At 33.4% G+C, this 72,089-nt stretch overlaps 1 protein-coding gene across 1 annotated transcript; it reads left to right on the top strand.

Moving 5' to 3' along the window:
- The first annotated feature begins 20,155 nt into the window (after window positions 1–20,155).
- On the top strand, window positions 20,156–59,695 carry LOC114334285 (serine protease snake). Its single transcript, XM_028284326.2, has 7 exons — window positions 20,156–20,289; window positions 37,885–37,914; window positions 37,969–38,081; window positions 39,851–39,960; window positions 44,734–44,963; window positions 51,781–51,965; window positions 59,364–59,695. The coding sequence occupies exons 1-7, from the start codon at window positions 20,220–20,222 to the stop codon at window positions 59,544–59,546; spliced, it is 921 nt and encodes a 306-aa protein (XP_028140127.1). The 5' UTR covers window positions 20,156–20,219; the 3' UTR covers window positions 59,547–59,695.
- The last annotated feature ends 12,394 nt before the right edge of the window (window positions 59,696–72,089 follow it).

Below are 72,089 nucleotides of genomic sequence, written 5' to 3'. Positions count from 1 at the left end.
AAGATCTTGTCTCCAGTGTTCTAGATCTAAATCCTTTTCGGCATTTTCTCCTAACATTACATAAACATGAAAATAACAAAATACTAATTCACGAAAAGGATGTTAAAAAGAGATGGAGAAAGTATTTTGACAGTTTATTAAATGAAGAATTTGACAGAGAGCCTGTGGAGTTAACGGAGACAGTAACAGCAATGGTTACCAAAATAACAAACGAGGAAGTGGCTCAAGCGCTTCAAAAAATAAAGAAAGGAAAAGCAGTCGGACCAGATGATATTCCTGGGGAAGTATGGAGACCATTGGGAGAGACAGGAATAAGTTGGCTAGCAGGTCTATTTAATAGAATTATGGAAGTTACACAAATGCCAGACGAATGGAGAAGCAGTATATTAGTACCTGTCTACAAAAACAAGGGAGACATACAACAATGTACAATTTACAGGGCTATAAAACTACTTAACCACACCATGAAAATATGGGAGAGAGTAATTGATAGACGGATATGTGAAGAAACCGAAATATCCGATAATCAATTTGGCTTTATGCAGGCAGATCAAAAACAGATGCAATTTTAATTGAGGGGATCAAATGTTAAAGGGTACAAGTGACAAAATACTGTAAACTGAGTTAAGTGCACAAAATAATACTAGATAGTATTAAAAATTTAGTGACAAAGAGATCAGGTGAATTAAACTACTGGTGGCGACATATCGCAGGTTCTAGTTTGATTACTTACGAAATATTTAAAAAGAGTTTGTGGTAAGCAGTTACAAATGCACCTGTATACCTTTGCCTGTAAGGTATTGGATACTAAAAAGTGACAAAGTATTAAGTGCCAAAGAGAAACAAGTGCAAAATTTGAAAAAAATTTGTATAAAATAATTTGTATAAAATAAATTCAAAATAAGTCCTTAAGTGATTAATTCGCTGTAGAATTTACTATGTAAATTTAACTTTGACTTCGTTTTTCTCAACTAAACCATTTTATCACTTGTACCACTTAGCATTTAATCCCCTCAACTGTAAGGCAACTGATGGAAAAATACAGGAATAAAGAGACCAACGCTCATATTATTATATGAATCGCTTATTTATGAAAGGATATAAGTCACATAATTGAAGTTTTGAGAAGATTTAATAAAAGTGTTTATATTTGAAACAAATAAAAAATTTGTGATTTTTCCTGGAATATGAATTATTTTATTATAAGTTTGTTAACAATATTGTATGTATATTGATTTTTTTTAATTAATAGATATTTTATTCAATATTTTATTCGTCTGACTTATACCTTTTCACGGATTAATTTAAAAAAAAATGTTTAAACTATTATTTTTGGCCGTATTTGTCGAAATTAACAAAAAAAACCTTTATTGGCCAACTTTATTACCAGTTATTAACACACGAAATGTTTTAAACTAAAAAAATAAAAATTTAAAGCAGTTTTTTATAAGATACTCATACGTTCAGTACTTTTCACTTCAGTGGTTGGCCAACCAATTATTTCCTCATAAAATTCTTGATAATGTTCAGGAAGATACCTAGTAATCTTTCGAATATCAATGATGTTTATGTTAATTGGAATTTTTTTCATAGGATAAGCTCGTTCCTTTGGAAGTTGAACATTTTCGTTGTTATGACTTTTTAGAACAAAGGAACTGGTTAGTACTCCATCGACAAACTTCAATGCTCCAACAAGTGTATTTTTGTATTACGATTGTAGAACTTCATAAAGCTGGAAACGGCGAATTACTCATTTTGTGAACGTTGAATAGATAGTAGCGGAAGGTTCAACAAAATTGCACGTTTTTTTGTAATATTTGGACCACCAATTTTTAAAATCCAAAATATCATTAGTTCTGACCATTTGTACAGTAAATTTCTGCCTCTTTGCAGAACTATAGATTGCTTCAAAAACTTCCATTGGTGTATACAGCCTATCCATGCGATTCAGTTTGCGTTTGACAAATTTATGAAACGATATAAGTCAATGACTTATATCTTTTCATAAATAAATGGAACATTCTGTTCACTGCCCACCTAACAACAGTACTGAAGACTTATATTCTTTTATGACTAAACGTTAGATATAAGTATTGAAAACAAATTTTTGTCATAATCTCAATTTACGTAAAATAGTTACTTATATCCCTTCATAAATAAGCGATTCATATGATATTCATTGGTCTTGAGAAAGCATATGATAGAGTTTTTTTTTTTTATTAGAAATAACCCGCATCAACCATAAAAGGTTATTAGCGGTGGTACAATTACGATACATATTAAATTGATATAAACTATGAACTATAGAGATTTTACAAAGTTGCTTTTAAATTGTTCATAACGTAGCACTCATATTTGGTTATACAATTTAGTTTCCTTTAAAAACCTGATGATTTTGTTACACTCCGCACTGTCTAACGCACACTTTATGTCACTTGGTAGTCCAGAAGTTTGTCTTTCCAGATGATATAATGGACAGTCTATAACAATGTGACTTACAGTTATATTGGTGTCACAGGCGTAGCACATTCTAGGAGGTTCCTTCCTTAGTAGGTGTTCGTGCGTCAGTCTGGTATGCCCTATTCTGATACGATGTAGTACAACCTGGTCCCTTCGTTTTACTAAATTTGGTGTTTTCGCAGTTAGATCTGGGTTTACTTGCCGCAATTTATTGTTTGGTAAGAGTTGCCATCTTTGTAACCATAAGTTCTTTGTGTACTCATTGATGCATTTTTTCATATCAGAGTGAGGAATTTGGTTAGTTCTATATTCGGATCTCTTCATTTTACAAGCTTCTTTGGCCATTTTATCTGCAATTTCATTTCCTGGTATCCCCACATGAGATGGTATCCACACAATATGTACTTGTTTATGGTTATTTTGTAGAGCCACAAGGTCTTTTTTAATTTGTTCTAGGAACGGATGATTCGGATATATTTTCTGAATGCCCTGAACTGCACTTAAGGAATCGGTGAATATTACTGCCATGTCTTCAGGTCGATTAAGAGTTTGTTGCACTGCCTTGGATATTGCAAAAAGTTCGGCGGAATATATTGAGTAGTCCTTAAGTAGTGGAAATTTACGCACAGAATCATCTGTGACAATGGCAGATCCCACTGTTTCAAATTCGGGGGTTTTTGATGCATCGGTGTACACTAGTTGACAGGATGGATATTTATTTTTAATATTGTAGAAGTATTGGAGAAAAAGAAATGAAGGGGTGTTGTCCTTAGTATAAGTGGACAGATCTGTATTACAATACGGAATTTGTACAGTCCAAGGGGGAGTATAATCAAAGCTGGTATGCATAATACTCGGAAATGTGAAGTTGCTAATTCTTTTGCTAAATGATGGTCGAAGATTAGGATTTTGAATGTAATTAGAATGGTAATGTGTGGAAAAGGCATAGGGGTAGGCTGGGTTGTTTGGATTAGTTGATAGCTTGCTTGCGTATTGTAGACTTAGACGTAATCTTCTAATCGAGAGTGGCGACTCATTTGCTTCTACATAAAGACTTTCAACTGGACTGGTCCTGTAGGCTCCTAGAGCTAGTCTTAGTGCGGTATTTTGTACAATATCTAATTTTTTTAATGTTGAGTCCTTAGCTGAATTATATATAATTGATCCATAATCTAATTTACTGCGGATTAAGGATTTATAAATATTGAGTAACTGTGTCGTGTCTGCGCCCCAGTTATGATTTGCTAGTACTTTAAGAATATTTATGTGCTGTAAACATGATTTTTTAAGTACTTCGATGTGTTTGTTCCAAGTAAGTTTTGAATCAAAAATCATACCTAGGAATCTAAGTTCCTCAACATTTTCTAAAACTTGATCATACAGTGTTAATTTTGGAATATTTGCAACATTTTGATGTTTTCGAGAAAAGCACATTACTTTGGTTTTAACCGTAGAAAATTTTAGTCCTGTTGTTTTAGACCATTCTTGTAGGGAATTAATAGAAAGTTGAATAATATTTGATGCCATACTAAGATTCTTATGAGAAGTATAAATTACAAGGTCATCTGCATATAGGATTGCTTTAACAGGGTTTCGGACACTGCTCACGATATCGTTAATTGCAACCAAAAAGAGTGTTGCACTTAGTGTAGATCCTTGGGGTATGCCATTTTCTTGAGTATGGTATTCTGAAAATTCCTGGTTTGATTTAACTCTGAAATTTCTGTCATCTAGAAAATTTTTGACGAATGCTAGAAAATTTCCATCTATGCCCCAATGCTGTAATTTAACAATAATGTCATATTTCCATAAAGTATCATAAGCTTTAATTATATCAAAGAAGACAGCTATAACTTGTCGATTAGTTGCAAATGCCTCATTAACTGCAGACTCTAGTGACACTAAATTGTCAGTTGTGCTTCTGTTTTTCCTAAAGCCGCTTTGCTGATGAACTATTAGATCTTTTGATTCTAAGAAAAATTGCAACCGTCTATTTATAATTTTTTCTAGTAATTTGCTTAAGGAAGATGTTAAAGATATTGGTCTATAAGATTCTGGATTTGACTTGTTTTTATTAGGTTTCAAAAGAGGAATTATTGTAGCGGTACTCCACGATTTAGGAAATTGTTTGGTGGAAAATAAAAAGTTGTATATATCTAAGAGTAGATGCTTTGCAGCTAAAGGAAGATTAATTAAAAAACAATTTGGAATTTCATCTGATCCAGGGCTACAGTTTTTAAGTCCTTGTAGTGCTTCATTTAGCTCTTGCATACTTATTGCAACATTTAGCGGGCTGACGGAATCTGTAATCTTGACCTCCTTTTCTATTTTCTTTTTGTTTTTGACAAATAATGGGTCATGCACGGAATCACTTGAATATGTCTGGAATGAGTTCGCTAAAGCATTGGCTATTTGACTGTTATTTGTAATTAGGTTTCCCTCAATGTCAAGAGAGTTAATTTTGTTGCTGTATGAAATTCCTTTAATTCTACGGATTTTATTCCAGATCTCTGATGCCGGAGTATCGTCGGTTATCGTGGAAACATAATTTTGCCATGATTCACGTTTACTTTTCTTAATTATGTACCTTGCGTAGGCTCTGTGTTTTTTAAAATTAGATAAGTTTTCCGGTGTATGATGTTTTTTTAATACATTAAATGCGTGCTTACTTTGTTTAAGTGCCTTTTCACATTGTTTGTTCCACCAAGGTACTGAATGTTTACGTTTTGATTTTGCTGTTTTGCCTATAATAATTGTGGCTACTTCTGTTAACATTGAGGTAAATTTGTCTGTAACGGAATTTATGTTATCTCCTATTGTTCCAAAATTAGGCAGGTAGTCTTCAATAAGTTGTTGGTAAGCTATCCAATTTGCATCTTTAGTTTTCCATGTTTCTGAAAAATTTATGTTTGTTTTTGTGGTATTATTGTTTCTTATTATTATAGGCCAGTGGTCGCTATCGTAGGTATGATTTAATACTTCCCAGTTTAGACTAGGAGCTAGGGAACTTTCACATATAGTCAGATCAATAGCAGAATGGTTGCCTGTAACAGAGTTAAACCGAGTATTTTCTCCTGTATTTAATAGTACAAAATCTGTTTCATTAAGAAATTTTTCTATTTGTTCTCCTTTTTTATCTGTGGAATGGCATCCCCAGGAAATGCTGTGAGAGTTGAAGTCACCTAGAATAAGTCTAGGTTTTGGAATTTGCTCTATTAAATGCTCCAGATCTCTCGAGACAAAATCCACATCCGATGGGATATAAACATTGCACACAAAGAGCTGTGTTGGACATTGAACTTTTATTGCTACGGCTTCTAAAGCAGAATGTAAGGGAAACTCCTCTGATTCTAAATTAGAATTAACATATATTGATACTCCACCGCTTGCTTTGTTGGCGTAGTTTCTGATTTTGTGGTAGGAATCGAAATGTTTTAAGTTATATTTTTTGTTGTTTTTAAAATTTGTTTCTTGTAGGCATACAATTTGTGGGTTTGCTTCTTTTATTAGGAGTTGAAGTGTTTCGATGCGTGTAAATAATCCTTGTATATTCCACTGAATAATATCCATTTATTGTTAATATTTATTTTATTGATTTTTGTTTTTAATTGAGGTTTTCTTGGGAAACATCTGTATCTTCGGAGTTATCATTTTCAGTTTGGTCTAGATTTAGTTGACGACGTATTTTCTTCCTTATTTGTGTAATTCTAGATTTAATGCGTCTGTCTTCGAGTTTGGGGTAGATTTCTGTTAGCATTACTAATAGTCCTTTTATGTTTTTCGTGTATTCTTGTGCGATACTTAATGGATTGGGGGAACCATGTGCATCATCCAGAAAGCTTACTAACTCTGTATAGTTTAATTCAAACTGGGTTGAAGCTTCATCAATAAATTCCTTTGCAGGTTGGATAAGTGATTCAGTAGAAACTGTTTCTCCACTTTTTGTATCAGATTTAGTGACTCTTGGCTTTTTTGTTGATCTTGCTTTAGGTTTTGGAAAATCTATTTCTGTGTTTTCACTAAGTGGAGACGATATTTCAGAATGAGAACGTTTCGGTATAGTAGTTTCTGTAGGGAGTTCTTGGGAATCCATTACTTCACGAGTGTTTTCTGTTTGATTCTGAACAGAGTCATTGTTGTTTTCAGCTGTTGCATTAAAGGAAGTAATAGAGTCTTGGTCAGTTTGGGATGTAGGTATGGACGGGTTTGGTTGGATGGCCATATTGGTACATGTTGAGGCGATATGACCAGATTGATGACAGAGATAGCAGGTGAGTCCATCAGCAAGATAGATTCGGTACGATGTATTATCGAAGTCAATGAGAATTGATTCAGGAATAACAAGATTGTCGTCAGGTGTATAGTACACCTGTCTACGGAAGCTTAATACGTGACTATATTGAGGGTCTTGAATTCCCGCTCTTAAGAAAGTCATCGGTGAAATAAGATGAAAGCCATTTTCAGCAAGATATTTTTCAACGATGTGATGAGGAATAGACGGACAGACACTAGATAACAGTAACCTTTTAGCAGGAGTGACTAGTCTTCTCGCTCTAATAACATTATCTCCTATTTTTATACCTCCGTGGTCTGTTAAAAAAGTATCAACAACTTCTTTGCTGGAGAGGTAGATGCAGATTCTGGCGTTAGAAATTCTTGACGAAAAAAGTACATTTTTGGGCTGTACTAGTGATCCTACTGCTGTAACGTAGTCTTCTAATTTTAGTGTGTCTACTGCTGGGATAATAACGGCTTGGTCTTTCAAAGGGAATGTAGCTGCTTTTTGTTTGGTAATTGTAGAATAAGATGGTGTTTGTTGATCGGGTAACATTGGAGGACCCCTGTAGTCAGAAGTACCAGCCATCGGTAAAATTGTTAAATACTTTTAATTTTTAATTTTCTTGTTTCGTTTCATTATATTTTAATGGGTCAGTACGACTCTGTTAATTACAAAGTCTTTAACTTATCGAAGATATTAAAGGCAAAAACAAGTTTTTGTTAATCACCTTTGAATTTACAAAACTGTATGGCTGTATTGAAATTTGTTATTCTGTAAGATTTTGATGAAACCGTAAAAATATTGATAAAAGTACTTACGGCAATCAAATCACCACTAATAACCAAACTACTGATTATGTTTCTTATAATTAATTTAAAGATTTACTATAGTAAAACAGTGGAAAACTTCGAGACTAAATTTCGGTGTGCTTAATCTACTAAGTTCAGGACCGCACTCATATGATAGAGTTCCTCGAGAGTTTCTGTAGTGGGCACTCGATAAGAAAGGAGTCCCTGGCGAATATGTAAAGATTGTGAGAGATATGTATGCGGGAGTAACGGCTAGTGTTAGGACAGGTGTGGGAGAGACTGACAAATTAGTAGGACAAAAACAGAGTATTTGGAATGTTCATTTAAAGATGGAGTTACTACAAATAAAATGGTATCTTTGGATGGTGAAATGATTGTGAAAAGCAATAGTTTTAAGTACCTAGTATCGGTATTACAGAGTAATGGAGAAATAGATAGAGATTCATGCAGTAGAATTAGGGCTGGATGGATGAAGTGGAAAGAAGCGAGTGGTGTGTTGTGTGAGAGAAAAATTCCAATGAAGCTGAAATGAAAATTCTACAAAACAGCCATAAGACCGGCTATGATGTACGGAACTGAATGTTGGGCAGTGAAAAAGGAAGATGAACAACGAATGCATGCGGCGGAAATGAGAATGCTTAGATGATTGAGTGGAGTGACAAAGAAGGATAAAATAAGAGATGAGTATATTAGGGGAAGTCTAGGTGTTTCACCAATTGATGCCAAAATGAGAGAGCATATCGCACACCTAGTTCAATTGTGCCACAACTGCAAAAAATTCGAATTTTGGGTTAAGGCTGTAAAATATTGCCTATATAATGGCCCATCTAATGCAATACAGCCTGAACTAAAATATTGTTTTGGATAAGTATAAAGTAAGTTACTTCGATATTTCACTGTAGGGTTTTTGGAGGTTTTGAAAATGCAATATGGCCATAACTGGGAGATGTGGCTATAATATACACTGCCACAATACAACCGATATATAATTCAATACGGCCTCAACTGCAAAAATCAATTGATTTTTTCATTATATTGCCGCCGTATCTCCTAGGTATCGTTTTATAAATGACTTTCTTCACAATGCAATATCGCCATAACCATCAAAATAATAATTACGTTTTATTTTTAATAAATTGTAATAAGATCCAGCCAATAAGTGTATGATTTTCTACCTAAATTGTAATTTTGAAGCCAGTCATTCTCAAAATAAATTATTTACAGGGCATAACGCGTTTACTATAGAACGTTCTGCTCATTTCTCGAGAATATTGTGTTTTGCACTTGTGGCGCTATTGAACTAGGTGTGCGATATGTTAAGATAGTTTGGTCATGTTCAACGTCGAGACGTTAATCACCCAATATGAAAAATAGCTGAAGTGCAGATTCCTGGAAGGAGTAAGAGAGGGAGACCAAAGAAGAACTAGGGGGAGACGATAAGGCAGGACATGTTGGTAAAGGGGATTAACATTAATATGACCCAAGATAGAATTGTGTGGAGAAATGTAATTAGGGAAGCCGACTCCGCATACGGGTAAGGCAAAGAGAATGATGATGATGATGATTACATAATCATGGAAAGCTACCCAAGGAGGAGGACTTCGTTCTTCTCAAGCTTTCTGCACTATTCTGCTCTGTCCTTTGCTTAGATTTTCCAGTTGGAAATACCGATATTCTCACTATTCTATATTATCTCGTCTATCCACCTCAGCTTTGACTTACCCTCTCTTCTTATCCTCACCGGCTGCGCTGTTCGAATCTTGTTTACCATGTTCGACTCTGGGACTCGGGTTATACCCATTACCGAGTATCTAAGAGAGTCATTAATAATCAGCTCAGCAAAGTGCTATTATTGAAGGTGTGAAATTACATAAACAAGGGATCATTTAATAAAAGAAATACATCTCTTGTTTATGTAATTCCACACCTCGAACAATATCCCCGCTGAGCTGAATATTAATGTCTCTTAGATACCTGGTACTACTTTATACAGAGTGAGTTTTATGTATGGAAACACTCAATTATTTCGGAAACGGCTTGCACGATATTTATAGGTTTTGGCGGGTAGGGGTTTCCTAATGCGGCCGAGGTTATAGTGCTAATCAAATGGTTGTCAGATCTTCCATTTTTCTGGAAATCTAACGAACTTTCGTATTTCAAGTTGAATACCCTGTATATTTTTTGCGTTTTGAAGTCCCTAGAAAGTACTGATTATGTTTCGTGTTATATTCCCTATACCTAAATGCCATAAGTTCGGAGTTATTGCTACATTTATAAAAAAAATTTAAACAAATTATAAAAATCAATTTTTTCAGCTCAAGTAGACATCACTTTACGTTCTTTGGATCATTGGGAATAAAAAAGTCTTGTGTAATTTTTCTCTAAAGTTAATCGTTTCCGAGTAATAAACAATTTAAAACTGACAAAAGATGGAATAATGACGAGTTTCAAGGTTCAAAAACACAAGTAAGAAATATAATTTTTGAAATTACGAAGTACCTAAATTCAAGCTCAACTATTCTTGTAATAGCTTGCCTTAAGATTTTTTGGCCTGTTTTATTCTAAAACATTACTTTTTAATTGTTAATAAAGGGCATATGAGAGGACGGGCGATCGGGCTGCATTAACAATTAAAAGACAATGTTTTAAAATGAAACAAGCTCAAATTACTTATCGGTAGCTGATCAAATAAATTTTGAACTTTAATTTGGGTACTTCGCAGTTTCAAAAATAATATTTTTTAATTGTGTTTTTGAACCTTGAAAATCGTCATTATTCGATTTTTTTCCGTTTTATATTGTTTATAAATCGGAAACGATTAATTTTAGAGAAAAATTACAAAACATCTCTTCACAATGATCCAAACAACCTAAAATAATGTTTACCCGGGCCGAAAAAATGTATTTTTATAATTTGTTTCAAATTTTTGTTAAAATAAATCTAGCAATAACTCCGAAATTATACAGTGCGTCCATAAAGTAACGCATAAATTCATTATTTCGTAAACCGGCCACTTTAAGGAAAAATTCCGAAACAGGTCGATTTTTATTTTTAAATTACAATTTTTTCGCATATTACATATCATACTAGTGAAGTCATCCATCTGGGCTTGATAACTTAATCGATGAATTTTTTAAATGAGAATAGGGGTCATGTGATAGCTCATTTGAAAGGGTATTTAATTCTCTATTTACTAATACAAACAATAATATAATTGTTTATACAGCGTGTCCAAAAATAATTTTTTAATTAAATTAATTGAGACAAAAAGAAGAATGTACGTAACTTATTTAATTCAAAATTCGTTTTACTTTCGTCAGAAAATTCAATGTTAGAGCTGCCACCCACCTGCCTCTTGGAAGTTTAACATTACTCTTAAGCGAAAATCAATGTTTATGTTTTAAATAAAATATTTTTATATTTTCTGGCACCAATAAAATATATTTAGAATTAAACAAATTACATACATTCATCTTTTTATACCAATTAATTTAATTTAAATCACATTTTTTGGACACCCTGTATAAATAATTATATTAACGTTTATATTATTGAATAGAGAATTACATACCATTTCAAATGAGCTATTACATGACCCCTATTCTTATTTAAAAAAATCAACGATTACGTCATCACGCCCAGATGGATGACGTCACTAGTATGATATGTATGCCAAAAATTGTAATTTAAAAATAAAAATCGACCTGTTTCGGTATTTTTCCTTAAAGTCTCCGGTTTATGAAATAATGAATTTATGAGTTACTTTATGGACGCAATGTATAAGTATTTTTTAAGGACTTTAAAACACTAAAAATATACAGGGTGTTCCATTTGAAATAAGAGAGTTCATTAGATTTCCAGAAAAACGTAAAATCTGACAACAATGCAATTAGCACTATAATATCGGCCGCATTAGAAAACCATTATCCACCAAAACCTATAAAAATCGTGCAAGCCCTTTCCAAGATAATTTAGTGTTTCCGTACATAAAACTCACTCTGTATGTCTTTTCCATTGCAGACAATTTCGTTTGATTAAGGTGGTTATTATATTTTTACTAAAACTTATTTTTATACATATACTGCAGTGAATAGTTATATTTACGCCTCCATGTTCAGTTTTTACAGACCACTCTGAATATATTTGTAGTACCTTTCATTAAAAAACCGCTAGATGGGATTCGTCTATTTTGGTTACGGTCCATGCCTCTGCTATATCTGTACAAATGGAGATTACCAGTATTCTGTACAGTTTTATATGAGTTTTTTGAGACAGACGTTTGTTAGCTAAGTATTTTAATAGACCATGATAATACCTATAGTTTGAGACCTAGATAATGCCAAAAAAAAGGTGAAGTGCAACTACCGGGAACACGCAAGAGAAGGAAACTGAGAAAAGTATACGGTCAGGTACCTACAAGAGATGTGACATGTAGAATCAGGAAAAACGATTCGAGTAATGAAATGAATGAAGAAGACGATATTGTAAGATTTGTTATAAGTCAGAGAGCGTCATGGCTGGAAGATGTTCAGAGACAAGATGATACAAAATTAACAAAGAAAATATTACATTGGAAGCCAATAGAACGACGAAAAAAATGTAATACCTAGAACGAGATGGTTGGATGACGTGGAGAATGACTTGAAAGCTTTGAATGTTAGACATTGGATGAAGAGGGCACAAGAAAGATCGAAATGGAAGATCATGGCCAAACACGCAAAAACCCATCCAGATTTATGATGCCAAGAGAAGAGGAATGGAATACCACGTATTTGCAATTATGATGCACCTTCTTTTTTTCTCTGATAGGTAATTATTGTGGTTAACCAATGTCCCTAGACATACGAAATATTTGATCGCTTCAAAGTTTTTGTCACTGAAAATTAGGCCTGCATCAACACTCTTCGCTCTCGTATTTGTGTTAGTCGCCATGAATTTGGTTTTCGTTCTGCTGCTGCCACTAGCTCTGTTAGAATTTTTTTGATTCTCGCTTTGGTATTGTTGTAATCTCCTGAACTGAACTATTAAATATAGCTCTCCTGCTATATAAGTTAACGTCTCCTACAAATCATTCTAAAGGCTATGTTAAAAGGCTAACATTCCTGCACATCTGTCTGCATCAATATATTTTAAATGGGGTTGAGGATTCGTTCTGAATTTCTCCTGCTGATAGAAACTTGCTCATCATCACATTTATCATGCAAATGAGTTTTTTTGGAACTCCTAACTCATTCAGAGCATTTTAAAGACTTAGTCTATGACACTGTCATATGCCACTTTAAAATCGACAAAAGCGTGGTAGTACATATCTACATGAAACTTTTTCGCAACCAATTCGAAGCAACTTTTGTTCTATAGAGTTTTTTAATGAACTATTTTAAATGGGAATTAAGCCACAATTTTACCAAAAAAATGAATTTATTAACGTTTCGACGCTTAGTCGGCTGTCGTTGTCAAAATACAATTTTTTGCACAGTTCGATTAAGCCTAACTTACCTTAGTCCAAATGTGCACCAAAAAAGAGTTAAGGTGGAGTGGGGTAAGATCGTAAACGGGGCATGTTCGTATTAGCTCTAAATCTATCGGGTCGCGGACGTTTCCCCAACTGTCATCAATACGACTAACTTCACGTATAACTTTGATACGAGAATTATAAAAAAAAAATCTGCATTGAAATCCAGATCCCGTAATTCGTTAAGCGTGATAAAGTGAGTACAAAGGGAGCGTTCAAGCATTACGTAACGCGATTTTTGAAGATTTTTGACTCCCCCTCCCCCCCCCCCCCCACGTAACGCACTCTATATTACAGCAAAGTTGGTGTCTTGTGCATTTATTTTTGATAAGTATTAAGAATATTGCTTAACGTTTACATTAAAGAAATAATTCCTTTCGATTATTTGAAATTTACTGGAAAAAGCACTACTCTGGTCTTGCTACGCAAATATTAGTGCATGGGGCAAGTTCGGAGCACGTAGCGGGGTAATACGGACTTGTGCTTTTTCTAGTCAATTTTAAAGGTTTTTTTGTACTTTTTGTGGTTTCTTGCTCAAATTATTTATTTATAACCTTTTTTAGATCCAAAATGGTTAGATATTATGTTATAAAAACGAACCGAAGAGCGTAATCAGCAGAAACAATTAAAGGAGCATTGATAGAAATTCGGGCAGGCCATAGATGCCATGCAAAAAACCATTCTTTATATTTAAATGTATAACTTTTAAACTAAGCAACTTATTTTATTCTGGTGAAAAGCATTTCGTAAATGACGGATTAGTAATTCCGATTTTGTCCCATAGCGTATGAAAATAAATTTCATTAAGTTTTAAATAGTTGTTTACGAACTTGCACCATATATTGGGCAAGTTCGGAAGAGTTACTGTTTTTTCAAATTTTTTACAAAAGTTCTAATTTCCAATGTAAATTGGCGTTTTTGGCAATGCGAATTATAGCGTATTAATGTTACTTCAAGTTGATACCAAGAAAATGTTAAATATTTGAAATATAATTTACTTTACAAAAAAAATATAAAGTCAAACTCAACGAATGTTAATTTTCGACTAAACCTAAGCAATGAATTTCAACTAATTTTTTAATGAATTTGCCAAAAACTCCAGAAAACGAGGTAAACAGTAGGTACCGTAATTTGGGGTAACTTGAGACGATGGGATTACTTGAGACAATTTGGAGACACTATTATTTTTCGTCGATTTGGCATCCCGGTTAAAGCTGGCTACAGACTATGCACGATTCGCGATTCGTGATGCGCGATTCGCGATTCGTGGGCAGTGCACGCATAGTGTGTAGCGGCTAGTTCGTTGAGTGATTCGCGATTCGTGATGCGCGATGCGCGATTCGCGGTCGGTGCACGTTAGTGCACGAATAGTGTGTAGGGTCTTGTGCGTTGAAAATCGATTCGTAAACAGCATGATTCGTGAGTGCATAGTAATTCGCTCTTGGGAGCGGTAAATTAACAAATCTCAAAGGCTGCGCATCAACAAGAACCGTTGATACATGGAATTATTTTTATTTTTTATTAAATTATTATTTTTTACAAATATTTTTATAGTTAGCAATAAATAACATACGTTTTTGTACAAGAATATATGAATGTATACAATAAAATATAGATAACTAAACTGTAATTGTTATTTCATTTCATATGTCCCCGCTTTGTCGCAATAGACCAGGGCATTTAGCACAAAATAAATAAATTTTTAAAAACAGCACATAGAGACTTGCAGTTTTTTGCATTATGTTCAGGATGACGTCAGGAAAAAAGTCTACTATTCAAAAATGGGTGGAAATGCATAATTGCACTGTAAAGTGCATAAAATGCATCCAAAATTGCATAAATATAAAAATACAGTCAAATACATATACTAAGGAACACAGTTTATTATTTGGGGGGTTTTTTCGGTCTCTGAATATGATTACGCCATCAGAACTGATCCCCGCATCACCTGGTGCCCAAGGTCACGGCAAGAGACGTCATCTTCTGGAGTTTCGATGGTTTTCGACATTAAATCGATGCAAACTGATTACTTACGAGTTTTAGGGGTCAATAAGTACTAATATGGCATTAGAATTGACCTACGGAGTACCTTGTGCCCAGGGCCGCTACTAAGGCACGTCATCTTCTAGAGTTTCGAGGGATACCGGCACTAAATTGATGCAACTGGACTATTCGGGGGGTTTTTGAGCTGGCTAAACAGGAATATGCCATCAGAACTGGATCACCTGGTGCCCAAGGTCACTGAAAGGGGTGTCATGTTCTGGACTTTCGAGGGCTTTCGGTATTAAATTGATGCAAACGGATTAGTTACGGGTTTATGGGGTCGCTAAACACGACAATGCCATCAGAACCGACTCCCTGTGCACCTGGAGCCCTGGGGAATTTTGTGGTGTTAGACACGAATGTGCCATCAGAACAGACCACCGGATCACCTGATGCCCAAGGTCACTGCAAGGGACGTCATCTTCTGGAGCTTTGAGGGATTTCGTTATTAAATTGATGCAAACAGATTACTTACGGGTTTTTGGGGTCGCTAAACACAAATATGCCATCATAATTGAACTTCGGAATACCTGGTGCCCAGGTAAATTGATGTAAACGAATTGCTCATGGGTTTTTGGGTTTACGGAATACGAACTCTACTATGTTGATCTATTTAATTTTTTTACATGAGTTTTATTATTCCAAAAGATAACGTGCTTTAGGAACCAGGTGCTTCGGTGTCTGTTCTGATAGCGTTTTAGTGTTCAGGTACCTGAGAGACACATGAGTAATCCGTTTTCATCAATTTAGTACCGAAAACACTCACAACTCCAGAAGATGACCTGCCTTAAGCACCAGATGCTGAGTGGGTTGGGTCTGATGGCATCTTAATATTCAGCAATCCCAAAAACTCAACAGTAATCCGTTTGCACTAATTTAGTACCGAAAACTATCGAAACTACAGTAGATGACGTGTCCTATGTATCAGGTGTCTGTTCTGATGACGCAATCGTGTTCAACAACGCCAAAATCTGATTAGTAAATAATCCATTGAATGCCAGAAAACCCTCGGAACTACAGAAGATGACCTACAATAGGCACCAGGTGCTCCGAGGGTGAGATCGGATGGCGTATTCGCGTTCAGCAACCCCAAAAACCTATGAGTAATCCGTTTCCATTAATTTAGTACCGAATACTCTCGAAGCTCCCGAAGATGACGTCCCTAGCAATAACCTTGCGATGAAGGCAGCATTGATGAAACTGCGATGAATCAGCAGGCATCGCGCATTACGAATCGCGAATCGTGCATAGTGTGTAGCGAGCTGATATCGAATTACACGCACTACGCATCGCGCACTACGAATCGCGAATCACGCATAGTCTGTAGCCAGCTTAACATTGTTAGTGTTGTTTTGATAGCAAAAGGTAGCAAACGTGTGGTTCTTGACCGTTAGTAATTTAATAAACGTCAACTTTAAAACTGCCAAATTTCATTTTTATATAATAATTCTATGACTAATATCCGAAAACAAGCAAGTGTTGTAGAAAACGTAACCTCTAATATTAATATTGGTGTGCCGTAAATTTCATTGCGGCGGGCGTTGCGAAGTTTATGGCTGCTATAAAATATGAATTCTCAGCCTGACCTTGGTTGGTCAACTTGAGACAACTGTCTCAAGTTACCCCACCACAAATTAGATACTGTAAAAACTAGTCTAACCTACCTACTTACCTATCTACTTACCATTTTTTCATTATTGTTTCAGGTTCAGGTATGGTTCGAACCCAAAAAAGAATTTTGGGATCTAGAAAATACCGAAATTTCTCGGAGGAGCAACTTCATAAAGCAGTGGAAGCTGTTAGGTTCGGGATTTCTTTGAGGAAATCCGAAGAAAAATTTGAAATACCACGATGTTCTATAAATAGAGCAATAAATGGAAAGAACACAGGAAAGATCGGTAGGCCATTTGTTTTAAATGAAGTTGACCAAAATGCTTTAGTAATGTGTCTATGTACAGCTGGGGATTGGGGCTTTCCTCTCACACTATACGATATTAGACTCATTGTCAAAGCATTCCTCGACCGTTCTGGAAGAAATGAACATTTAAAAACAACATGCCAATTAGAGATTTTGTCATGTCTTTCTTGAAGCGTCACCAGAACACTTTGAGTAATAAAATGTGCCAAAGCATAAAGAGATCTCGAGCCAAAGTCGACCATAACGCCATAAATATTTACTTTGATGAGTTAAATCAGTCAATGGAGGGAGTTATTTCTCATTCTGTCATTAATTATGATAAAACAAATATGACAGACGATCCTGGTCGTAAAAAAGTTGTTGTTAGAAGAGGGTGTCGACATCCCGAAAGGATTATTGATTTTTCTAAGTCAAGTACGTCTGTAATGTTTGCCGCTGCCGGAGACGGGACACTTCTCCCTCCATACGTAACATACAAAGCTGAGAATCTTTATAATACCTGGACCGAACATGGCCCTAAGGGGACAGTTTGTAATAGAAGTAAGAGTGGGTGGTTCACTTTGGAGATATTCGAAGAAAGATAAAGAAGAGAAAAAAGTAATGATTTGGGATAATTTGGCGAGCCATATATCCCCATATGTAATAGAGGAATGTAAAAAAACAATATAATCTTCATCCTACTTCCCCCAAATAGCACTGGGCTTACTCAGCCGTTAAATGTCGCATTTTTCCGCCCACTTAAAATTAAGTGGCGTGTAACTTTAGATTCTTGGAAAACAAAAAATCGTGGAACTGTGCCAAAAGATACATTTCCTCGTTTATTAAAAAAATGTCTGGAGGCAATGGGAGAGAAAAATCTTTCACAAAACGTAATAAGTGGATTTAAAGGAGCAGGATTAATTCCACTAAATCGAGGAGAGGTCTTGAAGAGGCTTCCAAGTAAACAGGCAGTAGAGGATGGCAAAGAAAGTGAGAATACCGTTGCCTGGGTAACTACGTTTCAAGAATATTTAGAAGAATGTAGAAGGAAAGAGACAGATGGTTTAAGAAAACAAAAAAAAAAGAAATTGAATTTTGCTGCTGGTAGAGGAATCTGTGAAGAGGATATAGTAATTTTGGAAGACAAACCAAAGCCAGAAAAAAGAAAAGAAGCCAATTAATGGAAAAAAATAAAGAAAGACCATCATCCAGTAAGAAAAGGCAAAAGACAAGTAAAGTAATTATGTCTAGTGAAAGTGACGAAGACAGTTGCAATGAGGTTGTATTTGACGACAGTTCAGATGATGACTGGGATTCATTTCAAGCTAAACAGATTGACAATATTGAAGACAATATTACTGAAAAGACTAATGACCAAGATAATATTTACTCTCATCAAGAAAAACATCCTCTCCAGCCAATAACTAAACAAATTGGATGCTTTGTCATAGTTAATTATGACTCAAATTTTTATCCTGGGGTAATTGAAAAGATTGACGGTAAAGGCGCAATAATAAGTGCAATGACAAAAACTTCACGGGAAAACTGGAAATGGCCCAAACCTAAGGATGAACTTTATTATTGCTGGCAGGACATTGTATGTGGTATTAAACCGCCTAAAGCCCTAAATAATAGAGGTATTTTTTCAGTACCCGAACTAAAATTGCTGTAATTAATTGTTTTTAAATAAAAGTTTTGAGCTCTCTGTCTTTTTTATTAGGTAACCTAAAAAAATATTCTGAATGTCTCAATTTAACATAACACTTTATATTTATATTTTCGGTGTCACCAGTTACTCTATCAAGGCGTAATTTGAGTCACTTGTTGAATTTATACGGCTGTCTCAAGTTACCCCATTCTAGTGTGTAACTTGAGACAGACATAAAAAAAATGAAAAAACTACTTACGACAAAATAAACAGAAATATTCTATAAAAATATCATAGTTACCTATGCGACTAATGTTTTCAAATAGTTTTTGAACATTAATTTTTTCTCGGTATGTAATAAACTTCAGGTTTAAGTTAAAAAGTGTCTCAAGTTACCCCAAATTACGGTACCCTGGGTACCAAGTACTCCGTAGAGCACTTCCGATGTCATATTCGTCGTCAGCGACCCAAAAAAACCCCGAGTAATGATTTTTAGTCTAATTTTTTAATGAATTTTCCGAAAACTCCATAAGAAGTAGGTACCCTGGGCACCAGGTATTCCGGAGATCGCTTTGGATGTCATATTCGTCGTTAGCGGCCCCAAAAAACCCCGAGTAATGATTTTTGAATAATTTTTAGTTAATTTGCCGAAAACTCCACAAGACGAGTTTCACAGTAGGTACCCTGGGCACCAGGTACTCCGGAGATCACTTTTGACGTGATTTTTGAAGAATGCATTTTTTGTATGCAGTTTTTCAATATTATATGATGGCTCTGGGTCACAAAGTTTCCTGGCGCATTTACGAATCGAATGCAAAAAGAATAATTATTAAGATCCGTCTTGTCCTTTTTTTTCGGAGGTTCAGTGCTTTATTGCTTCGACTACAATATCAATAATTCCTTTGTTTCTTTATTACGGTATTGTTCTATCAATTACTCTCTTCCATATTTTCATTGTATGACTAAGAAACATTATTATGACCCTTCTTTTGCGCATTTTTTTATAATGTATATATCTTCCTCCTTTTGCAAACATATATGCCATGCTACTTTTCCTGTAGTAAAAGTAGTTCCCTACATGGGAAATATGGGATGATTTACTTTTTCATTCGTCTTGCAGTTCCATTATTCTATTAAATAAACCTTTTAGCCAACTTATTCCTATTTCTCCTAATGCTTTCCACACTTCCACAGGAACATCATCTTGTCCAAATTTCTTTATTTATTTTTCGAAGTGCTAGAATAACTATTCATTGTTTGTTATATTGGTGATCATTGCTATTTATTATGTACTTTTTCCGTTATCCCAACTAGTTTCCTGGCAAGACCTGAAAGACTACTAATAAAAAGATATAACCAAAACATTTCTATAAAAAAATAATTATTATTGTTTATTATTTACTTCGAATAATATTTTAATCCTGATTGGTATAAGCAGCATTTTAAAATTCCCAATGATTAACCTGATCATCTGGTTTTCCAAGAACATATTTTTTAAATAAATGATACACAGGTGAGCCATAGCATGCAGTAAGTTGATAGTCTTCGGTAAAATAAGATCGTTAGTGATAATGAGGACTGTGAATTTGTTGATATGCATAATATGTGTTTATTTAAATATCGCAAATGGAAATTCCCAAGGTAAGTCAATTTTAAAAATTGTTTTATCATGTGTAAGTTGCTTTTTGTATGTTTTATAAAATAGTTATAATTTTTTCATTTATAAATCTCAGTATAATCTCAATAATAACTACAGTAGTTTAATTAACTACAATAATAGTATCTAAATATTTACATTCTTTTGTATCTTCTTCTTCTTCTTCTTATAATAGGCCCCTTGGCCTGTTCCTTACCGATTTTGAGCTTGTATTCGTAGCTGTGATGTTGACTGCCAGCTATCTCGCCACCTTTTAAAGGGCCTTAATATTGGTCTCCTGCCTGTTGGCTTCGAATCCCTGGCTATACGGGCTATTCTCTCGCTGTACATTCTCGTCACATGCTGATTCCACTCTCGTCGTCTCTGTCTTCCCCGCCGTACAATATCTTTTATGTTACAGAGGTCTCTTATTCTGTCGTTCGGTATTCTGTCTCTCAGTGTTTTCCCAGTTATTGACCTCAGCGTTCTCATTTCTGATGTTCTCAGTATCCTCTTGGTTTCTGCTGTGCCACATCTTGTTTCTATCGCGTACGTCATGATCGGTCTTACACATGATTTGTATATGCGTACTTTCCCTTCCAGCCTCATATCTTTGTTTCTCCAGATGACATCCCTCAGACATCCTGGCACGTAATTGGCTTTATTTGCTTGCTTTCGGACGCTCTCTTTAACATCTCCATAACTACATATTTCGATTCCCAGATATTGGAATCTCGAGACTTTTTCAATTAGTTCGTTTTTAATTACTAATTTGCATTTTATGGGTTCCCTTGACACTACCAGGGATTTTGTCTTGGCTGCTGATATGTTCATGTTGCAGTTCTTCGCCACTGTATTGAAAGTTTGTGCCATTCACCCGTGTTGAGCTGCCCCCCCCCCACTGGCAAAAATTAAAAAACAAATAGCCCTGATTTATGAGCTATTTATGAGCTTTCATATTCCGCAAACTAAAAATTTTGAGCTCGTTCCACTGAGCAGGAATTTAATATTTTAGCCTGAATCAGCCCCCCCCCACTGTTTAAAAATAGGAATATTAAATCGGTTTTTGCGGCAGAATTACGAGCTATTTATGAGCTCTTGAAATTATATAGTTTCAATTTTTGAGCTCATCCCCTTCACCCCCAAACAACCCTTTAATTGATTTAACTTAAGAGAAAAATGCTGAGAAAACTTAAAATATATCGTATTGCGGATATAATTCCTATAGCTTATATACTCTAAGAATAAACTATTAAATCACGTGCATTTCGATTATTGAGCTACAACCCCTTCGCAAAGAAACCACCCTATCTTCCCGGCTTAAGAGAAAGTTGTACTTAAAATATATTAAATTAATTATTTGGCGACTACATATCATTTAATAATTTAGAAGCTCCCAAATTACGCTCATTTAGATCAGTAACTTGCAATTTATTTTGTATAGTGCAGTCACTGAAGGTAAAAATCAACCATTACCTTCAATTTCGGTGAACATTCATCGATTTTCACGAAAAATGGTCAGTAGTTAGAGCATACCTCAAGAAACAAAGGTAACATGGCACCACCTTGCGCCTTTACCCTGAGGGTGGATACCGCCCCTTCTCGTGGGTGAAAATTATTTTATAAAAAATAACTGCACAAATCTATAAAAGAACAAATTATAAGCAAAATTTATTATATAAAGTTATTAAAATAACTCAATACTTTTTAAGTTATTAAACACCAAAAATTTTAATTATTCGTTAAAAAAATGCATGTTTTGAAGCGGATTTTCGTAAATCACTGAAAAACTGTAAGTTTTTACAAAAAAGTTAATAGTAGTTTAATTCGTATAGCTTATATTCTAAGAATAAACTCTTAAATCACGCGCATTTCGACTATTGAGCTACATCACCTTCGCAAGAAAACCATCCCATATTCCCGGCTTAAGAGAGAGTTGTACTTAAAAGAATTTAAATTAATTATTTGGCGACCACATATCGTTTAATAATATATGAGCTCGCAAAATATACGCATCTCAATTACTGAATTGCAATTTTCTTTCTATAGTGCAGTCACTGAAGGTAACAATCAACTATGACCTTCGATTTCGGTAAATCTCCATTTTCACGAAAATTAGTGAGCGGATAGGGGATACCTCAAGAAAGAAAATTAACAATACCAACTTAGCCGGGGGTATATGTCACCCCTTCTCTGGGGTGAAAATTACTTTATTAAAAATAACCCCACAAATCAAGAGAGGGACAAATTCTAAGCAAAATTTGTTATATAATTTTATTAAAATAAATCAATAATTTTTGAGTTATTAAAGATCAAATATTTTAATTTTTGTGAAAGAAAATGCATGCTTTATAGCGATTTTTCATAAATAAGTTAAAAACTGTAAGTTTTTACAATAAAGTTTTCATCACTAAAATTGAAGCTAATAAAAATATAATAAATTGCTGACTTGAAAAACCCTTTAATGTAAATTTAAAGTAAGTTATAGGTAATTAAATGTACAGTTTTTTCTGCGACTATTCAAATCTAAGGATTCAAGCTTAAATAACGGGAAAGAGATGCATTTTATAACACTCACTAAATCTTATACTAAATCTTAACACTTACTTAATACTTGTCAAAGTACTTAGAAATACCTATCAAATGAGCTCCAGAAAAAATTTGATAGCATCAAAATTTATACTCTAAAAATTTTTTCAAAAAAAAATAAATTTTTTTTAATCACTCTGTTAATTTTATGATAACAGGCACATCCAACTATTTGAAAGGTAATTTCAAGAGCTATAAAACTGTATTGCATTTAGGCCCGATACTTTATGTCTCGATTAACAGCCGGTTAGTTCACCGGGGTTTAATCGTGATCTCTTTATGTTCTCTTGCGTTGTAATAAATGCAATTATAAGTATTATTATTATTCTTATTTACAATCATAATAATACTTGTAATTGCATTTATTACCTAAAGAGGTCCCGATTAAACTCCGGTTAACTAACCGGCTGTCAACCGAGAAATAAAGTACCGGCTTAATCTTTTAAATACTTTATTTTTTAGGAGAATACGTTAAAGTGCTCCAGTTACATTGTTCTCGTAGTAAAATTTAGGCTTAAACGTTTCTATCTTCGTTATTTTGATTCATACATAAATCAAAAGACAAGTAAAATCTTTGCTAATAAAAAAAACTCAAATTTCGTTATCTATCACTTTTTACGTCAATCGTGTATTGTTGGAGTTATTATTTTAAATATGATCTAAAATAATCTATATTTGAAAGATTAAATGTTTTACAGTTTTATAGCTATATACTTTATAAGTTTAAATTTTGATGCTATCAACTTTTTTCTGGAGCTCATTTTTGATAGGTATTTCTAAGTACTTTGACAAGTATTTAGTACCTAAGTGTTATAAAATGTATCTCTTTCCCGTTATTTAAGCTTGCATCCTTAGATTTGAACAGTGGCAGAAAAAAATATACATTTAATTACCAATTACTTACTTTAAATTAACATAAAAGGGTTTTTCAAGTAATCAATTTATTATATTTTTTATTAGGTTCAATTTTAGTGATGAAAACTTTTTTGTAAAAACTTACACTTTTTGAGTTATTTATGAAAAATCGCTTTAAAACATGCATTTTCTTTCACAAAAATTAAAATATTTGATCTTTAATAACTCAAAAATTTTTGATTTATTTTAATAACATTATATAACAAATTTTGCTTAGAATTTGTCCCTCTCTCGATTTGTGGGGTTATTTTTAATAAAGTAATTTTCACCCCCGAGAAGGGGTGACATATACACCAGGCTAAAACCGCAAGTTGTTATTGTCAATTCGTGAAAATGAATGGAGATTTACCGAAATCGAAGGTCATAGTTGATTTTTACCTTCAGTGACTGCACTATAGAAACAAAAATGGCAATTCAATAATTGAGATGCGTATATTTTGCGAGCTCATTAATTATTAAACGATATGTAGTCGCCAAATAATTAATTTAAATTATTTTAAGTACAACTTTCTCTTAAGCCGGGTGTTATACATTTAGTAGTTAAGATCTAAGGCTACTAATATCTACCTTAGTTACTAATGTTTTTATGTTTCTAGATTAATATAATGTTGTCACTGTTATTAATTATAATTGAATAAATACTGTTAACATGTCCATTTCTTGTATATAATATTGGCGACGAGATTAGTAGAATGGACATTAAAAAGCTAAAAAAAGTACGAGCCTGTTTACGAGGCACTCTGACAAAAACTGAAAACTGTTTACATGAACGAGAAATCACAAACGAAGAAATTGAATCCAGATTACATACGTTAGACGAAACCATAAAGAAATTTCAAAATATACAATATGATATCGAACAAGAAACTGAAGACGCAGATATAGAACAAGAAACACAAGAAAGATTTGAATTTGAAGAAAAATATACAGTGATAAAGACCAAACTCCTAATTTTGCGAAAGAAAAATGGATCAAACGACCAAGATGTTTTATGTAGTAAGAAAATTCAAAACATAGACCATAAGATACAATTACCAAAAGTTAATTTTCAACCATTACAAGAAACAGAAACAATTAATAACTCATCACAGATGAGCAAAGTAAAATTTACTTTCTATTATCTACGATCTCTCCACAACTTTATGATACTTTACATAATCTTTGTTCTCCGGAGGATACAATAAATAAAAGCTTTGAAGAATTAATTAAACTACTTGATGACTTTATTGATCCTAAACCTAGTTTGTGGGCTCAACAACATAAATTTGTTACACATTTACAACGACAAAATGAAACTGTTGCAACATACGCTGCAGAACTCAAGAAACTTGCTTCTAACTGTGAATTTAAATGCCACAATTGTTGTAAGTCCACAATAGATGGATTTTTATCGTTACAGTTTATCAGAGGATTGCATGACAGCGAAATTCGAATAAAAATTCTGCAAGACAGAGAAATACACACATTCTCAAAATTAGTTCAGATAGCTACATCAATTGAAATGGGAAAAATAGAAAACAATAAAATATCTACAGACATACGTAATGAAATTGAAAAGGTAAACAAATTATCGACATCTGTAAAAAAAAAGATCCCTCAAAGATCATGTACTTACAAGAAAAAACATGATAATATAACATTAAAAGACTTAAGGGGAAAATGTTTCAGATGTGGACAACCAGATCATAGGTCCAACGAATGTTGGGCCATTAAAAGAACTTGCCACAAATGTCAAATAGAGGGACACCTAGCAAACGTTTGTTTAAAAAGAAACAATGCACTCCAGATTAATGATTGTACCAGTAATACAAGTGAAGAGTCTATCGGCGAAATAAACCTTGTTAAGGATGAACGATCTGAAAAATATACAATTACAATCAGTATTGAAAATAGGCCAGTTACTATGGAATTTGATACAGGGGCTACACTGTCTCTTATATCACTAAAATTGTACAAACAACTGAACATTCCAAAGAAAATTTTTAAAACAGACTTAATATTAAGAACTTACACAGGAGAAGTAATCAAACCTACTGGAGTTGCTTATGTTAAATGTAACTACAAAAATCAAACCTTCTTCAGCAAATTATACATTATAGCTAAGGACGTTGATCCTTTATGCGGACGTAACTGGATGAAAGAAATAAATATTGAATTGGCAGATGTACGAAGACTACAAACTGTTGAAATACCCAAATTAGACCAACTTCTTGAAGAATTTGCAACATCAGTATTTAGGTCAGACCTAGGAAAAATACCAAATTTCAAAGCTCGTTTAAACTTACAGGAAAATACACAACCAATTTTCATTAAGTCTAGAAGAATTCCATACGCTTTAAAATCGAAAGTAGAAGCAGAAATAGAACGGCTAAGTTCTGAAGGTATTATAACAAAAATCGACCATAGTAATTGGGGTACACCCATTGTACCTATTGTTAAACCTAATGGGAGTATCAGACTATGTGCCGATTACAAAATAACTTTAAATAGAGTTATTAAAGACGAAAAATACCCGATACCTATCATAGAAGATATTTTTGCCAAAATGAATGGGGGTAAATTATTTTGCACATTAGATATTAAACAAGCTTACCTTAATATGGAGATGGACGAAGACAGCGCCCAAATACAAACTTTAAGCACTCATATGGGAACATACAAAGTAAACAGACTGATGTTTGGTGTAAAAGTAGCTCCCAGTTTATGGCAAAGATTCATGGATAACTTACTTAAAGGTTTAGAAGGCGTACAATGTTTTTTTGATGATATAATAATTCAAGGATCAACAGAAGACCAGCTATTACTAAGATTAAGAGAGGTACTTACCAAGTTAAAAGAAAATAACCTACGGGTGAATAAAGAAAAATGTCAATTTTTTAAAAAGAACATAAACTATTTAGGACATAAAATTGATAAAGATGGGCTCCATAAGAACAAAGACAAAATTAAAGCTATAATAGGTATGGAACGGCCTTCTAATATAAACGAATTGCGAACTTTTCTGGGTATGGCTAATTACTACAACAAATTTATTGCTAATCTTGCATCTATATCAAATCCTCTAAATCAACTCTTGAAGAAAGATAACAAGTTACCTGGACTGTGAAATGCGAAGAAAGTTTTAACAGAATTAAAACGGAAATGGCAAGTGAAAACGTATTAACACATTTCGACCAGAGAAAACCTCTAATCATGGCCACGGATGCTTCACCAACAGGACTTGGAGCAGTCCTTTCACACATAGTTGAAGACGGCTCAGAAAGACCGATAGCTTTTGCGTCAAGAACCTTAACCAATGCCGAAAAGAAATACAGTCAGATTGATAAGGAAGCGACTGCGATATACTGGGGTATAAAGAAATTTTTTCATTTTTGCTATGGGCGAAAATTTACTCTGATTACTGACCACAAACCGTTAACATCAATCTTTCATCCCCACCATAATCTACCAGAACTGAGTACAATGAGACTTTTTCATTATGCTCATTTTTTATCTGGATTTGATTATGATATACAGTACAGAACAAGCACAAAAAATGCTAACGCAGACTTCTTGTCGCGGTTTCCTGTTGAGAACACAAATACATATGAAGTAGATCAACATGGCTTATACCAAATACAACAAATTCAGATATTAGAAATTAGCCCAGATATAATCGCTAAGGAGACAGAAAATGATATCGAATTACAGAAAATAATTAAAGCACTAAGAACAGGTCAATCTCTGAAACAATATGGATACAAAGACAATGAATTTACTTTACAAGATGACTGTATTTTAAGAGGAACAAGGGTCGTAATACCACATAAATTTCGTAAATTTATTCCTAACGAACTGTACGCGGGACATATTGGTATATTAAAGATGAAACAACTAGCACGCAGTCATGTCTACTGGAAAAATATTGATAAAGGTATTGAAGAAAAAGTAAAATCATGTAGATCATGCCGTTTAGAACAAAATGAACCAGCAAAGACACATTTACATCACTGGGAAGAGCCCACAGGTCCCTGGCAAAGAATCCATATTGACTTCGCTGGACCAATTTCTGGTTCTCAACTATTCATTGTGGTAGATGCATATACAAAATGGGTGGAAATTATATCTACAAAGGTAACAACTAGCTCGTGGTGTATACAAACGCTAAGACAAATATTTGCCACGTTCGGAAATCCATATGTGCTGGTATCTGACAACGGCCGACAATTTGTTTCAGCAGAATTTAACAAATTTCTATCCAATTGCGGTATCACCCATAGAACTATTGCTCCATATCACCCAGCAACGAACGGTCAAGCAGAACGATTTGTACAAACTATAAAAAGGACCCTGCGCAGCTTAGCGGGGGAGAGCAATAGCTTAACTGATAAACTATTTAAAGTACGAACACGTTTACGTCGTACACCAGGTGTTAACGGTTTCACCCCGTATGAGCTTATGTTCGGACGAGAAATTAGAACGGATCTTCATGCAATGTTAAGAAAACCTTGCAAACACACAACTTCCTTTCCATCAGACAGGCCTACACCTGGTAGGGAATTTGCCTTGGGAGACAGAGTTCAGGCTAGAAAGTACTGCAGTGATCAACGATGGGTATTTGGAAAGGTAATCAGACGCATAGGTTACTTACATTATGAAATACGAACAGATGATGGTCTACTTTGGAAACGTCACTTAGATCAGCTGCTGCCAGCACCTCTACTCTTGTAGTTGGGAATTGGGGCGGAGGACTGTTATATATTTAGTAGTTAAGATCTAAGGCTACTAATATCTACCTTAGTTACTAATGTTTTTATGTTTCTAGATTAATATAATGTTGTCACTGTCATTAATTATAATTGAATAAATACTGTTAACATGTCCATTTCTTGTATATAATACCGGGAATATGGGATGGTTTTCTTGCGAAGGGGTTGCAGCTCTATAATCGAAAGGTGCGAGATTTAAGAGTTTATTCTTAGAATATAAGCTATACGAATTCAACTACTATTAACTTTTTTGTAAAAACTTACAGTTTTTCAGTGATTTAGGAAAAACCGCTTCAAAACATGCATTTTTTTCACGAATAATTAAAATCTTTGATATTTAATAACTTAAAAGTATTGACTTATTTTTAATAACTTTATATAATAAATTTTAAATAGCCCTAGGCCTCCAAGGCCTGTAGAGCATGTTAAATAAAAAAAAATAAATTTTGCTTTTAATTTGTTCTTTTATTGATTTGTGCAGTTATATTTTATAAAATAATATTCACCCCTGAGAAGGGGCGGTATCCACCCTCAGGGTAAAGGCACAAGGTGGTACCATATCACCTTTGTTTCTTGACGTATCCTATAACCACTGACCAATTTTCGTGAAGATCGATGAAGGTTCACCGAAATTGAAGGTAATCGTTGATTTTTACCTTCAGTGACTGCACTATACAAAATAAATTGTAATTTACTGATTTAAATGCGCGTAATTTGGAAGCCTATAAATTATTAAATGATATGTAGTCGCCAAATAATTAATTTAATGCATTTTAAGTACAACTTTCTCTTAAGCCGGGAAGATAGGGTGGTTTTCTTGCGAAGGGGTTGTAGCTCAATAATCGAAATGCACGTGATTTAACAGTTTATTCTTAGAGTATATAAGCTATAGGAATTATATCCGCAACACGATATATTTTAAGTTTTCTCAGCATTTTTCTCTTAAGTTAAATCAATTAAAGGGTTGTTTGGGGATGAAGGGCATGAGCTCAAAAATCGAAACTATGTAATTTCAAGAGCTCATTAATAGCTCGTAATTCTTCCGCAAAAACCGATTCAATATTCCTATTTTTAAGTAGTGTGGGGCTGACTCAGCCGCCCCCCACTAAAGTATTAAATTCCTGCTCAGTGGAACGAGCTCAAAATTTTTAGTTTGCGGAATATGAAAGCTCATAAATAGCTAATAAATCAGGGCTTTTTGTTTTTTTATTTTTGAAAGTGGGGGGGGCAGCTCAACACGGGTGAGCCATTTGCTGTAGGTTATCCTCGTTATCGGAGATTAAGATTGCGTCGTCAGCATAACAGAGGATTTTTATTTGCTTTTCTGCCATCTTATATCATTTTCCAGTACTAGTATGGTATAGTTAGACCCAAACCCAGACATCCAAAGTGAAAGTTATCCTCCAACACCAAATTGTTCTATATGGTCCACATAATGTTCAGAAAAAAGTCACACCATTTTGAGCGTCGGGTTTGGGGGGGAGAGGGGGGAGAAATCTGCAAATTCGTAGTTTTTTACGTTTTTCGTCAATATTTCTAAAACTAGGCGGTTTAGCATGAACAACCCTCTACACAAAATTGTTCTACATTAAATTTGAAATAAAAAAGGTCCTATGCATAACCCTTCTAAAATGAACGGTTCCAAAGTTACGGAGGTAGTATAGTATAATTGGTCCAAAAAAAGGCCTAACTCAGACATCCAAAGTAAAAGTTTTCCTTCAACACCAAATTGTTCTATATGGTCCACATATTGTTCAGTAAAAAGTTACACCATTTTGAGCGTACGGTTTGGGGGGGAGATGGGGGAAAAGTCAGTAAATTAGTAGTTTTTTTAAGTGTTTCGTCAATATTTCTAAAACTATGCTTTAGCGTAATTAATGTTCTATAGAAAAATATTTTACATAAAATTTAAAACAAGAAAGGTTCTATACATAATTGTTATAAAATCAACGGTTCCAGAGTTACGGAGGGTGAAAAGTGGAGGTTTTCGATACTTTTTATATTTACCGATTTCTCCCCCCTCTCCCCCCAAACCCGACGCTCAAAATGGTGTGACTTTTTCTGAACATTATGTGGACCATACAGAACAATTTGGTGTTGGAGGATAACTTTCACTTTGGATGTCTGGGTTTTTGGTATAGTTATATCATAAATATTGCCGAAAAAATATAAAAAGTATCGAACGCCTCGATTTTCACCCTCCGTAACTCTGGAACCGTTGACTTTATAACAATTATGTATAGAACATTTTTTGTTTTAAATTTCATGTAGAACATTTTTTTATATAACATTGTTTACGCTAAAGCATAGTTTTAGAAACATTGACGAAAAACTTAAAAAAAACTACTAATTTACCGGCTTCTCTCCCATCTCCCTCCCAAACCGGACGCTCAGAATGGTGTAACTTTTAATGAACAATATGTGGAACATATAGAACATTTTGTTGTTGGACGAAAACTTTTACTTTGGATGTTTGGGTTAGGACTTTTTTTGGACCAGTTATACTATACCTACTACCTCCGTAACTTTGGAACCATTCATTTTAGAACGATTATGCATAGGGCCTTTTTTATTTCAAATTTAATGTAGAACAATTTTGTATAGAGGTTTGTTCATGCTAAACCGCATACTTTTAGAAATATTGGCGAGAAACTTAAAAAACTACGAAATTACCGATTTCTCCCCCCTCTCCCCCCCCAAACCCGATGCTCAAAATGGTGTGACTTTTTTCTGGACATTGTGTGGACTATATAGAACAATTTGGTGTTGAAGGATAACTTTCACTTTGGATGTCTGGGTTATGCCATCTTTTGGATCAACTATACTATACTATACCTATTTGTATCAAATACCTTTAATATTTCTTATAGTCGTTCTTATATTTTTTAACACCTATAAGGAGAAGCGAAAATAAATTATGTATGTATGAAGTTTGTAGACCTAGCAGAAGCAGAGTTGTAGCTCATAAAAAGTAGGTTCTTATAAGGGGTGGCTTACACCGCCCAAGTAAAAGCAACCTTTGGCTCAAGTCCAAAAGTCAAGTACATATTATAGGGTAAGAGGAATCTAAATCTAAATTTTCAGTAGAAATTGCACAAGAGTTCTAAAATTATTGAATTTTTCCCGAGTGACACTTTGACAGTTTTTAATTTCACGAGCCGTAGGCGAGTGAAATTATGTCAAAGTGTCACGAGGGCAAAAATTCTATATTAATTTTAGAGTTCGAGTGCAATTTGTTGCGATTATTTCATGAATAAAACTATTCAAAACCAAAATTTTATTGTAATTTATTGATGTAAGTACAAATTAGTACAATTAAACACAAAGTTTTTATAAATATTTGACGATTGAAAGTCATCACTTTTATAATTTTTAAAACATTAATTGTCATTAATATCACTGAATGTATTTTTTCGTAGCAACGAAGGGCATCTAATATACTTAACGGCGGGCAATTATCAAAAATTATCGATTTAATTCAGATTTCTGTAGCTTTCTATTGGTCAGAATCTCCTATGAATGAAATAATCAAGCAAATCTGTCGTAACGAGGAAAATTACACTCCAAAACGGTCATTTGGTGGCCTAATACGTTATTCCATATAAATATGTATATTAATAAATAAACTGCTCGTCAAAAGTTAGGGATATAGAATATTATACTGATTTTCATAGTTGATTTTTTGGCGAATAGACGGATTCCGCTATTTTTTTCCATTTTAGATTTTTCTTTAGTATTTACACAGTTGTGCAAAGGTTTACTCAAACTTATGTTTTATACTTATACCGGGTGGAAGAAAAGAAATGTTTTTCTTATGTTAAGTTTGCGCCACCTTGTAGGGAGAACGAGGTACAAAATGTGAGTATACATCAGAACCATATTGTAGTCTTACGTTTTGTGAACATGTTTTTGATTGAATGTCCCTGATATCTTAAGAAACAAAAAAATAGACGGTTTTTTAATTTAACAGGTGTTTTAACCGAAACAAAATTTGAGACACCTTGTAGGGAGAAAAAAGCACAAAGGTGAGTATACCTCGATATTTTGTTGTAGTTTCCTATTTTGTGAATATTTAATTTTTTTAATTTCTCTGATATCTTTAATAACAAATAAACTAGACGGTATTACTCTTTAATATGTGTTTCTATGTTTCACATGTGTGATGTGGCGCAAGTCGTCAGTTAAAACATATTATTAAAGAATAATGCCGTCTACAGAGAAATTAAAAAAAATGAAATATTCAGAAAATATGAGATTACAACATACTATTGAGATATAATCACCTTTGTGCCCTTTTCTCAATACAAGGTGTCTCAAACTTTTGTTTCGGTTAAAACATATGTTAAGTTACAAAACCCTCTATTTGCTTTGTTCCTAAAGATATCACGGGCATTCAAAAAGCAAAATGTTCACAAAACATAAGACTGCAATAAAATTTCGATGTATGCTCACATTTGTACCTCGTCCTCCCTACAGGGCATCTCAAACTTAACATAAGAAAAACATTTCTTTTCTTCCACCCGGTATAAGTACAAAAAAAGGTTGAATAAACCTTTGCATAACTGTGTAAATACTAAAGAAAAATCTAAAATAATAAAAAAATTAGCGAAATCCGTTAAACTGTTTACGAAAAAATCTACTATGCAAATTCAGCAGAATTTTCTATATCCCTAACTTTTGACGAGCAGTTTATATCAACAACAAACTGAGAAGCAGAATTCACCATTATAATAATAAAAATTAAAATGGTAAATGGATATTTACACCTGAAACGTTTGCTTGTTGGAAGTTCTTTCTGGTACATCCTTAATCTGCGACTTTTACAATTTGTGACGAATATAGAAAACCAAAATGTCTCTACTATCTGCAGTCACATTCCGTTTTCATTCGTCTATGAAAAGGACAGAAAGAAAATTCCTAGTACTCAAATCGGAGTAAATATAGAAAAGTAAAAGATGGTTTTTACTTGTTTTTAATTCAGAGGAATGCACATTGTCTGGACAGCTTTTTCTGCCTTAAAGGCTTCCTCGGCAGAGCAGCATTCACACTAGGGTGCATCGAAAAAGGGGAAAAATTTTTTTTTGCGATGGAAAAGTAATACCTCACAAAAGTTGCCCAAGCAACTGTTAAGTATTTTGGTAAATTTTTTTCGAAATTGGAAAATATCTTCTGCCCCCAAGACAGTTAAAAGTTTTGAAAAAATGTTAACAGACGAAAAAAAATTTATTTTGAAACGAAAATGTAATATCTCACAAAAGTTGCGTAACACACTATTTAGTATTTTAGTAAAATTGCGTTGAAATAAAAAAATATTTTCTGCCCCCCACGGCAACTAAAAATTAGAAAAAATACATTAATATGCGAATTTCTTTTGTAAAGGAAATGTAATACCTTATAGAACTTGAATAAATAAATTCGGTTTAAATTGGAAAATATTTTCTGGTTTCACAATGCAATTAAAAATTTTACTCAAGAAAAGTATACTAAAATATTCTTTTTATAACAAAATAGCCTAACTTATCCGTCTCCCTGACGTCACCCCAGTTTTTTAATACTAAAATAAATATAAAGCAAAGTACAAAATTAGGTATATAAATATTACAAAAAAATATGGTAAAAGAAACGAATTCGAGAATGTCTTCCAATTTCGCATTTAAGTGAGGCATAGTTTTTCCGGAATCACTTCGAGTTTTTATAAATCCATCTCTCGAATACGCTCCACAAACTGCTAGAGAAGCTTGTATCACAAGCTTTACACATCGTTATATTGTTTGTGGCAGTGATATTTCTCAATCTCAATATTAAAAGGGTCTAAGTTAGGATTCTTAATAAAATCTCGCAGATTGTCACTCGAAAATCTAGAGAATATGAATATAGGTGGTTCTGTAAGGTGATATTCTTGTTAGTTAATTAACTCAAAGTAGTCGTTTGAATCAAAATTTTTATAGGAAAAAGTTTGAAGACCCTCACATTGTTTGATTTGGTCACTGGCAAACTTCTTTTGATGTCCAAGGGGTAGATCATTTGAATGTCGCAGACATACAAACCACTGAAGCGGTTTTTTAAGATGTTCTCCTAACAGCCGTGTTACATCACCCTTAACGCCAGTATTTACGACTGTTTCGTCACATTCAATAGCTGCACTTGATACTTTCTGATATACCAAGCAGCGGATACCCATATCCGAAATATTTGCACCCTGCCTCATGCACAATTGTTATGTGTTCTTCCACGATCGATTGATCATAAAACTTGGTACTGTTTTTTACTTGAACTAAAGTTTTGTCTTTGCGTCGGTAACTTTCTTCTTGTACCTTTGTTCTCTCTGATTATATTTGTTTTTGTTTTTCCTATCAATCGAGCTAATTACCATTTTTCTGGGAGCTCTTTGATTTAATATAAATTCGCGCTCATCCAGAGGCACTTTTTGAGATTTGCTACAAAGACAATTAATCAGAGTGTCATATTTGCATGCTGCAAGATCGAAACGTGTAGTTTTACTTGTGTTCTTAAAGCATTGAATTTTATTTCTGTAAAATTCACTGTTTTGCCTGTTCTTAAATGGTTTCATAAGTTTCATATTTATATTTGTCATGATAGGCTTTTAAAAGCTGAATAATTCTTGTATGTTAAATTATTCGAATTAAAGCTTTTTCCATATTTCCTTCAATTTAATTGCAACATGTTCGGCAATACCAGAAAATTCTGGCTCTTTCTTGCTGAGTTTTTATCCTCTTGCAACCACAAAACTTCATCGCTTGTTTGTATTTTGGTAAAACATGTTTAAGGTATATTTGGTGGTTGCCCAAAAATGGGGCGGTCCACAGCACATCTTGATTTTATTACCCATGATCCTGGTTTATCTATTTTAAAAATCTTTAATTTACAAACAACAATAATAACAAAGTAACGCACCGCACCAAACATAAGCGAAAATTACACGCACGGACTCACGAAGCGGGATATTTCAAAGAGGTTGGGGAGACTGAAAAAAACAAATAAAAATTTAAATATTGTTTAAATTTCTAATTGACAACATTTTAAGTTTTCTTTAATTGATCTTAGATCGAGTTAGCACATATTTTATTCCAAATAATATAAATTTAAAATTCCATAAAAATCAGATATTTAATAAAATTCAAGATCGTTGGGGGGGAAGGGGGTTGGGGAGCGAGCAGAAAATTGGCTCAGAAAAAAAAAAAAAGAATGTGTGTGTACTTTGTACGCACGTAAGAAGTTATACTTCTATTATATGATTATATGATTATAAACGAAATTAATATACTTTTTATTTATATTTTATTTAAATATTAAACTAATTTATACTTACTACTTCCCAAACATTTTTATTAAAACAGTGCCAAAAATTAAAATAATAAAAGAATAAAACACACACAAACACATTAAAAATGCCACAAATGATTTCTGAACATTAATTGTCGGAAAAATTTTTAACTAAATACGTATTTTCTGAAAATAAAATTATATAATAAATATACTTACAATCATAAAATGTATAAAAAAAATAAAAAAATAAAAGTTTCTATTGGGATTCGAACCAACTTACCACGCGGCTGGTATTTGCGTTGTATTGGGGTTCACTCGCATTAAAACTTCGCCACAGAGACAGTTTCTCATGATGTGCGAAGATCGACTAACTAAACGGATTAAACTTTTGACATTTTTAACTTATGTAAATCAAATTATTTTGATTTTGAATTGAAATGATTTAGAATTGAAAAAATACAACAAAACATAGAGTAAGAAAACAATCTTTTAGGTGAATATTGATAGAAATTTTGATGGTAATCAAATTATGTAAATAAAAGTATTAAATACTACTTATGTATTTTGGTAGGTTCAAATAGGTAGGTATCGGAGCCCGTATAACGACTAATAAATTTCGCAATCACTTGCATCGTGCAAAGTGGCTATGTTCAAATATCATAACAAAATTTGATCAACTATTTATAAAACACTTACCAGTTACCAGTGTAAGATTCTTTAGCTTTGAATAAGCGAGATCTGCGGCACTCATACTAGTCACAGTTTGATGGGCTTTCACATTGGCATGCAACAATCATCTCTTCTATGTAAATAAGTCCAAAAATATAATATGAAAACTATTTAAAAAGGCAGTATAACCATTAACTAACTTTTTGTTTGTTGTTTCTCTTGCTACAAATTTTAAAATGCAACAACCATACATTATAACCAAACCACAGTCCCACAGCTGTGCCACAGCTGCCATATTGAATAATTTTTGTCATGTCATTTGAACATCCAATCAGAACAAAGTTATAATGCGCATGCGCCGGGTCGCTATGTTTTACCATATAAAAATTCACCGTCATTACGCCCGTAAAGAAGTATAACTCCAATAAAAATACTAATATGCAGAAAAATAACACTAGCAACTTTTTCACGCTATTAGATATAACATTTCCAACTTTTATTTTTCGATGCACCCTAATACACACCTCTGAAGCGAAAACCAGCTAGAACATCTTTTTATGTAGTGGAAATCACAGATGCAGAATTCACTATTATAATAATAAAAATTAAAATGGTAAATAGTTATTTCAATCTGAAACTTTTCTTGTTGGAAGTTCTTTCTGATACATCCTTAATCTGCGACTTTTACAATTTATAAGACAGCAAGCGACAAATATAGAAAACAAAAAGGGCTCCACTATATGCAGTCATATTCCGTTTTCATTCGTCTAGGGAAAGGACCGAAAGAAACTTCCTAGTACTCAAATCTGAGTAAAAATAGAAAAGTAAAAGATGGTTTTTGCTTGTTTTCGAGTCAGAAACAGCTGTCCAGGGATTGTGCATCCCTCTGAATCGAAAACAAGCAAAAACCATCTTTTACTTTTCTATCTTTGCTCAGATTTCAGTACAAGGAAGTTTCTTTCTGTCCTTTTCCTACGCGAATGAAAAGGGAATGTGACTGCATATAGTAGATTCCTTTTTGTTTTCTATATTCGTCGTCTGCTGTCTTATAAATTTTAAAAGTCGCAGATTAGGGATGTACCAGGAAGAACTTCCAACAAGAATAGTTTCAGATTTAAATTAGTATTTACCATTTTACTTTTTATTATAATAATGGTAAATTCTGCATCTGAGAATTTTCAGTGTGTTTAAGAGATATCGCTGAATGGCGTCCCAATGGCGATTTCAGTAATTTTTGAAATTTCCCTTAAATAGATGGGCTAGCTGGTTTTTGCTTCAGAGGAAGCCCATAAGGCAGAAACAGCTATCCAGAGATTGTGGATTTCTCTGAATCGATAACAAGCAAACACCATCTTTAACTTTACTAATAAATATATATTTTATTTATTTTAGATTCATCTCCAGGGGCTAAAGCTAACGAAAGTAAGTATACATAACTTAAAAAAACCTTTTTATCATAATACTTTCTATTTTCAGTGTGTAAAATCTACACAGAGAATGCCAAGAAGAATAATAATTGTCCTATTCCACTTTTTACCCCCTTAATATCTCGTGGCCAATTAGCAGAAATAGGAGAATTTCCTCATATGGTAAATACATTATTTATAGACCTGTTTATCGTGTATATTTTTGGAAATGAATGTATGTGTGGTAAATGATATATTCCCAAAAAATATGTTAAGAGAATAAATAGTACTCGGTATTTCATCTTTTTTCATCAATTTATCAATTCAAGTTTAATTTTCCATTAAAATTACTATTTACGTTATTTATTTCTGTAAAACACATTTAAGATTAAAAAATGAAGTTTTCGGTCCTAATAGCATTATTAATAATATTTAGAAAATATTAAAATATTACTAAAAGATTTTTAAATTGAAAACTTATTGGTCCATTTCCTTGGTAACACCTCCAAGGCTTCTAAAATTTTCAAGTCAAATGGATGCTGAAGCGAAGAAGACAAGAGGGAATTAAGAAAACTTACAATTCACGATCCCGTCTGTTCGGCTGGTAAATTCCAACAGAAAATGGACCTAGTTACTCGGAGGAGTAAAGACCAATATAAAAATAAAATAAAAATTTTATTTTTAATTCAGCTGCAATGCGAAGGCAAAACAATCTTACTTTTCAATTAGAATACGGAGCGCAGTCCAGTCCTCTGAATCGCGATTTTCAGATTTGGAGAACAAGCCTACGTTCTCTCCGATGATCCGATGAGTCTCCAATAAGAGCCGAAAATCGCGATTCAGATGACTGGACTGCGCTCCGTATTCTAATTGAAAAGTAAGATTATTTTGCCTTCGCATTGCAGCTGAATTAAAAATAAAATTTTTATTTTATTTTCACATTTAAAATTCTTACAATATTTTCATTTTAGTAAGAGTACTATTTTCGGCATTCTTACCTTTCGTAATCGTCATATTCTCAGTGCTTTGGTTACCGTTGTTGTTTTTGGTTCATTATATAGTTATTTAAATTTATTTTAAAACTCCTTCTCCACTGACCATCTATTTTCACACCTCCATATATTGATCTTTGTATTTTCCTCTTACATCTTTCTGAAAGGTATTTTTCCGATTTTTTTAAGCACCTATGTTTCGCATGCCTATGTAGCTGATAACTGTTTTATAGATTAAATTTTTTTTCTTGGGCCATATTTTGGATTTCATTACTGATTGCAATGCTTAACAATTTTTGTTTTCTTATATTATTTTGCCTTTATCTTCCCTTTTCCATGTATTTTTGCTCTAATTTTGTTCCCAGCTAATTAAATTCTGAACCTCTGTTCAACAGGCATGTGTTTTGTTCCTTCTATCATAAATGTGAAATTATCTTACTTTTTATATATTTTCCCCAGTACCGTGTATTTTGTCTTTTCCTTATCCATTTCTTCTTGTTTTATGTTTATAGCACGCAGTCTGGATCTCTTTTAGCAGAAATATTTGGTCTTTTGGTCAACCTAATGTTTCTAAATCCTGCCTGATACTCGCCCAATATCTTTTCTATTTAGCTTTTTCCTTATAATTTTTATCGAGAATTTGTAGACTGCTTCTACCAAATCGATGCTTCTATAGTTTTCACATTTCATTTTGTCCCCTTTTTTTGTTTACTGAGCATATCCTTGCTATATACCACTCTAGTATTATTCAATGTTTTTGCCTTTTACAGATGATATCTGCGCCTTAACACATGTTCATGGATGTAAAAATATTTTTACATTTTCTTTTGACATCTCTCTTATCATCCTTTTTGTTCACTTTTTACTGGTGAAACGTGTTTCTCAATTTTGTTTTGGTATATTTGTTTTTTAACTAGCAACGTCCAACTAGGTATATTATTTGTAATTTAAATATTTTAGGTACAGGTCGGTTACAAAGGCGATAATGGAACTGAGTGGCTTGTTAGTGGTTTTATAATTAGTAAAAATTACGTTCTGACTGTAGCTCATGGTGCTAGACCACGTGGAAAGTAAGTACAGCATATTAATATTAAACATGTAAGCTGTAATAGTTTCGAAAAAGTTATTTAATTTACAATAATGCGATTAGAAAATTGAACCATAAATTACCTCAACAATTAAGTTTTAAGCACTTAGTGATATTTCCACGGCTGGGCAGTACCCTATTGAGTACAAATTAAGGAAAATGTCAAAATCTCAAAAAACTGCACTTAGTGAGTTTTAGTACTATTTCAGACTAAGACACTTAGTGTCTGACACCGGTGTTCAATTTCAGCAAATCATTCAGCCCTGTGATGAATCACTCACGTTAAATTTAACGTAAAGTTATCCTGTAGTAAGTTATAATCCTCGAATTGCTGTGATGTATCATATTTAACTTGCGTTATTTCTTGACAGTTCTTGAGTTACCTGATATATCAACTGTCACTTTATAACGCGACGTTAAACCTCAAGTTATGAAATAACTTTCTAGTTATGTAAGGATGTGTAAAGTTAGGTTCATCTTTTGACTTGTTTGTAGATAGAAATCAAGTGAATATTCAACGAAGAACGCTGCTGCAGGTTGTTCTAGGATTTTGTGCCGCTTGTTATTAATTTAATATCAAATATCAAAGCAGTACAAAACTAAAAATATCAAAAAAAATAGACCTCGAATAACAATTAAAAGCACATAGGTAATAATAAGATTAAAACAATACTTAAAAATGGAAAGAAAGTCTTATAATTTAAGAATCGAAGGGTAATATAATTTTAAAAATCATACAAAAATCAAATCGAGATATAATTGAAATTTATAAACATAGAACTATACCTACACATATGCAGTGTTGCCAGAGAAATTTTTGTAAATGCAATGGAATGACTGGAATAGTGACACAAAATGTACTGAACCAACACATTTTGCACAGAAACTTAAAAAAAACGTCGTTTAATATTATTTGAAGCAAATTTCTTTTATCACAAAATTTGGGATTTTTACTTTAAGATACTTTAGCATCAAAAGTTTGGTTGTTCATTGTATCAAATTGGTACAAGTGTGCCAACTCTGGCAACGCTGCTTTTATGGTTATCTTTCAATCCTGTCAATCCTGTGCCATGTTGCGATCAATCTCTCGCACTCACTCTAACTTGTACTATTTCTACATAAGATTCTCTTTATTACTTCAAAATTTGTTACTCAAATGTTGCTTTTTTTAACGATTAAGAAATAACTCATACCATAAGGGTGGCGGATACGTCACACGAAATTTACGTAAATAGTTATGAAGATAGATATCCCTCATAGTTATCTTAACTTTAACGCGAACGTTAAAGTTAACGTAGTAGCCCGATCAAAGAACAATCTGTTTCCAAAAAAATAAAGAAAGGATGAAAATTTGGGAATAGGTAGTTGAAATTATCTATTATTATATAAAAAAAGTTTATAATCCTACATCCCCTTCATTTTAAAAAAATCGAGGGAATACCCCCCTCTCGAAGATGAAAAAAATACATTCAAAATAAGACCGGAATTGGATAAAATGACTAATTCTAAACAACTTTTTTTCTATAGAGTTTTTTCACTAAGTCAATACTTTTCGAGTTATTTGCGAGTGGATATGTTCATGTTTAACAAAATAAAACATGTTTTTGGACGGTTTTTCGAAAATAACTCAAAAAGTAAGTATTTTAGCAAAAAAAAATATTCTTAGCAAAAATATAGAAGATAAAAAATTGAAAAAAATGGTGTATACATGAGGTCTGTAAACCTAGTAGAAGCAGAGTTGCAGCTAATGAAAAGTAGGTTCTTCTTCGTCAAATTCCAAATGGAATATTTCAATGTAAAATAACCCAAAAATGGAGCAATTTTAGGGGAAAATACATTTTAACTTTTTAAGTGTTCAAAAAAAGCTTTATTTTTTTTTTAAAACGTAATATTAAAAGTAAGTGAATTACGCTCAAAATATTGTTGGTCCCTTTTATTTTTGGTAAAAAAATCGCGAAAGTCAACCCCTAATTAGCATCACGTATACATTATTTTAACATTACCACTTCAAAAGTTACTTTGTCTATGTATTATTCATATTATGATCTGTAAGTTTCATCGGTTCAAAGTGCTTCGTTTTGAAAAAGCGGTAGTTAAAATGACCTCAACGAGTAACTAATCACGAATTTAGGCAAATTTTGAACAGCCATAGCATAACCAATTTTTGTCTAACAAGAAAACAAAAAATCAAAAATATTCAGAAAAGCAAAACGTAAATTTTGTTACTCTTTGAGATTTTTGGTATTCCTAATTGTTTTTAACTTAATTCCATAAAAAATTACGATTTTTTCAAAATAAAAAAGAAATGTTTTATTTTAAACCCAATGTTTTTCAAAACTGAGCACTTTGAACCAATGAAACTTATAGATAATATAAACAATACATAAGTAAAGTAACTTGTAAAGCGGTAACGATTAATTTTATTTGAGAAGCTAATTAAGGGGTGATTTTCGATATTTTTTTACCAAAAAATAAAAGAGACCAACAATATTTTGAGCGTAACACACTTACTTTTAAGGTTAGAAGTTTTTTTTTAAACAAAAATAAACCTTTTTTAAACACTATAAAAAGTTGAAATGAGTTTTCCCCGAAAAGTGCTTTGTTTTTTTGTTATTTCACATTGAAATATTCGATTTGGAATTTGACGAAGAAGAACCTACATTTCATTAGCTGCAACTCTGACTCGGCTCCTACTGGGTCTGCAGACCTCACGCATACACAATTTTTTTCAATTTTTTATAAGCTATATTTTTGCTAAGAATATTTTTTTCGCTAAAATACTTACTTTTTGAGTTATCTCCGAAAAACCGTCCAAAAACATTATTTTTTTTTTGTTAAAAATGAACACATTCACTCGCAAATAACTCGAAAAGTATTGACTTAGTAAAAAAAACTCTATAGAACAAAAGTTACATAGAATTAGTCATTTTATCCAATTCCGGACTTATTTTGAACGTATATTTTTTCACCACCAAGAAAAAAAAGTTTCACCCCGTATTTTCCAATTTTTGTAAAATGGCGGGGATGTAGAATTGTAAACTTTTTCTTATACAATAATAGACAATTTCAAATACCTATTCCCAAATTTTCATCCTTCCTTTATTTTTTTGGAGGTTTTCGTAAAGTTTTGCGTTCCCTGTTCGGGCTATAGGTCATCCATCAGAGGGCTGATGTTTTAAATGAACGACTACAGACGAGCCACTTTGAGTGTAAGTATAGAGGGTACCTACTTACCTCTAATAGGACGTTATAACCCTTATGAAATGGCGATTTGATACAGTATGAAGCCATCTTTTTAATGGAAATTTTGTCTGTAATTACTTCCAGTTCTCGTGTTTTGATAATACGTTTGCCAATTTTCTTTTTGATACCATTTACTAATATTATCAACACTTGAAATGGGTAGTAAGTTGAAGCGAGGTAAATTGCCTATTTCTAGCCTGTTTGCTATTTCGTGCTCATAATTTCAGCGTTTCTCTTTATCCATAATAATATTTAAAGAGTCATAATTTCCAATTCTATATGATTTAGTGGTTGGGACTTATTTACGTTTGTTAGTATTTGAAGAAAGTATCTATATTTCACAAATGTGGTATCGAGGTAACAAACTACAAAAACTCGATGAAGTACAACAAAGTTTTTTTATTAAAAAGATCAATAAAAATGGACTCGTTTTGGCTCAGCAAGAGCCATCATCATCATATAAGTACAGGAACACAAACATCAAAAACTCACCTACAATATAATATTATAAAGAATTACACATGAGAATTTTAGCATGTGGTGACAACGCCCACCTCACTTAAGAAACTTACCAGAACAGGAAGGAGGAAGAATCAACTAGTTTAAAAGACAAATAATACTGCAAAAACATTCTTTGGTTTTGCTGTTAAGCGATTTCTACATTGTATTTTAAATCAAAAAGTAGTTTTGTAAGGAAGAACATTTTCATGTGGAGGAACCATCTTGCGAACAGATCAGGTGTAAAGAGCCTTCCGTTGAAGTGTCAAATTACGGTAAACTGTCAAAATTGCACTCTAATTTGACACTTCACCGGAAGGCTCTTTACACCTGATATGTTCGCATCCACATGAAGATGTCCTTACACAATTACTTTTTTATTTATAATACAATGTAGAAATCGCTAAACAGCAAAACCAAAGAATGTTTGTGCAGTAATATTTGTCTTCTAAACTAGTTGATTTTTCCTCCTTTCTGTTCTGGAAAATTTCTTAACTGAGGTGGTCGTTGTCACCACATGCTAAAATTCCCATGTTTAATTCTTTATAATATTATATTGTAGGCAGTTCTTGATGTTTGTGTTCCTGTTCTTATATGCTGATGATGGCTCTTGCTGAGCAGAAACGCGTCTATTTTTATTGATCTTTTTAATAAAAAAACTTTGTGGTGCTTTTTCGAGTTTTTTGTACTTTGATTTGTTAGTATTGTTAGTATTGTTAGAAAAAAATTATCATTTGCACTCTTTACGTAGATAAAAGATGTCACATCGACGTTAAAATGAAAGTAGAGTTTGTGAAAAGTGAAACTTTAAATACGTAAAAAACAATGGTAGACCTTGAATTGCAAAAAAATATCGTCTGTTTTTATTTTAATATATTTTCTCAGCGTAAAGAGTGCCAAAGATAGTCTTTTACAAGGGTAAAACGTATATATGTATTGTCGGCATAAAACGCTATTCATAACATCGTTCTCTGTCGAAGAGAAATCTGAAAATCAAATGGTAATTTAATTTTAGTAGCCCACCTGAAATAGTAAGAGCTGGAGTAACAGATCAAGCGGACCTGTCAAAAGCGCAGATAAGAACAATTGAGTCTATCATAGTTCATCCTGAGTATAAGCCACCAGTGAAATACAACGATATAGCTCTTCTTAAAATTAAAGAAGATTTTGTATTTAATAAGTTCGTTAATCCAATATGTTTACACACCAGCGAAGAAAATCCAGATGTAAAAGGTATTCACTCAGGTAAGTCACTATACTTATAGTCTTACGTTATGATTATAACCATGAAGTTGTTAGTGTTTTTACAATCATCTCTGATATGAATTTATTAATTACCCATTTTCAAACTTGAACCAAAATAACTAAAATATAATTGTAGAACATCTTCTTCTTTAAGTGCCATTTACGCCACCGAGGTCGGCAATCCTTATAGCTACTCGGACTTTAGAGACAGCTGCTCTGAAAATTTCATTTGATGTACCGGGTGTCCCAATAAGAATGGCTCTCGGCCATATCTAATGAACCATATCTCATGAACAAAAGTTGCCTCGAAAAAAGCCTGGAAATTATTTTCATAATTGTAGGTCTACCGCTAGAGGGCGTAATATCAAAAATTAAAAATCGAAATTTTAAAAAATTTACCTAATGAAAGGGCACTGGAAATCCAATCATCGTATTCTTCATAAAATTTTGAGCATATTTGATTTCACAAGTTTAAGTCTACCTTTGCAAATAAGTGTGGGGGTGAGTGGGAACCTTCGTATAAAAAAATGGCTGTAAGTTCGGTTCTGCTAAATCGAATTTTGCATATTTGGTCTTGTTGAAATAGCTCCTTTTCGTCAATGTAAGAGTCTTATATCGAAATAGCCTAATAAGTAATAAGCCAGCTAGTAGGCGTTATTGAATTATTTTCGGAAACCTAGTTATCTTAAGAGAATACTAAATACAAGTATGCATTTTTAATCCTGTATTACAAAATTAGACCAAATTAGCAACATAACACCGAAAACCGCATGTAGATACCTTTTTTCTATCTCGAGATATCCTAAGAAAGTGTAAATTTTAAACAACTGTTAATGTCACCGGTAAACGTAGCTTATGAAAACTACAGCATTTTCCAGATCTAAACGTATACAATTAATTAAAATAAACAATATGAAAAAAAAACACTATAAAATATAACAAAGAAATAAAAGCAACTAGGTACTTACTTAGTCTTCTTCTCCTTCTTCTTCTTCTTCTTCTTCTTCTTCTTCTTCTTCTTCTTTTTATATAGACATTACTCTGTCTGTTTTTCAATGTGCCTCCAGTAAGTTGTCATTCCATCTTTTTCGTGGTCTTCCCACTGATCGTCTTCCTATTGGGGAACCGTCTCTCGCCGTCCTTACTACTCTATTTGCTATCATTCGGCTTATGTGGTCATTCCATTCTACTCTTCTGCTTTTCACCCAGTTATTAATGTTGTCCACCTTGCATCTCCTTCGTAAATCTGCACTTCTAGCTCTATCCCACAGTGTCTTACCATCGATTTTTCGCAATGTTTTCATCTCTGCTGTTTCTAGCATTCTTTTTGTCCTTTCTGTATCAGGTCGTGTTTCTGCCGCGTATGTCATACTTGGTCTGATGACTGTTTTGTAAATTCTGCCTTTCACTTCTTCTCTGATGTTTTTAAGTATTTCTCCATATTGTTTCATTCAGGCAACCTGCGGCTAAGTTTGCTTTATTCACCTGATCTTCCACTTCTGTTTCGATCTTTCCGTAGCTGCATAGTGTGATGCCTAGATATTTAAACTCCATGACTTGTTCTATTATTTGACCCTCCAGCTCTAATTTACACCTTATTAGATCTGCTGTTATAACCAAGCATTTAGCCTTTGTTGGAAAAAAAAGACTTACTTAGTGACGACCTAAATGTTCAAATTGTTGCCCATAATTTTTGATGCAAGCATTTACTCTTTCAAGAGTAGATTGAACAGCAGGCTCAATGTCTGCTTTCACAATGCTTTGAATGGCGTTTCGTATTCTCTAGATTCTAGATAATGTTTTCTCGAGTAGTGGGTCTAGCGGCAAAAAAATCTTTAAACGGTTCCTACAAATAAAAGTCTAAAATAGTTAAATCTGTTGCTATTCAATCTACTTTTAAAAGAGTAAATGCTTGCATCGAAAATGATGGGCAACAATTTGAACATTTAAGTAGTCGCTAAGACTAAGTAAGTACTGGCTTTTATTTCTTTGTTATATTTTATAGTGATGTTTTCATATTGTTGTTTTAATTAATTATATACGTTTACATTTGGAAAATGTTTATTTGTTTTTTCCATAGCACACCACCTTTCCTTAACCTCGTTTACCTGTGACAGTAACAGTTTTGTTTAAAATTTACACATTTCTTAAGATATCTCGAGATAGAAAAAAGGTATCGACTTGCGGTTTTCGGTATTATGTTTCTAATTTGGTCTAATTTTCTAATACAAGATTAAAAATGCGTAGTTGTATTTAATATTTTCCAAAGAAAACTAGATTACTGAAAATAATTAAATTACGCCTCCTAGATTGCATAATACTCATTAGGCTATTTCGAAAATAAGACACTTACATTGATGAAAAGGAGCTGTTTTCAACAAGACCAAGTATGCAAAACTCGATTTAGCAGAACCGGATTTACAGCCTTTTTTTGATAAGAAGGTTCCCACTCACCCCCACCTCTTATTTTCAAAGGTAGACTTAAACTTGTGAAATCAAATATGCGCAGAATTTTATGAAGAATACGATGATTGGATTTCCAATAACCTTTCATTAGGTAAATTTTGTAAAATTTTGATTTTTTAATTTTTGATATTCAATTACGCCCTCTAGCGGTGGACCTACAATTATGAAAATAATTTCCAGGCTTTTCTCGAACCAACTTTTGTTGTAGATATTTTTTTCTCAAAGCTGTACTATAAACGGTTCCTGAGATATGACCGAGAGACATTCTTCTTGGGACACCCGATACATCCGTACATTGGAGCATAATCCTGCATAATTTCCTGCATAATCAATTGTCAATTCGGCCTTTGACTAGTCAAACCTAGGAGAGACTAATTTAGTTAGGCAAACGTCGAATCTTAATTTCATGAAATCAGGCTGTGACCAGTTAAACCCCGATCAGGTATTTTTTCTTATTTGTAAATAACGTGTCTCGACAGCTACTGGCCGTTGGCACGGGAAACGTTTACAATATTATAGATACAAATTATACATACATTATAAATACAAATTAATATGTTGGTACAATCAGTTCTTATTAGTGAAGCCAAACAATAAAACTTCAACGAAAACTTTTCGTTTATAAATTCGCAAAGTCCTTTCATTCGTGCGTGCCGCTTCTACAATATTTAGAGACCACTTAGAGATGGATTCCTATGTAGTTTTGTCCTCCTGAATCCAAATCTGAAAACGGAATTTCGCTATCTCTAACCATCTTCGAGATATCCGACCTCAAAATCGTCATTGTGACGTCACAAGCCTTCTTTAAATATTTTATTTTCTTCCGACATAGAAACGTCAACTCAACTCACGGTTATATTAGGCAGGCCGCACATCAAAGAAACATGAAACGTAAATTACGTTTCATGGAAATAAAACAGTGCTAAACAAATATACGTCCGGCCAGTTATAAAACTCTCCGAAAATAGAAATGTGTCATGAGCATGAATCACACTCGTTTCATTGGTAGGCGGACTTTGAGATTTGTTTAGCAGTGTTTAGTTTCATGAAACATGTTTTTCGTTTCATATTTCATGTTTTTCGTTTCATGTTTCTTAGGTGTGCGGCTTGGCTTAGACTTTATTACGGTTGCCTTGACCGACGGTGGTGGGGAGACTTATATTTTTGACTTTACGTCACAACAACACACAATCCCATATTTTTAAATGATTTTCGATCATTTATTATGTGTTATTGTGTATATATGTGTATTATTTGTGTTATTATGAAATAATAAGAAAAATAGTACACATTTTATCTTATACCGGGTGGTGAATCGTAAAAAGGGGCACAGGAAGCTCAATGTAAAATTCTAAATTGTTGAATTCCTGCTTCCCTAATTATTTTACATCAAAAGTCATGAGAGAATACTTGTAGAGAATTAAAATCTGTATTAAAATCAAAAGTTAAAATTGTTCTACGATTTAAATGCATTCCAAAATTTTGAAAAATATGATACATTTGCCACAATAGGTATGCGTGTAAAAGTTAGGCCACACGTTACTATACTCCATCTAATTTGCTTACCGTTCCACGTCATCCACGTCATAGGCCGAGACGTCACATGATACCAACACGAAATATTTAGGCGGTAGGTGTGTTCTTTTTTAGAATCACTCTGCCGAGTACACTGGCGTTACTGCCGCTAGGCATATTTTATTATATACGCGTAGAAATAATATTTAAAGATTTCTATTAATGTTAACTTAAAGAAATACACAATAATATGTTTCATTTAATTTGTTATAAAGCGTTTTTATGAAGCATATTTGTTCGGAATACACTGTAACTATAATCGAACGAAGGTGATATTTTGGCATAAATCAGGGCCGGATTTAAGGGAGGGCAGGCTGGGCAGTTGCCCGGGCCCCCACATTTCGGGGGCCCCGACAAAGTCCCAAACATAAGAGGTTCATTTAAACAGATATTGGCAGGAGACACAGGAACAATGTATGACAAGTATAAAATGAAGGAGCGTAGGAGTGATAATATTGCATTGTTCATTGTTATGTTTTTGACCTTCCACCGGGTGAGTGTATTGCTTCGTTTGTAAATTCCTATCAAGTGATGAGAAGAGAATTTTGTGATAGGAAACATGCAGATGCAGATAGTAGGCTTATGGATCACGAAATGTCTAAAGCACACGAAAGAATTGGGCGTATTGATACTGAAGTAGCAAAACAGGCCGAAGAAATAAATAATTATTGGAAAATCGTAACTCAAAGACTAATTTTAGTGTTTTAAAGTTTATTTGTGAACGAGATTTAGTATTTCGCAGCGAAAAGGAGTTGTCGAGTTCATGACAAAATGAAAATTATTTGAACATACTCCACTTATTAGCTGAATATGATCAATTTTTGAAGCACCATATTTTAATAAATATATATTCAAATCCTGGAAGCGGACATGTCAAATATTTTTCATTAACCATTTGTGAGGAAATTGTACATCTGATGGGTCAAAACGTATTAAATGAAGTAGTTTCAAGGATTAAGAAGTCAAAATATTATTCAGTTCATACAAATCAATTAACTGTGATATTTCGTTACATAGAAAGTTTCACTCCTGTTGAAAGGTTTACCATATTTTTGCCAAATCGCCATCATAAAGCAGAAGACGTATTTAATTATCTAATGACATTTTTGCAAGAACATGATATCGATCTGAAAAACTGCAGGAGACCGTCCTACGTTAATGCGTCAGTTATCAGTGAAAAATACAATGGTGTTCAGGCTGAAATTATAGAACAAAAAGGTACATATCCATACGTGAGTGCTCCGTGCTCGGTGTAGCTGCTTAAATGGATACGGCATGCGCTCGCCTACATATAAACAGCAAACCGGTTAAATCACTGGTTGGCGATCACCAACGTATCCACTATGTGGAGTTGCTACACCGAACACGGAGCACCCAAGTATGGATACGTACCTTAATATCTTGGAGTTGTGGATTCCAGTCCTTGTGTCGCCCACTCTCTAAATTTAGTTTCAAAAGCTGCAACTGAGTGTTATCATGCATTAGCATAGCACCGCATTCTTTAATTTCTTAGAGGAACTAGCTATATGTATTTTTCACTTCTTCTACATATAGATACAACTTAACAGAATATTTAAAAGCTGCGTCTTAAAGCGACAGCAACACAGATCGTGCCAAAATATTATTGTTCTTAAAAGAGCAAATGCTACTAGACGGTCATGGAGGTAATGCCGCAAAAGAACTAGTTAAAGGTTAAAATCAGATTAAAGGAGCATTATCCAAAATTTAGGAAGACTATGAGCAACAATTTAAAACACATTGCAAATGGTTTGTTGTACCTATAATCGAATGTGTTTACTGGAAACAGAGAGGATATCAGGGAGGACAAACAACACAAGTCGTATTGTTTAAGATCCAAATAATGACCTTAATTCAGGAGTGGCAGCACTTAGATCACTTATACAAATTTTACAGTCAAGACGTGACAATTTCGAAAGATATGAGAACATCGGGGAAGTTTAGAACTCAAAATTTTATCGCTATTATAGATTACGTCTAAGTCAGAGGCTTTCTGCATATGATTCCATCCATTCCAATTTTGGATTTTTATATCATTTTGGAAAATTTTAAAATTCAGCTCTGAATGATATTGAAGCTCACTCACTAAAGCTTACCAACATTTATAGCAATGATTTAGATGAAAGCCTATGTGTCCATCTGGTACAGTTTGTAAGATTCTTCAATTCATTTAAAGAGGAAATCAGCTCATCAAATATAAGCAAAGAATTTCAAATGTACCAACTGCAAAAAAAATAATATGAATGTTTCGAAATGTTGAGGTGACACTCTGTTAATATTTAGTTCTGATGCTAACTAACTGCAGTGGTTAGAGATCATTCTTAAAATTTAAGTTAATTAAAAATCGACTTCGGTCTATGATGGGCCAAGAGTGTTTGACTCATCTATCTACAATGAGCATTGGCCACGATGTCTAAATGCAGTTTATGTCCCACATAATCAAGAAATTTTCAATTAAAATATCTCGAAAAGTTCCCGGACTTTAACCATACATCCTATTATTTTTAAAATGTAACTGTAACAAGTTACAACTCTTGTACTTTTTATTATTAGAATTATATTTATAAAAGTATATCAATATTTTTTTAATGGTAGGAGGCAGGGCCCCCACACCAATTCTGCCCAGGGGCCTCCACAGGCTTAAATCCGGCTCTGATGTCAGTGGTTAAGGGTTAATTTGTTTATTTTAGTTTATTGTACCGTAATTGATGTTTATTGTTGATTGATAAAATTTTACTACTGATTCTTTCTTTTTTAGGTTGGGGTGCAACAAGTTATTTAGAGGACAGACCAACTCACATGGTTAAGATTATAGTGAACTTTGACAGTAACGAAAGTTGCAATAAGAGCTTTAGCGGTCAACACAAAACACGAGCTTTACCACAAGGCATTATAAAAGATAAACTGGTGTGTGCTGGAGGAAACCAAACTGACGGATGTCAGGTACTGACAGTAGGAAGCTAGGACAAATTAGTAATCCCAGGACAAAAATCCCCAGAAAAAATTACGGACAAGTAATTCCTACAAATTTTTTTTGAAAAAATATCCCCACAAAAAACTCGGACAAAATGCAACAAGAAATATTTGCTGCCGAATAGTTATCTAAAAGTTTTCCTGTGAATGCAAAATGCAAGCGACACAAATATTTTTAGCCTCATTTCAAATTTGACAGTTGTTATAGCAATCGTCATTAATCCGCTTTTCGGCCCGAAAATAATGATAAACAATTAAAACTAAGCATGAATTGTAATTTTTATTGCCAAATCTCGAATTTCAATTGAAAGTTTTTCAAAAATCATGGAAGATGTGGGGATTGAGCTAACGCTGTGAGAATCATGTAATGATTGGCTTAAATCTTTTGCACACTCTGCTTTAAATAACTCTGTTCAAAATATTGCTTATTCATGATGACTACTGGTATACTACTATGATAACTGCTGGTCCTAAAAATTATAATCTTGATTGTAATGTAAAATTTTTTTTTTGTAAATTTAACGTCAAATATATTTAGTCATCATCAATGGCGTTACAACTCTTCGAGAGTCTTTGTCGCGTTTACTATTGCCTTCCATGTTTATTGAAGTGTGCCACTATTTCCCATTGTCTCACTCCCATTTTCTCTAGATCTTCTCTGACTGCATCTTTGTACCCTTTTCTAGGCCGTCCTACAGACCTTCTCCCACCTGTCCTCTCCACGAGCAGCTATGGCTATTTTGATTTTTGGATAATTTTTTAAAGTTTTAAAACCGGATATTGAATTGTAATGCCCATAAATTTGTTCCAAAAAGCACCAAAATAGTCAAAATAATCGAAAAGTATAATCTTTGTATAACTTTCTTCGCGATGCTTTGTTCTGGTTATACCCTGTCTGACCCTCGAAGAGATAGAACGCCATTGATGATGATGACGACTAAATATTTTTGAAGTTAAATTTACAAAAAATAACAAGTTTTTTTGCATTACCAGCAGTTATCATCACGAATAGGCAATGTTTTAAACAGAGTTATTCAAAACAGAGTGAGCAAAAGATTTAAGTGAATAATTACAACATGATTCCCACAGCGTTAGCTCATTCCCCATATCTTCCACGATTTTTAAAAAACTCACAATTGGAATTCGAAATTTTGTAATCGAAATTACAATTCATGCTTAGTTTTAATTGATAATTAATTGATTGGTTGACTTACCTGTTAAGGAAGGACAATCATAATTGTCCTATCTTACATTTCGAACATTTGTACTAATGGTAGTGGTATTTTCTGGCCGCTGATCACAGTTTAAAGAAGAAGAATAAGAAAAAAGAAGATATTAGGCTTCTTGACACGTGACGTGCACACATCACTGTTTTTTTTTTTTTTTATTTTGATCGCACAAAAACGGGTGGGTTCGAAAGAATCAAAGGGAGGGAGCGTACAAATGTTCGAAATGTAAGATCGGACAATTATGATTGTCCTTCCTTAACAGGTAAGTCAACCAATCAATTAATTGTCCTTCACATAACATTTCGAACATTTGTACTAATGGTAGGCTGTTGAAAGATTAAGCAATATTGTGCGATAATTAAACAAAACTACATTGCAATCCAAAAATCGAAACTTTACATTTTTTTTAGGAACTTTACAAAAAAAAAAGAGAGAATGTATTAGAACAATTAAGAGTAATGTTTGTAAATAATAAGAACATTAATGTTCTTATGCAATAATAATAACATAAACATATAATTACAAACGTATAACAAACAATAAACAAACGCAGAAGCATACATGGACTAAACAGACAATATAGTTTTTGCAAAGAGTCCGTAATCTTTTGCTAGAGGTTTATTATAAAAAATATTAAATACTTGAAAATTTTCTGTCAATCCCGCCGTCTTTCTAATAGTTTCTATATTTAATGCAGCTCTAGCTCCTGCTGACTTAGATGCTTGTCTAACACTACACTCTTTAAAAATATTGGTGTCTATGTTACATAATTTTAAAACATCTTTTAGCCATATACTCAAAGTCTTCGTAAATGCTGCTTTCTATGTTTTTTTTATTGTTATAAACAACTTGTCCTCTGATTGAGGACGAATGATTTTAGAAATCTCTAAATAGTGACATAAAGTCGATGCTACACACAACTGTGGTTTTTCTTTAAAATAGAGAAATCTTAAAATAGGTTGATTTTTATTTTTAGAAGAAGTCTTTATCCTATCTGGTATCATAATCGCAATTTTATCTTGATCCATGAAAATATTTTGAATTTTTATTAGGGATAGGGTTTGCAACCTGTGAGCTGTAGTCAGAGCAATTAACATTACAAGTTTGTAAGTAAGTTCTTTCAAGGAAAGACCTGTGAGAGGAAATAATGTTTCTAAATAAAATAATACTGGTTGAGGGTCTCAAGTAAATTGATATTTGGTATATATACCTTTGTAAAATTTTTTATAAACAGATTTTTATGATTTTATGGTATATGTATTATCAATGCCAATGCAGCTCTATGAATGTTTATAGAGCTGTATGTATAATCCCGATCTACGATATATTTAATAAAATTAATAATATTTGATAATTCATAAGCAAAAGGGTCCATATTTTTTCTATACTATACCTCCACCATCTCTTGAAAACTGTATCATATAAATTTAGTGTTTTTGTTGTAATAGATGCAATCATAATTGTGATGGAATGCTCAGGAATACCATTTCTTAAAAAAGCTTGCCTGACAAACATGCGATAGTCAGGGTAAGATGTTGGTGTCCCGGATATGGAAGACTAAAAGGCTGCAAAATTAAATTTTTACCAGGTCCTAAAATTATCTTTTTGCCTGATATCCAAGGTTGGTTACCAAGGCTGATTTGGCCATTCTGCTACTACCACAATTCCTACTGCTTTGTCACATATGATTTTTTCTAAAACTCTTGGAATAATAGCAAAAGGTGGAGTAGAAAAGCATAAAATTTTAATCCATGCCAATTTAGAGTGAAGGCATCAACTTTCTCCGATTCGGGGTCAGGTTTCCAAGATACATACCTTGTACATTTTTTGTTAAGTTATGTGGCAAATAAACGATTTCTGGAATATGAAGCTGTTTAAAAATTATATTAACACAATTATCACTTAAAGAATACTCTGTTCCTATTTTCAAAATCTTGACTCTGAATCGGCAATAATATTTTCTTTTGTACTGATATAAGATGCAAATATTTTTAAATTTCTATTTTCACAGTATTGTCAAATTTCTCTGCAAATGTTGTTAAGATTAGATTAGAGTATTGCACACTCCCCATCTTGTTAATACAAGATACAGCTGTTGTGTTATCTATTCTTAGCAAAATATTACAATTCCTATATTCCTTGGGAAAGGATTTCAAGTCATTATATGCTGCCAATAGCTCAAGTACATTTATATGTAGTTCTCGCTGTCCATAACTCCAAAAACTATGAGTTTTATTATCATTACAGCATGCTCCCCATGCTAAAAGAGATGCATCACAAAATATTTCAAGTACATAATCAGATTCTTTTATATTTTGTTCACTAATTGGTATGTTATATAACCACCAATTGAAATCACAAGTATTTAGGTATGGTCATTTTTGTGTTAAAACTATTAGTTTTAGAAGGAGCAAGCCACTTTTCTTTTTCTAAATTTTTTAAGTATAATTTTCCATATTTAACTGAAAGACAAACTGCTACCAACTGACCGATTAAAACTGCAAATAATCTTATCGTACATGTACTTTTATTTTTGATGGTCTGAATACTATTAATTATTTTTTCTTTTTTTTTTTTGTCAGCAGGTGCAAAATATATCATTTTATTAGAATCAAACGTAAAACCAAGAAAAGTTATAATTTTTGTGGGTGAAAGTATACTTTTTTTTTTATTTATAGCAAATCCCAGGCGGAAAACAGAAAAAGTTTCAACAATATTTTCCTTAAATTCTTAATATGATTTTGAAATCAGTAAAGTGTCATCTAAAAAAATGACAGAAGTAAAGCCTCTTGTTCTTAGATTGTTTAAGGCTGGTTTTAAGGTTTTCGTAAATATAAAAGGCGAGATATTCAAACCAAATGGTAAGAAGTTGAAATGATATAGAATATTTTTGTACTCCAATTTTAAATATTTTTTTTTTTTAATTTTCATGAAGAGGAATAGCAAAATAGGCATCTTGTAAATCTACTTTTGCCATAAAACAACCCTTGAAAAATGAGCTTGAGAACTGACCTATAGTCTTCCAACTTGAAATGTGGGGCTTCTATAAAGCAATTTAACTGTTTTAAATTTAAAACAAATCTATGACTTCCGTCCTTTTTGGGCACTAGACAATATGAAGAAAGGAATTGCTCTCTTGTATGCTAAGAAGAAGAAATAGCTCCCTTATCTAGTAATTGCTTTATAGCTAAATCATACGACTCATTTGGGTCTATGAAAAACTTTTGGTGCTCTCTCTTGAGACGGTGTTGTTTTAAATAAAATATTAAAACCTTGGACCCAACTTAAAACTTTGTTGTCTGAAGTAATCTTTTTCCGGTTTTTAAAATAATTAGCCACATTTTCTGCTGATTTTTTATTTACCTTTAGTATGACCTCCTGGTTGTTCTGGTTGGGTTTTGATGCTGTTGTCTGCTCGTCTGTTTGTATCTCGATGTTGGTTGAGGATGATTTGGGTACTGGCTTTGTCGAAATCTTGGTCTGTTCGAGGCTGGATTGAAGTTTAAACTCTGTTGATTGAAGTTGTAAGATTCTGGAAGTACTCTTGTTGGATGCTCAGTGGAAAAAACAGCTTGGCGTTGTGGCGCGGTCTTCGGATAAAAAGTGGCTTTTTGTGGCTTCATTATAGAGCTGACTTGAAAAGCTGCTGATCTTGTATCTTTGCTTTCTTTCAACATTTCAATCAAATTCTCCCCAAATAAATATTTATCTATAGGTTGCTCGTCTAATAATTTTTTAAATTTTAAATTTAATGAAGAACTGAGCAAAAATCTTCTGTGCAAGGACATCTTATAAAACACTTCTATATTGAAGTTTATGTAATTGGCAATTGTTTCGATATTCGACCTCTTTATAAAGGGACATAATACTTGCAGCTAAAATTGTTTGCATAGTTTGCAAGTCTTTATCTTCCCTAATTTTATTTTTATCTTTTATGGCAGATAAAATCTCAGAATTCAACTGAGGTGGGCAAAGTCTTTCGCAGTTTGTAGCAGGTAAGAATTTTTCTGTAAGTTTACCCACAATACTTTTGTCTAAGCCTTTGGAAAGGGAATAGTTTAGCCTTTTTGCTACATCTGGCAACATTTCAGAAGCATTAAGGTTAGTTTTTAATGGGTCTTCCCCAATTAAGTTAATCATATTTAGAGAAATAGATTCTTTTTGTGTAGGTACCTCTCCAATGAAAAAATCTTCTGTCTGTTGTTGTGACTCCTCAATAAGTACTGCTGGTTGTAGATCTTCACTTGCCCTAAAATCTTCAATTATGCTTCAGTTATGCTCCAAATATGCTAATCTTCAGTTATGCTCAAATTGCATTGGATCTCATTTTCTGTATTATTTAGTGAAACTGATGGGCTATGCACCTCCACAATGGTTTCTGTAATATTATTTTTAATATTTTGACAAAAACAAATAAAAAATTAGTGTAAGTAAACTTGCTACGCTTGAAAAGTGAAATCAAGGTAAAATGTACAAACAAATATTTAAATAAATATTATGTATTCTATTTTAAATTTCTGTGCTACTATAAAATACCTCTGAGAAATAGGAGCATCTCAAATAAATCATAAAGATTTTCTGGGCTATTAAAAAATACCCGCTTCTCTAGTATTATTGTTTGAAGACAAGCCAAACACAAATTTTGTGTAAGTAACTTGCTATTCTTGTGATGTAAATTCGAAGTAAAATGTGTAATATTAGTTAAATAAAAATATATTCCATACTATACTTCTGGGCCACTATAAAGTGCCTCTGAGAAATAGGAGCATCTCAAATAAATCATAAAGATTTTCTGGGCTATTAAAAAATACCCGCTCCCCTAGTATTATTGTTTGAAGACAAGCCAAACACAAATTTTGTACAAGTAACTTGCTATTCTTGTGATGTAAATTCGAAGTAAAATGTGTAAAATTAGTTAAATAAAAATATATTCCATTCTATACTTCTGGGCTACTATAAAGTGCCTCTGAGAACTAGAAGCAGGTCAAATAATCATAAAGATTTTCTGGGCAACTTAAAAGTATCCTCTGATTTATTGTTATATCCTTAATTATTTAGTCTGTATTACTTTGGGCTACCTTAAGGCACCTTTAATGAGACAAACAGTATAATTTTTTTTTTGCAAAATGTGACGTTTTTGCATGTAATTTATGTTAACACATTTTCTACGAAATAAACATTATCAGGAAAACCCGTGCAGTCCGGCAACATAGTGCCTGTTTTATATTCGAACAGGAAGATGGCGAAAAAACAGGTACTATGGCAACAGAAAAATATATTGATAACAACAAAATAAAAGACTCCGTGTTTGAATTTGATTAAGATTGTCACTTTGTAAATAATTAACAAATATAGCTCTATTTATTCACGCTAAATTTAATTTAACTACCATAAGCAAATCAAAATAAATATCATAATATAAATACCTGAGTCCTTTTCATCCATTTCCTCTCTCAACTTTACCAATTTCTGTTGCAACTCTTCATATTTCCGCCGCTTTCGGGATAAACAACCACTCTTTGATGTCACACCTTTTCGGTATGAAAATTCTCCGGTGTGGACAAGCACACCTTTTTGGCATTTTAAACGCTTTTTAACAATTTTTATAAAATTATTTCGAACACGCGTGTGATCAGCAGCGCACAGAAAAAAACAGTGATGTGTGCACGTCACGTGTCAAGAATCCTAATATCTTCTTTTTTCTTATTCTTCTTCTTTAAACTGTGATCAGCGGCCAGAAAATGCCACTACCATTAGTACAAATATTCGAAATGTTATGTGAAGGACAATTATTATTTTCGGGCCGAAAAACGGTTTCATGGCAATTGCTGTAACTCTCATGCACTGAGGCTGAAAAACATTTGCATCGATTGCATTCACGGGAAAACTTTTAGACGACTATTCGGCAGCAAATATTTCTTGGGAATTTTTTGTGGGGACATTTGCCCAAAAAAATTGTGGCGATTATTTGTCCGGGGATTTGTGGGATTATTGTTGGGGAATTTTTATGGTGATTTTTTCTCCAGGGATAATTTGTGGGGATTTTTAGTCTGGGATTATTTGTCCTGGGATTATTTTTGTCCGGACCTAGACAGTAGTGCTGTAGTGCTTCAGTTTTATTCTCGGAATGTATTTTTAGGGCGAATCTGGAGGTCCTTTACAAATTTTCCGTAGAGACGAATACGGAACAAATTGTATATATGACGCAGTAGGAATTTCTTCATTTGGAGTACCTTGTGGAGTTACTGAAAAATCTTCAGTATTTACCAGGGTGTCCCATTATATCCCATGGATTGAGGAAATTGTCTGGGCTCAAAAATAAATGAAAAATTTTGAAATTTTGTCGTGAACGATAAAAATCAAAAGCGATAGATAAATAAACTTAGAAGAAAGGTTTTATTTGAGAACAGTGTAATATTTAAGACCAACTTTTGAACTTTTAATATACATTAAACTTTTTTTAAGACACAACACTTCTTCTTTTTTCTCAACTTCTCTCTTCTGAGAGAACGCTGTTCCTTACTCTTTTGTTTACCAATACAATCTTGGTAGCCTATCCTTTTTTTTTTCTGACCATTCATGCCTCCATGGCTGTGCTATTTTTGACACAACTATCATATTTCTAATTACTGACTTTTATTTGCCTCATTTATATGCCTTATGGTAGGTTTTGTTACCAAGAAATACGCTTTCTCTGTAACAGCTATAATTAATTTAAATAAAATAGAAACAAATAAAGGCCAGGCCATAAAGATTTGAGACTTCTCTGGGGTGGGTTAGAAAACACAAGAAGGAATCATTTTAGTCTGGCCTAAAATGATTTATTCAAAGTAGATTTTAGGAATATCTAACAAGAGGGCGCCAGCAAAAATATATGAGACTTATAAATTAAAGAGTAAATACATATAAATTTATTACCAAAACAAATATTGTTTATCAAATATCAATATATAATATAGTTACAATGTTTTAACTGAAAGAGAAAAACCTTGATAAAAAGTCACCTAGAACAGGTTTCAACTAAAGTACATAAAGTCCCTAAGAGCTCTTTACATTATTTTAAAATAAAACTGTTTAAATAATTTTGACATGACTTTAATGAAGAAATAAAATATTACCTATCTTAGGAACAAATAGACTAGTAAGATATTGAAGTGTCTCTCAAAAAAAAACAAAAGAATAGTCTTTGCAATGCGAAAGTATTGATGTAAATAATTTCACTAACCTTTAGTTCCCGAAATTGAACGTTTTCAAACCATCAACATTCTTACAAACAACCAATAGAAACAGTTGCATCCAACAACAACCTGATACTGCATTTCAGCAAACATCAAATCGGAATAAATATGTGACTTCAGCGGACAAAGTTCTCCAACTAATATTTAAAATATAATTCACAGCCTCTATACTCTATACCAAATTCTGGAAGATCTATGCCGTGGCAACACGTGGTTTTTTCTTCGTACAAAAAAATATGGCTAACGAATGCTTTCACAGAAACTAGATTCTATAATCCACATCCAACAAGGAATCAGAAAACTAAGTCCATACGATGTTCCATAAACTGAAGTAATCTTTAGAATAATCCAAAGTATAACATGTGATAATATATGCACTTTTTGATCGAAGGCTGATCGGTTTACTTAAAAAACCATGCTTTTACTTCGAGCAATCAACGAAGACCAGCTCTAAAATTAATTATCTATTTCGCACCTGACAGAAACCTTGAAATTGGCCTAATCAAAATAAAATGTTTCAACTCAACGTAGGTTTTTTCCGCTGCATTCATTTATTTATAAGATAATATATATTCTTGGGAAAAACGTTGATCGAATAATGGTCTGTTATTACTTGGGAATTCTTAAATTCTGCCAATAGCATTTACTATTGTAATGTTATTCAAAATACATTATAAACAGCATTTTTTTAAGAGTTAAGAGTAACTACCCAATTAGCAGCATACGCACATGATATAAACATAATGAGCAGAACAATGAATGGAGCGGAAGAAACCTACGTTGAGTTAAAACAGAGTGCAGAAGCAGTAGGGCTAGCAATAAATACAAATAAAACAAAACTACTCATACAAACCAGATCAAATAGACCGGCACAACAACACTTTATTGACGATATAGAACATGTGAATAGACTCACGTACCTAGGAATGGATCTGGTTGCAAGCAATGAAGAAGAACCGGAAATAAATAGAAGGCTTGTGCTGGAAAATAAAGCCCATTTCGCGATGGGCCACATATTCAAATCGCGAGACGTACACCGGCAAACAAAACTCCGGGTACCTATATAAAACAATAATCAGGCCCATAGTAAGTTATGGCTGCGAAACATGGGTGGTGACACAGAAATCTGCCAATGCATTATGTGTTTGAAAGAAAAGTATTACGTAGGATACTCGGCCCAATAAGTGAAAATAACAACTGGCGAATTAGGTATAATAGAGAAATATACGAGCAATATAGCGAACCAACTCTAGCACAATACACTAAACTGCAGAGATTAGGGTGGGCAGGGCACGTGGTCCGCATGCATGAGAATAGAATCCCCAGAAAGTTGATGAATGCCAGAATGCAGGGAAGAAGACCTGTTGGAAGACCTAAAAAGAGATGGCAAGACGAAGTCGATGAGGACGCCAGGAACTTCCTGGGAACGCGTTCATGGAAAAGAACAGCGGTAAATCGAAATGATTGGAGAAGCTTGTTGAAGGAGGCCAAGGCTCGATTTGGGCTGTAGTGCCATTGGATGGATGGATGGAAAATAAAATGTAGGTATGTACTATTTCCGTTACTATTTTAACGTTAAATAGGCCTAATAGTTATACAACTTGTTATACATCTTATCAAGATTTGATATTCATTATGAATTATACAAGAACTTTGAGAAAAAGACCTTTGAACCGTAACAACTTACCCAAAAACCGTGTAAAAAAACTCGAAATGGTTTTTTTTCTCTCTCCTACTAACCAAAATAACTAAAAATTCACTCATTAATGTAGACAATAATGAACCACATAGTTTCGTTTATTAATGAGATCTCTTTCTTTCGTAAGAAATCGTGACAAGCAACAAAAACAAAAAAAAAATATGAGATTACATTTCAACTAAATGTTCTATATTGCCAACTACCAAAATTTAGGCCAAATAATCAAAAGAAGCGGGCTCTCCGTTGCATATACTCATACATTTCTCCTAACACAACACACACCTTTTATTCGGGCGCCCGCAATACAGATTCATCTACAATCATTCGCTCATCCATACAACATCGTGCTTCAGATCACATACAAATCTGACTACTTGATCTAAACAAAAAAGTAAGCCATACGATATGATAGCAATATCCCTAACTACGAAATCCGTAACCATTGAAGATCAGAACTCTCCTGAAGAGCTATCAGGATCATCCATCGATGAATAGTTTTGAGAACGGTCTTGCAGGATGTAAATTGCGCCGTTGCTCTGAACTCAAACCTCACACTATACACTATTCATATGGAAGACAATCCGACAACACTCCAGTATGAATTTCGTAAACAAAAGAACCATAATTCACTTGGTAATCAAAACAAAATCCACTTACAAATCTAGAATTTAGGACAAATCCAAGGACTTCCAACTAAGCCCTAGTAAATTATAAGATTTACCAATCTAAAATTTTTGACCATACTAATTTCCAATTGAATGGTACTCCGACTAAAGTACTATGAATAATCTTACGAATCTGCAGATGAGACCATGTTAGCAAGATAGCAGTAGTACTGATCAGCATAGTCGATAGCGACCCTTAGGAACATCTATCTGCCCAACCAAATACCCTCCACGTCGAACTCTGAAAACTGCCTTGGCATTAAAGACGCAGTTTCGTAACCCATTCATACCACTAAAGATAAAGTCTAACAAAAAAAAACAAATCAAAGTTAAAATATATATTGTTGAATAAATTTTATGGGAAAAATTTAGAAAATAAATTGATACCAGAGACCACCAGATCATAGATTTTCATAGCCCTGTATATGACAAAAAATTGTAAATATTATAATTTAGTTAGTAAACAGTGTTTTCGCGGAAAGTGAAATCGTTAAGTGATTTGTTAATGTTTCTTTGAACGGACATACATTATGCGGTAAATTAGAAAGTACACAAGTTCAGAATGAACAATGACGTTTTATAAATATTTCTTAGAAGGATTGGCAGGAAACACTTTTATTGAGTTTAGAATATAAGGCTTTTTGTATAGCACTTTGAAACAACAAAAGTAATTTGGTGTCTCCTAGAATTTAACAAAATGGAAAAGTTGTATACAAAATAAATTGGTTCTTAAGAAATGAAAATATGGATGTAGTGCGTAGAGAGGATGTTTGTGATTGGAGGAGAAAGATAGATGGTGGGGATGAGAGTGTTGAGTCTGATTTTGAGGAGAGAAAAAATGGCCACTGTGAAATGAATATCTAGAGAGTACAGTCTAGTTTTTAAAAAGTGAGAAGTCGGTGTAAACTGGTGAAATTGGCCTTTGCGAGCAGAATCGTGGTGAAACGAAATCGTTGACCGAGTTGAGAAGTTAATTTTCCTTCTGTCCGAGGAGATTTCTGTTTTCTGTATAGAACAAGTAACCGGTGGGTATCAATTTGCACAAAATATCGAACAGAGAGAAAACTGAATATTCGAGCGAGTCCCGTTGTTTTTTTGTTGGTGAAGCAATTTGGACGAGAAGGACCTTTCGCTACATCCTAGGAGCACGTGTGGGAGAATCGAGGACCACGCAATCCAGGAAGAAGGAGTAAAGAACAAACAAAAAGTTAATCAGAATTTTTGTGAAACGGAGAGAGTTTGTTTTATATCCACACCATATTTGTTTATTTTTATATTGAGCAGTCCTCTAGCATAATTTAGTCATTCCAAAATTTAAAGAAGAATTAAGTAATCAATTCCAAAGATGAAAAGTAAATTTAGTATTTTTTGTAAGAATAGTCTAACGAATTATTTAAATAAAATTTTTGTTAAAACAAAGGAGATATCAGAATTAAAGCTTAATTTATTAGATGAAAAATACTTACAACGGAAGTAAATTTTAGTATAATTGTTAAATCTTATATTTATGGTATATTGGATAAATGAAAAATATTTATAACATTTATATGACATCGAGTGTGTTTAATTTCCCTGTTTGTTCTTGGATCAAGTAAGCAACTAGAGATACCTAGAAGCCACAAATTGAAGGTAAGGCATTAAATTTAAAATAGTCCTGACAATAAAATTAATTAGAAAATTTAATTTAATTTTGGTTTTGTTTTACATAATAGGTCTGGATCCCGCGTATGAAAAAAAAGTTGATTAATAGCAAGCTGAAAATTTGTTAATAGCTTAAGGGTGTGTAGTCGGATAAACTTTGATATATGGGAACACTGGAACAGGGGCAGTTTTAATTGTGAAACAGGTTAAAGATTTGGAACGGCCAGACCACGAAAACGGCACATTTATTTTGTCCGACAGAATAGACTTAAACTCTCCGAACAGAGATTAAACTCTCATGCAAACATCAGACTGCTATTTATCACCTGTCATAATTCCTGTCATTTGACATATTCTACATGTTCCACTCATTAAAACGCCCATTTGGTGATAAATAGCAGCCTGATTTTTGCATGAGAGTTTAATCTCTATTCGCAGAGTTTAAATCTGTTCTGTCGGACAAAATACATGTGCCGTTTTCGTGGTCTGACCGTTTCAAATTTTTAACCTGTTCCACAATTAAAGCTTCTCCTGTTCCAGTGTTCCCATATATCAAAGTTTGTCCGACTAGTCACCCTTAAGCTATTAACAAATTTTCAGCTTGCTATTAATCAACTTTTTTTCATACGCGGGATCCAGACCTATAAGTAATAATTAAAATAATTAAGTAATTAATCAAAATAAGAATTTGCTGATCAATCTCATAACAAGAGAGAAATACAGAAATTAACAAATGGCGTCCCAACTGGTGAGGCATTAAAGGGTATTTCTGGTTGCAACTTTGAAAGGAAATATAGGGGAAATTAGGTGATTGAAAATTTATTATTGAGTGGTCAAAAATTGATATATTTGAATTTCGACATATGAATTTCCTTTAGGTACAATTTCTAATAATTTATTTCATTTATTTTATATTGCATTTGATATTTTTTTGAAATGTTTGACAATTATTACATTGAGTAAGACAGAATTTTCGTATTTGGAACATATTGGGTGTTTTAAAATTTCCTATTTGGCGTGGATAGTATTTCGTAAAAAGAAATGTATGGGACAAGAAACAAAAGAAAAGGAAGCAAAAACAAGAAGAATATTTGGAAAAAGAAGAACATTTAGACCAAGAAGAACATTTAGAACAAGAAGACATTTTAGAAACAGCAATCATGGCAACAGGAAAACAAGAATTATCAGAATTAAAAAAAAATATTACAACTTATGCAAATACAATCACAAAAAATGGATAAAATGGATAAAAATCAACAGGAATCCAAACAAGTAATGAGAGAAAATCAACGTGAAACAAAACAAGTCATGGAAGAAACACAACAAAAAATGCATAAAAATCAGGAAGAAACAAAACGAGTCACGGAAGAAACACAACAAAAAATACAAGAAAATCAGGAGTAAACAAAACAAGCAATAGAAGAAAACAACAAGAAAATAGAGAAGTATGAAAAGGAAATAAAAGGATGTTTAACAACAATGAGAAACGAGATAAAGAACAAGAAATGAAAATTCAAAATAATATGAAGGAGTTAACAAACTGCCAGAAAAGGGGAACTAGAAAATTTGAAAACCAAGTTGGAAAACGCGATTCAAGAAGACAGGGAAGAAGTAGAAAGAAAGATCACATAAAACGAAAGAAAAATTGAGGAAATCAAAACGCAACAGAATTTCGGAGAAAGAAGAGAAATGGTTATACATAGTACAGATGACGTGAAAATACGGTTTGGCGGAGATGTAAGAAGATTACACCAAGTGCCCTTCATAAATACCTTAAAAAAGAAAGTACAACACATCGAAAATTTTGAAACAGCTAAGAAAATGATCAGAAACCATCTTAAGTATGAGACAGGTCTGTAGTTTGACAGCAAAGAAGAAGAATTTGACAGTTGGCAACAGTTTGAACAAAAATTTTTAAATTATTTCTGGGGAAAAGTCCAACAATTGGAAATCAACAAGGAACTACAAAATGGGAAATACAATGATAGGATGGGTATCTCAGAAAAAACATACGCATTACAAGTATACAATAATGCAAAACATTTACAATATAATTATTCGTCAGAACAATTCTTCTTCTTCTTAAGGTGCCTATCCGTTCCGGATGTTGGCGACCAGCATGGCTATCCTAACTTTGCTTGCTGCTATTCTGAATAGTCCGGTTGTCGATGTATTAAACCACTTTCTCAGGTTTTGAAGCCAAGATATTCTTCTTCTCCCTGGTCCTCTCTTTCCAAATACCTTGCCTTGAAGAATGAGTTGCAACAAGCCATATCTCTGTTCATTCCTCATAACATGGCCAAGATATTCTAGTTTGCGCTCTTTGATTATGTTAATAATCTCGCATTCCTTGCCTATTCTACGTAGAACCTCAATATTAGTCACACGATCCACCCACGAAATTCTCAAAATGCGCCTGTAACACCACATCTCAAATGCCTCGAGTTTTCTCAAAGAAGCCTCGGAAAGTGTCCAGGCCTCTACTCCGTATAATAACGTAGAAAATACATAGCATCTGATGATAGAGATTTTGGTAGCAAGAGGTAAATCGTGGCTTCTGAAAAGAGACTTCATCATTATGAACGCTGATCTCGCTTTTCCTATGCGTTGTTTTATTTCACTTGAGTGGTCCCACTGGCTGTTTATGTTGGTACCAAGGTATGCGTAGCTGTCGACCCTGTCAATTAGTTGTTGGTTAACCAAAAGCTGTGTATTTAATATTTCGCGCTTACTGACTACCATATACTTTGTTTTTTTCGTATTGAGATCAAGTCCGTATTCTCTACTTATATCTGATATGCGCGACATTATTCTTTGCAAACCATCTAGACTGTCTGCAAAAACTACAGCGTCGTCGGCATATCTAATGTTGTTCAGACGCACTCCGTTGACTAATACGCCTTCCTGTAGTTCTCCCAGCGCTTGCTCGAAGATACATTCAGAGTATATATTAAACAGCACCGGGGACAGGATGCATCCTTGCCTCACTCCTCTATCTATGGAGACTGCCTCTGTTAATTGGTCTTCCACTTTAATATTGGCAGTTTGGTTGTAATACAAATTATATATGATTCTCAAGTCTCTATCATCTACTCCCGCTTCTTTCAAGATGTTTATGAGTTTATCATGTTTTACTCTATCAAACGCCTTTTTGTAGTCGATAAAACAAATATACACTTCACAGTCAACATCCCTGCATCTTTGCATAAGCACTTGGACAGCGAATAGAGCCTCTCGGGTGCCTAAGGCATCGCGGAATCCAAACTGCGTCCATGATATCTGTTGTTCGCATTTTTTATATATTCTGCCGTGTATCACCTTCAGAAACGTTTTGAGTAAGTGGCTCATTAGGCTAATTGTTCTGTAGTCTTCACATGTTTTGGCATTTACTTTTTTGGGTAAAGTTACGAAGGTCGACTTTAACCAGCTTTGGGGTATTTTTCCAGTTACGTATATTTTGTTGAATACGGTTGTTATCCATTTTATTCCTTGTTCATCCATAAGTTTTAGGAATTCTACATAAAACTGGTCAGGCCCTACAGCTTTACCATCTTTAGTTGTTTTAATAGCTGACGTGACTTCTTCAATGGTAATCGGGGGTCCTGTTTGGCATTCAATGTCTTCAATGGTATTCTGCCTTTCATCTGCAAAAGTTACTTCCACATATTTCTTCCACGTGTCTAGTTTTTCTTCCACACTTAACAGTGGTTTGCCTTGGTTATCTGCCAAACACCCAACTCTTCTAGGTTTGTATAAGCCTGCAGCTTCTTTAACTTTTTTGTGCATATTAAATGAATCGTGTTTATGTTGCAATTGCTGGATTTCCGCACACTGTTCTCTTAGTCGTGTATCCTTAGCTATTCTAATTGCTTTTTTGATATCTTTATCTATTCTTTTGTATAATGACATGTCCTGATCTTTGGACTTTCGCCTCTCTTCCATCATATCTAAAATCTCGTTTGTCATCCACGATTTCTTCTTTATTTTTGGTGGTTTGAGGAATTTCTCACGTATGTCTTGTGAAACTGTATGCAACTTTTCTATCTCCTGGTCCATTACATCCGATTGAATAACGGTATTCAAGTTGTTCTGTATATACCGTTTTACACTCTGTTCTGTGTTTTGGTCTTTTAATAGCCTTATGTCGAATTTTGGATTGACACTACGTCTAACCTTCTTTAGCCTGAGCTTAATTTTGCCAATCAGTGGGTTATGGTCTGACTTGATATCAGCTCCTGGGTATGTCTTGACTGATGTTATGCTGTTACGGAATCTTTTATTAATCATGATGTAATCTATTTGATTTCTCACTATGCGGCCTGGAGTGTCTTGAGGTGATTTCCATGTATATAATCTTCTGTAAGGGAGTTTGAAGTAAGTGTTAGTAATCACAAACTCTTCTTCTGCCACAAATTCACCCAGTCGGTCTCCTCGCTCATTTCTTTCTCCAAGTCCAAATTGCCCTATGAATTCTCCCGATTGTCCCCTACCAATCTTAGCATTTAGATCACCCATAATCAAAGTTAAATCCTTTTTGGGGAGGCATTTTAAGGTGTTGGATAGTTCATTATAAAATGCTTCAATTATCTCGTCCGGTTTGTCAGCTGTAGGGGCATATACCTGGATAATGTTAGTTGTAATTGGGTAGGTATTAAGTTGAAGGAGGAGTATTCTTTCCGATATAGGTACAAAATTTTTAACATGTCTGGCAGTTTCTTGATTTAAGATTATACCTACCCCATTTTCGTGTCTTCCATTAGGGTTACCTGAATAATATATGTGATGATCATTAATTTTACATTGCCCAGAGTTCGTCCATCTCATTTCACTTATTCCCATTATGTCTACTGATAGTCTATCCATCTCCTTGATTGCATTATGAGTCTTACCTGCCTCGTATAATGTTTTAACGTTCCATGTGCAGATCGTGAGGTTTATCTTTACACTATTAGAACAATATATCTTTACAGTATCAGAACAATTAGTCGAACTAATTGCAAGACATTTCGAAGAAACGCTAGAAGACATAGATAGTTTGTGCCAATTCCTACAAATAAGAGAATCGCGTCTAAGAGAAAGAAAGTAAAGAAGATCACAAGAAGATTACAGACCCCGAGAAACACAGGAATGCAGAGATAGAAGGCAAAATTATAGGAGGGACTATACAAAACGGGACTTTAATCTCAGGAGGGAAAACGACAATAGAGACAAAGGAAGAGGAAATTATGAATCAAGAAATCGGAAATGGAATGAGGACAGAAATCGAGAAAACCAGAATAGAAACACCACACGCACAAATCAAGAAAACAGAAACAATAGTGGACAAAATGAACAGGGATATCGAGAAAACCGAAACCGATCCGACAGATCAAGAGAAAATAGGAGAGAGGTAAATAATACCCAGATAGAAGAATATGAAGAAGAGAGACACTACGACGAAAATATAAATAACGAGGAGCAACCGGCGTTTTTTCACGAAGGAGCTCACTAGAAACAAAGAACCAAACAGGAATGTTTTGTCACCCGAAGGAATTTATAGAACTGGCAGGAAACAATGATAAAAGAAATTAAATAAATTTAAAATTTTTGGATGGTTTTATCAACGAGAAACCAATTAAAATTATGATAGACACTGGCTCGTAAATAACACTGGTTAACAGAAAATTAATAGAAGAAATTAATTTAACAAATTTAATTTACAAAATACCTAGGGTGAACTTAGTGGGCGCAAATGAACGGATATTGGCAACGATAAATGAAGGCATACGAATAAAGGAACGATTAGGTAAGAGATTTTATGCACTACAATGTGTGATAATGCTAAATATGTCGCATGACATGATCGTCGGGGTTGACGAATTGACAGAAAAACATGTAGTAATTGATTTCTAAAATAACAAGATGAAACTCACAGAGGAAGACGAGGAAGAACAGGAACATTTGAAAAATGACAAGGAACATGAGAAAAAGAAAATGGACTAATCAGGTAAAGAACAAAGAGTGGAGATGAATTTGGCAACGAAATAAGGACAACGCAAAAGGAAGAAAAGGTGGCAGAAGAAGATAAAAGAAAATGAAACCTGGGATTCCTCAAAAGAAGAGATGAGCCCAGAAGAAGAAAAAATGAGACTAACAAAAGAAAATGAAACCTGGGATTCCTCAAAAGAAGAGATGAGCCCAGAAGAAGAAGAAGAAGTAAGATTAATAAACGAAAAGAATACATTTTAAACAGTGCTATTTGAAGAAGAGGGATGTGAAAACGAGAATGCAAAATACACGATAAACATGTGTAAAGAACTTGAGGAAAAAGAAAGAGAAATTATCTGCAAAGAAGGAAAAGAAATGGAGATGCGGTTGATTTTAAGAGACTATTAAAATTGAATAAATTAAGCAAATAGAGTTGCAAAAAAGTATGAACATTCAATCAAGGTAAAAAACTTAGAAAACTTTCGATCCAAAACATGCCAGATTCCATATAACTATCTACAACAGGTGAAAGAGGAGATTAATAAAATGCTGGAAGATCAAATCATCGAGAGATGTGACTCCCCTTAGATCAATCCAATCGTAGAAAAGAAAAGCAGTGGAGAATTGAGGCTATTCCTGGATGCCAGAAATATCAACCAACACACTGTATCACAATATGAATCACCGTTAAACATCGAGGCCATTTTTGGAAGAATTACGGTTTCACACATATTCTTTAAAATTGATTTAAAGAATAGTTTTTGTTTGATACCTTTAGCTGAAAAATGTAGAAATTACCCAGCATTTTCAATCGTTGGTATTGTATACCGGTTTAAGGTAATGCCTTTTGGGTTGCAAAGTGCTTGTGCAGCATTAGTAAGAGTAACACACCATCCTAAATCGTCATGAAGGATTCATAGTCCACTACATCGATGATTTATTAATTTTTTCACAAGATAAACAGAGTCATTTGAAACATATTAAAGTAATTCTGGAAGAATTAGATACAGCCGGATTAAAATTGAACATCGAAAAATGTCACTTTTTCCAAAAGAAAGTGATATATTTGGGTTTTAAATTGGAGACAAGACGAGTTAGTTTAGCCGAAGACAGAGGCTCATCGACAAATACCCAAGACGAAAAAATCTGAAAACATTGAGAGGTTTTCTCGGTACGATCAATTATTTAAAAAAATTAATTTCCGATTTAAGTCAAAAGGAAATACCTCTAATAAAGTTACTAAAGAAAGGGATAAATCGGAATTGGAAAAAAGAGCAGGAGAAGGCTTTTCAAATTTTAAAAGAAGAATTTTCAAAAGGAACGAAAATATATCACCCCATGTATGATCTACCATTTATAATAAACTATCATTATAATAAACTAGCAAATCAGATCAGGCTATAAAAAAACGAAACATTCAAGGTAGAAGGGCCATATCGCAACTAAATAGTATTATTTGGGATCAACATATATCCAAAAAAATAAACATCGAATATACAACACTATTATAAAGAGCATAGTAATGTATGGAAGTGACGTGTGGCAGTTAAAGACAACTACTGAAAGAACACTACAAGCCACGGAGATAGATTACTGGAGACGTGCCGCAGGAAAATCAAAACTCGAAAGAATCAATAACCAACGTATACGAGAGA

This window comes from Diabrotica virgifera, chromosome 4 (genome assembly GCF_917563875.1).
Source record: "Diabrotica virgifera virgifera chromosome 4, PGI_DIABVI_V3a".
Taxonomy (NCBI): Eukaryota; Metazoa; Arthropoda; class Insecta; order Coleoptera; family Chrysomelidae; genus Diabrotica; species Diabrotica virgifera.
This window is presented reverse-complemented; position numbering and strand designations above follow the sequence as displayed.

Excerpts from the sequence above, each read along its gene's own strand:
- LOC114334285 (XM_028284326.2), top strand. The coding sequence starts at position 20,220 with ATGAGGACTGTGAATTTGTTGATATGCATAATATGTGTTTATTTAAAT. Across the intron at positions 39,961-44,733 it reads GGTGCTAGACCACGTGGAAA|TAGCCCACCTGAAATAGTAA; the intron begins GTAAGTACAGCA and ends ATTTAATTTTAG. Across the intron at positions 44,964-51,780 it reads TGTAAAAGGTATTCACTCAG|GTTGGGGTGCAACAAGTTAT; the intron begins GTAAGTCACTAT and ends TTTCTTTTTTAG.